Raw genomic sequence first — 71,914 nt, 5'->3', positions numbered from 1 at the left:
ATAGATGTGAAGGATTATTCATGGCGTCACTGTATCACTAGAGTATGACTCAGCACACAGAAAGAGCAGACAGGATGGAGGAGGAATACGGATTTGACGCAAGGAAGAGGGTCTCTGGAATTAGTCTATGTGCGACCCATGTTAATTGCTGGTTATAATAGGGTGGAAGTTATGTAAGCAAGTTTTGAAAGAGGCAAGAAATATTTAAAGTGGCGATAGAGAGAGAGAAGAAGGAAAAGATGGAAGGGCAGGAGGGGAAGGGAGAAAGACGAAGGCAAGGGAAGGGAGGGGAGAGAGAGTGGAGGAAGGAAGAAGATTTCGCATTGAGACTCCGATGTGCAAAAAAGAAAATTAAGAGTTTGAGCTTAATTTTTCAGATCCCAGCCCAGTGGCCTGGAGACGGCAGGAGGTCTTCTGCACGCGGCCTCATTCATTAATAAAGTGGCAGTGTTTCGGCTTAGCCATAAAAATAATCAGTGCTGTGGATTTTTCATCCTGTGATGAAGCTGAGAGAGTCTAAAAGGGACCGAGATTATTCCTGCTTCTCAACCAACATGATTTCATCACACCGGTATTCCGCATTATTAGGATATCGGCTGAATACAGAGTCGAGAAGAGAAGTCTTTCCTTCACGTGGCACCTGTGGCCTGGAGGAGGGTTTCTTCCTGCAGCACTGGGCAGTGACAGGGATAGAGTGAGGCCTCTGAGAGAAGGAGTGCTTTCAGGGGAGGCGCAGCGTCCAGGCTTGCCGTGTGGGTCCGTGGCTCCGTCTGGGCGCACCACGCGCAGCATCTGGGGGATGCCGTCGGCGCCCCTCCGCGGGCTCCAGTGCAGACCGTGTAAGATTCTGACTGTAGACACTGGCCGCTTGTTCTGACCACTCGCCCTGCAGCTCGGCAGGCCAGGGGTGCAGGCTCTCGGAGCAGTCCTCAGTCAGGGAGAGGCAGTGTCTGTGAGTTCCCAGACTCCTCCGCTTGGGAGAGGGTCTATCTGCAGTGTGGTCTGTGCAGCTGGCCAGCCTGAGCCTCGTTTGACAACATCAGGAAGCTCTTGTGAACATGCACAGCTCTGGCCTCCTCGCTTTCTCGGCCTTGCTTCCCACTTCTCTCTCTGCACCTCCTGCAGTCACCTCCCACAAAGACCACGTGCTCTCAAACCCATCTCAGGGTCTGACTCTGGGGAAACCCAGCCCACCGCAGGCAACAGGGAACCTGTGTGGGTGGATTCCAGGGCAATTACGATTCCCACGGTATTGGTGGGACTGAGCGTCTTGTCAAATTCATAGGCTGAGGTCCAGACTCCGAGTACCTCAAAGTGTGACTTTATTTGAAGGTCTTTACAGACAAAATCAAGTTAAAGCGAGGTCATCAGAGGGAGACCAAACCTAAAGGAAATCCACCTTGAGTGTTCATTGGAAGGACTGACGCTGAAGCTGAAGCTCCGATACTTTGGCCACCTGATGTGAAGAGCCGATTCACTGGAAAAAAACCTGATGCTGGAAAAGATTGAGGGCAGGAGGAGAAGGGGGACAATAGAGGATGAGATGGTTGGATAACATCACGGGCTTATTTGAGCAAACTGGGAGATAGGAAAGGACAGGGGAGCCTGGCGTGCTGCAGTTCCTGGGGTCTCGAAGAGTCGGGTACGACTTAGCCACTGAACAACAACAACATTAGAGGGGGCCCCAAGCCAACATGACTGGTGTCCCCATTAAAGGGGGAAATTAGGATGGAGAGAGAAACGTGCACAAAGAAAAGATAATATGAAGGGTCGGCGGGGATGATGTGCAAGACAAGGAGAGAGACCTGGGCCAGCTTCTCCCCTTCGAGCCCTTACAAGGAACCAGGGCTTTTTGTCTTTGACACCTTTCTCTTTGCCCAAATTGGTGTTAAGTGCCATGATCTGGGGGCACGTGCACTACCTCCAAAAGCTTGTCCCATTTGCTACGTCATGGTGCCTGAAACTCTTACAGAAGTCCTCACTCCTCTGAGTCAAGCCACAAGAACCTTGGCTAACATTCACCAATTTTCAAGAGAGAATGAAATTCTTAGCCAACACATCTTTACGTACAAGAATAAAACTTTTAGCTACCGGGAGTTTCCTGGAGGTCCAGTGGTTAGGACTCTGTGTTTTCACTGCTGAGGGCCAAGTTTTGATCCCTGATTAGGGAACCAAGATTCTACAAGCCACATGGCATGGCCCAAAAAAATTAAAAAAGAGAGTTTTAGCTGTTGATTCCTTTACATGGTCTCTAAAGAGAAAAGAAAGACTTTAGCAAACCAAACAGAGAACAGGAAGGCTCTTTTATTTTTTTCTTTTGAACTTCTTATTTTACATTTTGGTATAGCCGATTAGCAATGTTGTGATAGGTTTAGGTGAAAGGTAAGGGGACTCAGCCATACGTATACACATGTCCATTTCCCCGCAAACTCCCCTCCCATCGAGACTGCCGTGCAGCACTGAGCAGAGTGCCCTGTGCTGTCTGTTGGTCCTGCTGGTTTTCCGTGTAAAATATAGCAGTGTGTACACGGCCAGGTGGTGCAGTGGTAAAGACTCTGCCTGCCAATGCAAGAGGGTTTTGATAAATGCGGTGGTGATGGCTAGGGGAACGTCACGAATAACATGGATCTCAGGGTACTTCAGGAGAGAAAGATCCATGGTTGCTGCGGCAGGAGGGGTGAGGCATTTGGCAACTGGTGAACATGCTGGGGGAGTTACATCAGGGGCTCCAGATTTAGGAAGTGGGGAGATGCCGGAAGGGGCCCCGAAATCTATGTACTGGCTCCAGAAGCACCCTGCACTTTCGTATCGTCTGGTATCTTGTTCAAGGTGGTCTTTCTGTTCAGGGAAGTTTTCTGATCACTCACATGTAGCCCAGCACCCACTTGCCCCAGGAAGCCTCACGTGCCACGTTCTCCCGTCTCACCCTTTTCTGCGGGTATCCTCCGCCGTCTGGCTCCAGTCCGCCCACTCAGGAGACCCATTCGATCTGCCCCGTCTGTGGGGCCCTGCCCTCCTCTTCCGCCCTTCCCGCTTCCGTGGTCTCCTTCCTCGCCATCTGGACTAGAGCCCCAGACTTCCAGGGGCTCAGTGGGACTGATCGCTGCCTTCTCCCTCTGTGTCTCCATGACGGTCCATCCGTTCCCCCACCCTGCTGCATACCACCTTCCTCTGTATTTGTGAGCAATGTGTCTGTCTCACACCTGGACTGCTTTTCTTCTCCTGACTCAATCTCTGCACGATGTAAATACACTCCTAACATATCTATTAACTGAATGAAGTTCGATTTGCCTTTTCTGCCCTTCTCTGGGAACTGCTACCAGCCTCTGTGCGCCGGTGACATCCTGGCCTATTTCTTGAAGGAACTGTGGGATGCAACTCTTGGGATTCAGCTGAATACATATTTACTGAGATCCTATTGAGTCGGAAGGAGTCTGTCTTTAGACATTCACTGATGATTTCTTAAGGGAGAGCTTTTCATTCTCAACATAAAATATTCATCTCGAATCCCCATGGTTCTTACTTTCAGAGGGGTTTCTTGCACGGAGACTTTGATAACTTGATGATAACTATGAGTATTCATCTCAGGAAAACAAACACAAGTGTATACAGTCAAGATTGTACAATAAAAGCATAAAGTTAGAGCTGATGTTTATGTAGGAGAAAAGCATTGTCTGTACTTAGGGTTCACTTTAAGTTTCTTAGTTTTAGGCCTAGGTAAAGGGTGAGTCTCTCTAAATCCTCTGGACAATTCAAATTTTATCATATTACTATTTCCATTTTTCCAAATAGATAAGATAAGATGGATGCTGCTATGAGCTGAATCTCATTCCCCTAAATTCATATGCTGAAGCCACAATCCCCCTGAGAATGCATTTGGGGGAAGGAAGTAGTAAGGTTTAGTGAGTCGGAAGGATGGGGCCCTGATCTGAGTGATCAGTGTCCTGATAAGAGGAGACGGCAGGGGCTCTCTCTCCCCACGGTGTGAGGACACGGGTAGAGGGTGACCTGTCTAAGCCAGAGATAGCCGTCACCGGATCAGGACCATGTCGGCACTCAGACCTTGGGCTTCCAGCTTCCATAACCACGAGGAAATAAATTTCTGTTGTTTAAGCCACCTGTGTGTGCCTGCTCAGTTGCTCAGTCTTGTTCCAAATTTTTGTGACAGTCCCTCTGTCCATGGGATTCTCCAGGCAAGAATACTGGGGTGGGTTGCCATGCCCTCTTCCAGGGGATCTTCCTGACTCGAAGATCAAACCTGGGTCTTCTGTATTGCAGGCGGATTCTTTACCATCTACACCACCAGGGAGGCCCCATAAAATGGTTTACTGAATAGTTTAAGTCCATTGTTGAGACATACTGCTCAGAAAATAAAAGATTCTTTTCAAAATATCACCGTTCATTGACAAAGTACCTGATTACTCAAGAGTGCTGATGAAGATGTGTGAGATTAATGATGTTTTCATGTCTGCTAATTCAACGTTCATTCTGCAGCCCATGGATCAAAGAGTCATTTTGACTTTAAAGAATTATTATTTAAGAAATACACTTGGTAAGGCTATGGATAGTGACTCTTATGATGGATCTGAGCAAAGTAAGAATTCATCATTTCAAATGCTTTTAAGAACATCAGTGATTCATGGGAAGAGGTCAACATGTTAACATTAATAGGAGTTGGAAAGAAGTTGATTCTAATAGTCATGGATGACTTTGAGGGATTCCAGATTTCAGTGAAGGAAGTAACTGCAGATGTGGTGGAAACGGCAAAAGAACTAGAATTAGAAGTGGGTCCTGAAGATGTGACTGAATTGCTGCAATTTCATGGTAAAACTTTAATGCAAGAGCAAAGAAGGCGGTTTCTTGAGATGGAGACTACTCCTAGTGAAGATGCTGTGGAGATCGTTAACATGACAACAAAGGATTTAGAATGTTACATAAATTTAATTGATAAAGGAGCAGCACGTTTGTAGGCGATCGACTCCGATTTTGAAAGAAGTTCCACTGTGGGTGAAATGCTATGAAACAGCATTGCCTGCTGTAGGGAAACCATTTGTGAAAAGAAAAGTCAATCATTGCGGCAAACTTCATTGTTGTCTTATTTTAAAAGATGGCCCCAGTCGTTGTAACTGTCAGCAACCACCACCCTGAGCCATCAGCATGAAGACAAGACCGTCCACCAGCAAAAAGACTCTAACTCGGTGAAGGCTCAGATCTTGGCTAGCATTTTTTAGCAATAAAGGGTCTTAAAATCAAGGTATGTATATCTATTTTTAGACACAGTGCTATTGAACACTTAGTAGACTACAGCGTGGGCTTCCTTGGTGGCTCAGTGGTAAAGAATCCACCTGCCAGTGCAGGAGATGCACGTTCGATCTCTAAGTCTGGAAGATCCCTGGAGAAGGAAATGGCAACCCACTCCAGTGTCCTTGCCTGGGAAATCCCATGGACAAAGGAGCCTGACAGGCTACAGTCTATGGGGTTGCAAGAGTCAGACATGACTTAGTAAACAACATGGTGTAAACAGGACTTTCATATGCACTGAAGACAGAGAGGTCTGTGACTTGCTTTAATGCAATTGCTGCTTTATTGTGGTGGTTTGGAGCTGAACTCACAATGTCTGAGGTGTGCCTGTACATATGTGCTCTGCTTTCTGAAAATTTGCTTTATGCCACTTTGACTGAAGACCTACATGAGTACTTGTTCTCACTAACCAAAATAAATTCAAAGAGAACCTTTACTTTTACCAAAAAAAGTGACAAGCAAAGTTAGTGTCCAGCGTGTGTCTTACAGTGGCCAGCACAGAGGCAGGGCACACCCGGCAGAGAGAACGGCCCCGCCACGCGCCTTCCGTGGGCACTGAGCTCAGCATCAGGCTGCTGTAGCTTCATACCGTGTCTGTGAGCATCCGTGCTTTATTCCAGTTCACTTGTGCATCTGTTAGTCAGATGTGTCCTGAAGCAATCGCTTCTTTGCTGTATGCCATTTTGGCTTAGGAAAGGTTGTGTAAGAATGTTCATGTGGTACATACATACAATAGAATATTACTCAGCCAGAAAAGGGAACAAAATTGGGTCATTTGTAAAGATGTGGATGGACCTAGAGACTGTCATACAGGGTGAATTAAGTCAGAAAGAGAAAAGCAAATATCCTATATTAATGCAGATAAGTGGAATCTGGAAAAATGGTGTGGACAATCTTATTTGCAAAGCAAAATAGAGAACAGATGTAGAGAACAAATGGTGGATAACAAGGAGGAAAGGAGGACTTGGGACGGACACACGTACACTGTTGACACTATGTATAAAATCATGGCTAATGAGAGCCTGCCTTACGGCTCAGGGAACTCTTCAATGCGTATCTACTTTTAGACACAGTGCTATTGAACACTTTGTAGAGTCCAGGGTCAGGAAGATCCCCTGGAGGAGGAAACATCAAAGCACTCCACTACTCTTGCCTGCAAAATCCCATGGACAAAGGAGCCTGGTGGGCTATGGTCTATGGGGTTGCAAAGGTTGGACGTGACTTAGTAGCTAAACAACGAACAACATGAGTAAGCGTGGTGCAATCATGACTTTCACAGGCACTGAAAACAATTTTTTTTTTCTGTTTTCAGCGCTCTGTGGTGACCTAAGTGGAAGGATCAGATCAGATCAGTCGCTCAGTCGTGTCCGACTCTGCGACCCCATGAATCGCAGCACACCAGGCCTCCCTTTCCATCACCAACTCCCAGAGTTCACTCAGACTCACGTCCATCGAGTCAGTGATGCCATCCAGCCATCTCATCCTCTGTCGTCCCCTTCTCCTCCTGCCCCCAATCCCTCCCAGCATCAGGGTCTTTTCCAATGAGTCAACCCTTCGCATGAGGTGGCCAAAGTACTGGAGTTTCAGCTTTAGCATCGTTCCTTCCAAAGAAATCCCAGGGCTGATCCCCTTCAGAATGGACTGGTTGGATCTCCTTGCAGTCCAAGGGACTCTCAAGAGTCTTCTCCAACACCACAGTTCAAAAGCATCAATTCTTTGGCGCTCAGCCTTCTTCACAGTCCAACTCTCACATCCATACATGATCACAGGAAAAACCATAGCCTTGACTAGACGAACCTTTGTTGGCAAAGTAATATCTCTGCTTTTGAATATGCTATCTAGGTTGGTCATAACTTTCCTTCCAAGGAGTAAGCGTCTTTTAATTTCATGGCTGCAGTCACCATCTGCAGTGATTTTGGAGCCCCAAAAAATAAAGTCTGACACTGTTTCCACTGTTTCCCCATCTATTTGCCATGAAGTGATGGGACCGGATGCCATGATCTTCGTTTTCTGAATGTTGAGCTTTAAGCCAACTTTTTCACTCTCCTCTTTCACTTTCATCAAGAGGCTTTTGAATTCCTCTTCACTTTCTGCCATAAGGGTGGTGTCATCTGCATATCTGAGGTTATTGATATTTCTCCCAGCAATCTTGATTCCAGCTTGTGTTTCTTCCAGTCCAGCGTTTCTCATGATGTACTCTGCATAGAAGTTCAATAAGCAGGGTGACATATACAGCCTTGATGTATATACAGCCTTTTCCTACTTGGAACCAGTCTGTTGTTCCATGTCCAGTTCTAACTGTTGCTTCCTGACCTGCATACAAATTTCTCAAGAGGCAGGTCAGGTGGTCTGGTATTCCCATCTCTTTCAGTGGAAGGAAGGAAATCCTAAAGGGAGGGGACACGTGTGTACATGTGGCGGACTCACTTTGCTGTACAGCAGAAACTGGCACAACATTGCAAAGCAACTAAATTCCAATAAAAATTGCTTTAAAAAAAGAATGTCCAACTTTTCAGTTGAAGAGAAACCTGTAAAAGGCCAGATGCTCCTTCATTTTGACACTTGTTTCAGGACGATGTTTCTTCTACTGCTAAGAAGATAGTATGGGCATTGTAGAGGGATGTGACTGAATAGCCTAATCCAGAAGATAATATTTTAGACAGACACTTGACTATTTTTTTGTGTGTGTGTTTGTTTTGGTGGTTTAGCTTGTTTCGTTTACAAGGCATTGATGTGATTTGAAAAGGATTCCAATTTATTTCTTAAAAACCAAGCATTTATTGTCATCTTATTCTGTACCCACCTCTGGAGTAAATCTGTTTTGGAAATTCAAGGAAATGAAGGCATAGTCAGGTCCTCAAGTCTAGTAGAGAGGAAAGGGGCCCGAGGCCCACGGAACAGTGGCAGGAGGCGGTCTGTAATCAGCGGCTGCATTGTGCAGGGCATTCTTCCTGGTTAGCAATTAGTTCAAGTTATAAGCTGACGTGTAGTTAATAAAGTAGAAATTCTGCAATTCAGTCCTTTCCCTAATTCAGATTTGTCTTATTGGTTAGTGAGGTTTTATAACTTTTGAGGAAAAGTTCACTCAGTTTCTCTGCTATATGGAAGGTGTTTTGCTCATGTCCATATGGTTTAAACATGTATTTTATTTAAATAAAAAATGATAAATATTTCACTTAACTAGTGGAACAACATTTCAAAGCAGATATCTGGGGGACAAGGACGTTTTTCTGAGTTTCCCCTGTGCTCTTCTGGACTCTGTGTCCTTTTCTCTGTCTCTGCATATAAATGTCTATTTGTCTAGATTGAGTTTATATCTCTCTACCTTCTATGGTATCTATGGTGGTGGTTTAGTCTCTAAATCATGTCCGACTCTTGTGACCCCATGGACTGTAGCCCACCAGGCTCCTCTGTCCTTGGGATATACCAGGCTAGAACACTGGAGTGGGTTGCCATTTCCTTCTCCAGGGCGTCTTCCAAACCCAGAGATTAAAACTGGGTCTCCTGCATTGTAGGCTGATTCTGTAGCAGCTGAGCCACCAATACAATATATATATATATATGTATGCATAAAGTATATGTATAATATATATTTGATCATTTTTGTTTAACATCTTGTATAACAGAGCCCTCTATAGATGTAGAGTCAAGCTTTGCCATTTTGGTTGCAGAATAGCTGTTGAACTAGCAAGATATGAGAAACAGGGGAGACTGGATGGTAGAGAACAGGAAAGGGTGACTTTCTCTATAATAACAGGGCATCTTCCTCCAGCAGCCTGTGAGTCAGCCTGATGCTTTGGTGCGTAAGGTTTCAGTTGCTCTCAGGGTAAAAACCAAACTGAACGTAGCTTGTAAAACCCTGCGTGATCCAGCCCCGACGAGCTGCTCTCTGCTTCCCTCGGATCATGTTCCCTGTTACCAAACCCGGGTCACACTGGCCCCTTCCAGTCTCTGAAACGCACAATCTTGGCTGGTTCCAGTCCAGGGCCTGCCCAGGTCGAGCACTCTGCTCGCTCTCCACCCTTTCTTATCAGGGTAAGTTGATAAAGAATCTGCCTGCAATGCAGGAGACCCTGGTTCGATTCCTGGGTTGGGAAGATCCCCTGGAGAAGGGATAGGCTACCCACTCCAGTGTTCTTGGACTTCCCCTGTGTCTCAGCTGGTAAAGAATCCGCCTGCAATGTCGGAGACCTGGGTGCCATCCCTGGGTTAGGAAGATCCCCGGAGAAGGGAAAGGCTGCCCACTCCAGTAGTCTGGCCTGGAGAATTCCATGGACTATACAGTCCACAGGGTCGCAAAGAGCTGGACACAGCTGAGTGACTTTCAGTCACTCACTTAAGACAAAGTGGGAGGTTGTATTGTAAAGACAAAATGGGCAATATCATGGTCAGAGGAGTCAGGCTGTGGCTAGACCTCCTGGAAACCGGGCCCCAGAAGCTACTGGGAACCAAAGCTTCATGCCCAAGTCTCAGGAGTGCCGTGGTCTGATGCAGCTCAGCCTCACCCTGATTCTCTCTGCGTCTCTTCTCGTAGGCAGCCGGCTGGGAGCCTAATTCATAATGAACCCCACCCACAGACTTTGAATTCCGACCTGGATTTTTCAGTTCTTACATGAAATCCCTTGATTTATATCTCAGAGAAACCAGAAAAAGAGTCCTTGACGAAAACTTGGACAGTTATTCTCTCTTTGAAACCATGTGACTTGCCCACAAGCCCTTATGGTCATTAACCATCAGGAATAAGAAGTCCTAAGAAGGAAAACCGTCCTAACCTCTCTGAGAAAATCGCCTTTCATCTTTTAGAATTATGACATTTTGTTTGAATGTGTTTTATGTAATGATACTAGCTACCATGACATAGTGTAATGATAACACTTATGAAGGGCATCATTTTAATAACGGGTTGTCAGGGTGGTTAGACTCAGGCTGCGTAACTTGCAACTGTCCTGAGGATGCGGTTACTGAATCCATGCTGTTAAGATTGTTTCGGGTGTTGGGAATAGGCAGAAAGCTTGCACTGGGGAGCCTTTCTGTGCCAGCCTCTGGTAGTTGGGAAAAGAACTTGTTGCGTCTCTGTGGAAGCTGGGGCACTAACATGAAGGCTGATCTTGTTTACTGTCCCTGGAAGGAGGCAAGAAATGCAAAGGATTCAGAAATGGACTCACAGTGCCAGCTAGTAGTACTAAGAGGTAATTTAATGCCTTTTATGTTTTCTGAAGCATGCTATGCTAGGTCACTTCAGTCGTGTCCGACTCTGTGTGATCCCATAGTTGGCAGCCACCAGGCTCCCCCATCCCTGGGATTCTCCAGGCAAGAACACTGGAGTGGGTTGCCATTTCCTTCTCCAATGCATGAAAGTGAAAAGTGAAATCGAAGTCACTCAGTCGTGTCCGACTCTTATCGACCCCATGGACTGCAGCCTGCCAGGCTCCTCCATCCATGGGATTTTCCAGGCAAGAGTACTGGAGTGGGGTGCCATTGCCTTCTCCTTCTGAAACATAGGATACAGGAAAAGTGAAAACATAATTTCTGTTCTTTGAGAGCTTTCCATTCACCGCGAGAGACTGCATGACATCTTTACAAGGTTAGTGGGTGTTGGCGAGCGATGGTGTGTAGGTTTCCACCCTCCCCACCCACTGCCCCCCGGCTGTGTGGCTGCTTCGGGAGAACAGGGACAGTCCCATTACCTCTGTATTTCACAGAGTCCTTCTCAGCATAAAATGGATGCAACATTTCTCTGAAAGGTCAAAAGTGAAAAGTGAAGTCGCTCAGTCGTGTCTGACTCTTTGCGACTCCATGGGCTGTAGCCTACCAGGCTCCTCTGTCCATGGGATTTTCCAGGCAATAGTCCTGGAGTGGATTGCCATTTCCTTCTCCAGGGGATCTTCCCAACCCAGGGATCGAACCCAGTTCTCCCGCATTGTAGACAGACGCTTTACTGTCTGAGCCACCAGGAAAGTCTATGAAAGGTCAAAGGTACTCAGCAAATATTATTACTGTTGTCTAGTTGCTAAGGTGTGTCTGATTCTCCTGTGACCCCATGGACTGTAGCCTGCCAGGCTCCTCTGTCCATGGCATTTCCCAGGCAAGAATACTGGAGTGAGCTGGCATTTCCTTCTCCAGGGGATCTTCCTGTCCCAGGGATCAAACCCGCATCTCCTGCATTCAGTTCAGTTCATCGCTCAGTCGTGTCTGACTCTTTGCGACCCCATGGACTGCAGCACGCCAGGCTTCCCTGTGCATCACCAACTCCCAGACTTGCTCAAACTCATGTTCATCGAGTCGGTGATGCCATCCAACCATCTCTTCCTCTGTCGTCCCCTTCTCCTCCCGCCTTCAATCTTTCCTAGCATCAGGGTCCCTTCCAATGAGTCAGTTCTTCGCATCAGGTGGCCAAAGTATTGGAGCTTCAGCTTCAGCATCAGTCCTTCCAATGAATATTAAGGAATGATTTCCTTTATAATGGACTGGTTGGATCTCCTTGCAGTCCAAGGGACTCTCAAGAGTCTTCTCCAGCATTCAGGTGGATTCTTTACCACTGAGCCACGGGGGAAACCCCAGCAGATATTAGAGCTTATGTTTTTCTTTCTTTGCTTTTCTCTATTAGGAGAGAAGTGAAAGAAAGTAAAAGAAGAAAGAAAGTGAAAGAAGAGCTTTGGTCAGAGTTGACGTAAAGGTGAAGAAGAGACAATAAATATCATGAGTAAATTTCATGTTATTTTAGAAGGTCATAATTCCTCTGGAGGAAAATAAAGCAGGGCAAGGGGAATCAAGAGTTTGCAATTTTAAGAGTCAAGGTTCATTGTAAATGTCACTTCCCTGGAAATCATCTCCCTGGAATGTCTGTCCCCGTGTGGAAATGATTGATTACAGATATGACCTGCTTCTCATGGTAGCCTATACAATTCTTGAACGCAGGAAACGTGTATCCATGTGTGGACATGTATGCACGTACGTGTGTGGGGTGTGTTTGCGGGTGCGAGCTTGCAGGTGTGTGTGTAAGTTTCACTCTGGCCTCTAGCACAGCTTCCACAGGGAAGTGACAAAATGATGCGATGAGCAGGGGTCCCCATCCGTCCCCTTCCCAGTTCCACCTTTGTTAAAGGAGATTTTTCCTGACAGTGCTCCTTTCCTGGACATTTTGAGACTCATAAAAAATGCTTGTGCCTCGGATGCTAAGAATAAGTGCCACAGTTTCTCAGCCGCAGAGAACTGGCAGAGGTCACGCAGCCTGCAGTCTGTGCCGATTGCTTCTCCGGGCCAGGCATGCGTCCTGCTTCTCTTTTCCCCAAGGTTTCTCTGGGGTTAAAGATGAAAGGGGAACCTTGATGAAGCTCCTGACCCCGGGAGGTGGCCACAATGGGCCTTGTCTTTCCCTTGGTGAATAGGCTCCCGTGTACCCTTGCTGGGTAAAGTGTGTGGTGTGGGGAGCCCTGTGTTCACAGAATGTGTTTCTCCCAGGTCACATCTGGGGAGGGTGGGCGAGCCCATAATTGTTCCCAGTGAGGAAACCGGACCCTGGAAAGTGGGTGACGCCTCAAGGGACAAGTCAGAACTAGAATTCAGGCTTCCTCAGTGCTGGTTAAGTGACGGCCCAGCAGGGTACGTGCTGCTAGAGACAGGCATACGTGGAAGAGGAGCCTTCTCTGTTGTTGATTACAGGTGCCATTTATCACCTGTGTGTGTGCTAAGTCGCTTCAGTCGTGTCCTGTGGACCGTGGCCTGCCAGGCTCCTCCCTCCACGGGATTCTCCAGGCAAGAATGCTGCAGTGGGTTGCCACGCCCTCCTCCAGGGGATCTTCCCAACCCAGGGATTGAATGCAGCAGGGCTGGGGCAGGACCTGCTAGCAGAGTCTTGTGCTGGAGAAGGGAACCCCCAGAAAGAAAGTCACGATGTCAGTGTCTCTCTATCTCTCTGTACAGATCAATCTACTGCTGGTTTTTACTCTCTAAGTCCTGTCCAGCTCTTGTGACCCCGTGGACTGTAGTCCCCCAGGCTCCTAGACAAGAATCCTGGAGTGAGGAGCCATGCCCTCCTCCAGGGGATCTTCCCCACCCAGGGGCTGAACCCACGTCTTCTGCATTGCAGATGGATTCTTCACCACTGAATCCCCTGGGAAGCCCAGACCTATGTATTTTTGATGTGAAGGGTCCAGGGAAGCAAATGAGGAGGAGTGGCTTGGAGAGGGTAGGAGAAGGACGCGGGGGCACACAGCTGGTTAAGAGTGGTGGTGGGGATGGAGCAGCAGGTGGCGAGAAGGACCCAGGGGTCCGCTGTGCTTCTATACCCTCAGCCTGAGACTGCAGTCAGTGAGCGAGCACAGGGTCATGAGCAAACAGAGGACAATGAGCGAGGAGGGAGGAGACTGTTCAGGGAAAGGTGAAGTGGCTTTCAGGTGAGGAAGTGGGTCAGGTGAGTCTGGTCCGCACCCAGTGCTGCTGAGTCAATTTTTTTTTTTTTCCCACTTGTCACATGCATAATGGTTCCATTTAACGATAATCTTGCTGCCCAGCTGCCTCCAGCAATATCAGCCACTCTCTGTGGGGCCTGGCACCAGAAGTCTGCCGTGACTTCCCTTGATTAGTTAGCAAAAATACCCAGCATCATCACTTGTCATGTTGAATTAAAAAATAATTCCTGGTTCTCTGGTGACCTAAATGGGAAGGAAATCGAAAAAAGAGGGGATATATGCTAAGTGTATATGCGTGAATGTATTCACTTTGCTATGCAGCAGAAACTAATGCAGCTTTGTAAAGCAGCTATGTGGTTCAGTTGCTAAGTTGTGTCTGACTCTTTGCGACCACATGGCTTCCCTGTCCTTCACCATCTCCCGGAGTTTGCTCAGATTCGTGTCCATTGACTCGGGGATGCCATCCAACCATCTCATTCTCTGCTGCCCTCTTCTCCTTTGATTGAAGGCAAAAGGAGAAAAGCAACTATACTATGATAAAATTTTTTTTAAGAGTAAAAAAAACAATTCCTTTTTGTATGCTCGTTTCTTCTGCTAAACTCTGAACTTACTGCTGACCACAGCACACACCAGGGGTGACCTCAGCTCACGACCTCTGCACTTGCTGCTCCCGCTACTAGAATGCAATTCCACCTGACATCTGTGTGACTCGTACCCAAGACCCCTTCAAATCTTTGCTCACGTATCACCTGATGAGGCCTTCCTTGCTTACCCTATTTAAAATTGCGAACAACCTCCCTAATATCCTTTTCTGCTGTATTTCCCTGCATAGCACTTATCACCATCTGACATAAAATTTTTTATATTAATATTTTTGGAGTTTGGTTGCTTTACAAGGTTGTGTTAGTTTCTGCTATAAGAGAAGTGACTCAGCCATACATATACAGATTAGCTCCTCTTCTTTGGATTTCTTTCCTGTTCAGGTCACCCTAGAGCAGTGAGTACGGTTCCCTGAGCTGTACAGTAGGTTTTCATTAGTTATCACTTTTACACGTGGTCTAGGTTACATCCCTGGGTCGGGAAGATTCCCTGGAGAAGGGAATGACCACCCACTCCAGTATTCTTGCCTGGAGAATTCAGTGGACAGAGGAGCCTGGCGGGCTACAGTCCATGGTGTTACAAAGAGTCGGACACAACTGAGCGACTTTCGCTCACTTACTCGTCAATACTGTAGGTACATGTGACATAATATTGACATATGTTTTTCTTCTTGATTCTCTCACTCCACGTCTGTGTCCGTTCATGAGTGCAGGGTTCTCTGCTGTATCCTCAGTGCCTAGAATGGCCCTGGCATATTGTAAGTACCCAGTAAATATTTGTGGACTAAACGGCCAGCTGGTGTGTGCACCTCTTCCCGTGGGACACACTGATCACGGTTCCTGGCTCCTGGTGCAGGCCCGATGTCTGCGGAAGGAAAGACCGTGCGATTTGTTTCTGCCAGGGATTCGATCTAAAGCTGGCTTGATCATTTCCTGTTACCTCCCGGAGCTTCACGACTCCCGATTCCTTTTGTGAAGGGACAGCTGGGGCTGGACGTTTGTTCTTGTTGGCTCCCCCTCAGCTCTCTTTTGAAACAGAGCAGCTGCTTATTAACGTCTTGTGTTTTTCCAGTGGACCTTCACTGATCCAGTCGGGCAGAGCCCACGCGAGCCCTGCTCACAGCTGCTTCCTGTACTTCCCGTGCACGGCTGGCACTTGCTGGACAGTGAATGAGTGTCTGTTGACTGAAGGGGCCAGGTATTGTTAGCAGTGCCAAGGAGAGCTTAAAATATGTTTCTTGACCTCAGGCACCCGAGTGAGTCATGCTTTAGGGAAATCCCCACCCCTCAGTGCTTCAGTACAGACATCTTGAGGGAAATTCCTTCATCTAAGGAGTCAACATTTACAAAATTATGCACCTCCTAGGGTTCCAAGATTGAACATGGGGATTCTTTCTGTTTAGTCACATGGGAAAATTACAAATCACATGCTCAGATTTCTCTATATTTAAGAATCCTTCTCTGAAGTCTCTCAACTTGCAGGAAAAAGGCAGAGATGGTGCGTCACCCAAAAGCCTATTTGGGTTAATCAAATAATATACTAAAATATTCTACTTACTACTATTCATTAGTTCATTAGTCAATAATAAAGATACTAAATTCATTTATCTTAACAGATGAGATCTGATTAAATGCATTAGGTACAGAGTCTAAGATTCTAAAATATTTTTGTTAGCATTTAATCAATTCCTGTGATTTTTATTTTAAGGTACTCTCTTTCTTTTAAAGATTTTAACTGGGTTTCTTATTATGAAGAATACATTTTGCTGTAATAAAATGAAAAGATCCATAAAAATATTAAATAAAAAGGGGGCAGTGGCTCCTTCTTTCCCCTCTGCCTCCCAATCTCATCACCCAGAGAGAACTCACTACTTTTGCATGGATGTTTTTATGCTCAATAAGCATTTATGTACTTAAACAAAAATGATATGTTTTATATCATTTTCTGCAACTTGCTAGTTTGCTTTATGTTGTGGAAATTTTGCTGTTGCTGCTGCTAAGTCGCTTCAGTCGTGTCTGACTCTGTGCAACCCCGTAGACGGCAGCCCACCAGGCTTCTCCGTCCCTGGGATTCTCCAGGCAAGAACATTGGAGTGGGTTGCCGTTTCCTTCTCAGTGGAAATTCTAATAACTTGTAAATTGCAGTATGCTTTCTTCCCATTCAAAAGCTGTATAGGGTTCCTTTGTATGAAGATATTCTTATTTATCTATTTATTCTCCTAATGTCTTCCAATGGGGATGTTGGAACAAACTCCAAGCATGGGTAGTTATGCTCTCTTGCTCATCATTCTGATGATAAATGGGTAGAGACAGAATTGCTGGTGGGTGTGTCCTGTGTCAGTTACACAAACCGGAGCCTCTCTCCCCACAGTTTCTTTCCTTATAGAGTTTTGGTTCAGTGTGGGCCACAAGAGTCATTTTGCATGAGTTTGGTAGAAGGAAGTGAATGAAAGAGAAGTCCCGCTCTTTTAGACTTTAGGGGCGGTACAGAGCACCACGGGGCTGGGAGAGAGAGACTGTCACAGCTCATGGACCTTGTCCCTTGGGCTTCCCCGGTGGCTTAGCGGTAAATCTTCTGCCTGCAATAAAGGAGATGTCAGTTTGATCCCTAGGTAGGGAAGTTCCCCTGGAGGAGGGCATGGCAACTCACTCTGCTATTCTCGTCTGGGAAATCCCAAGGACAGAGGAGCCTGGCGGGCTACAGTCCCTAGGGCTACAAGGAGTGGGACACGACTAAAGTGACTGAGCACAGCACAAGCCGTGTTGCTTACGTGCTGGCTTACCTGGTTGCCACGGGACCACTTCAGCTCCTGCAAGGTCCCGCAAGAGCATCTCCAACCCCTGGGCCAAGTGCAGGCTTTGCAAGCTTCCCTGCTGCCGTCTACCCAACGCTTATAAAACTACACTTTCATATTTTTGTAAATAAAAAATGAGCAATTTTAATTCATATTGAATTGGTTTTTGATGTTGTATGCCAGTTTCCTAAATGCTGTTACTTATTTTCTTTATTCATTAATCTGATACTTTGTTTTAATATCATGTTTCTATATTTACTTGAGTTTGTTTTCAGTATTTACTTTTTTGTTCCACAGGTGTATTTTAACCCTATAATAGTTTTAACTTAATTTCAATTCCTGAAGCTTTGAATTGTCTTTTGATATCAGATAGGGTGAAACATCTTATTCTTCTTCAGAAATTTCCTGGCTTGTATTATGTGTCTAAAGTTCTAGATAAGCTTTAATATCAACTGGTTCTATCAAATGTATCAGTATCTATGTGCATGTATGCATGCTAAGTCACTTCAGTCATGTCCAGATCTTTGCAACCCCACGGACTGCTGCCCACCAGGCTTCTCTGTCCATGGGATTCTCCAGGCAAGAAATACTGGAGTGAATTGCCATGCCCTCCTCCAGGGGATCTTCCCGACCCAGGCATCGAACCCTAGTCTCCCAACGTTTCTTGCGTCAGCGGGCAGGTTCTTTACTGCTAGTACCTCCTGCGAAGCCCGTATCAGTATCTACTTCATTAATAACTCATTGGATGAAAACGATAAGCTTTTATTATTGCTCATACTCTAGGGGTAAGCCAGCTGGTGTTTCTGACTTTAGCTGGGGAGGCTTATGAATCTGTAGTGAATCCTGGATAGGGCTGCAGCTTGGCTGTCTCTCACCTCTTTATCTGGGGTTGGCTGGCTAGAGGGAGCCCTTGGGTAGGGCGACTGGGCTCTTGTCCCCATAGTGCCATAAACTCCAACAGGCTAGCCCAAACTCTTCCCAGGACAGTGGCAGACTCTAAGAGCCAACGTCTCTCTCTCTTTTTAAAAAGTTATTTTATCTATTTATTTATTTTCGGCTTTGCTGGGTCTTTGCTGCTGCACAGGATTTTTCTTTAGTTGCAGGGGTGGGGGCTCATCTCTAGTTGGGGGGGGGAGAGCTGCTCATTGTGGTGGCTTTTACTGCGGGGCACGGGCTCCAGGGCATGTGGACTCAGTGGCTGCAACACGGAGGCTTATTTGCTGCGTGACACATGGGATCTTCCCGGACCAGGGATTGAACCCGTGTCTCCTGCATTGGCAGGTGGATTCCTTACCGCTGAGCCATTAGAGAGCCCAAGTCAAAGTCTCTTGAAGCTTGGTCTCAGCATCCACAGTGCCACCCCTTGAGCCATGTTCTGTTGGGCAAAGTCATAAAACAGGACAATGTTGAAAGAGGGGAGAAACAGATTCGGTCTCTGGGAGGTTGGAGCTGCAGTCACATTGCTAAAGGTATGCTAAAGGGAAACCCTTGACTGGGGTCATTGATACAGTCGTGACACAACCAAGCAACACGAGCAGAAAGCTCACTGGATTGGATTTGCACCAAAATAATAGATTTAATTCTATGAGAAGTGACATTTTCATATTTTTGAGCCTTCTTATCTAACAACGTGGTAATTTCGCCCAGTTTATCCATTTATTCTGTTATGTCTTTCCGTTGTATTCAGTCACTCAGTCATGTTTGACTCTTTGAGGCCCCATGGACAGCAGCCCACCAGGCTCCCCTGGCTGTGGGATTTCCCAGGCAACAGTGCTGGAGTGGGTTGCCACTTCCTTCTCCAGGGGACCTTCCTGACCCAGGGATCGAACCTTTCTCACCCACTTCCTTCTCCAGGGACCTCCCAGGGACCCACCTTCTTCTCCAGGGGACCTTCCTGACCCAGGGATCGAACCTTTCTCACCCACTTCCTTCTCCAGGGGACCTTCCTGACCCAGGGATCGAACCTTTCTCACCCACTTCCTTCTCCAGGGGACCTTCCTGACCCAGGGATCGAACCCTTCTCTCTGCATCTCCTGCATTGGAAGGCAGACTCTTTACCACTAGCGCCGCCTGGGAAGCCCTACGTCCTATAGATTTTTATGATTTTCTTTATATAGGGTGGTGCATTTTTTTTTAATTAAGTTGGTTCCTAAGTAGTAACCAGTATTTTGTTTTTGGTATAAATTAAATCCTTCTTCGATTGCATTGTCTAATCCAGTGTTGCCCAGTAGTAATAAGAGCAAAGAATATGAGCCACAATCATAATTGAAAATTTTCTTATAGTCACATTAAAAAGAAATAGATGTAGTTAATTTTTCATAATAGATTTCATTTAACACTGTATATCTAAAATACCATATTTAGCATAATTTATGGACATTAAGATATTTCATGCTCTTTTTGTTATGAGACCTCTTAATTCTGACTAGCCACATGTTGTTATTGTTGTTTATTCACTAAGTCATGTCCAACTCTTTTCCAACCCCATAGACGGTAGCCTGCCAGGCTCCTCTGTCCATGGGATTTCCCAGGCAAGGATACTGGAGTGGGTTGCCATTTCCTTCTCTAAAGGATCTTCCAGACCCAGGGATCAAACCCACAGCTTCTGCATTGGCGGCAGATTCTTTACCATTGAGCGACCAGAGAAGCCTGACTTAGTCACATATCAAATGCTAAATGCCAGGTGTAGCTAGCTGTTACCCTAATGGACAGTTCAGAATTGGTCAGCTACAGCTATTTATCTTTTATATTTTTCTTCCATGGACATCAGACTAAAATCTTTTATTAGGTCATGATAATTTTTCAGTTGGTTCTCTAGTTTTTTTTTTTTTTACATTGCAATATAATAATCTGTCAACTGTAACTTTTTTATTCCACTTAAGTTTTTAACAATTTATTTAATTTAAAAATCTGCCATAGTGGTTATGATTATCAGAAAAATGTTAAATAATTACTGTCAGGGACAACTGTTTTGCTCCATATGGGATGTTAATGGAAATAACTTTAGTATTTCACATTCAGGATGATGTTCACTGCTAATTTCTGGAACGTACTTTTCCTTACCAACATAAAGAAATCTACTTCTATTCTTAATTTTCAAGCTTGTTATTTTCATTGTCCTTAAAGTGTGTTATATTTTACCAAATGCTTTCTGGGCATATGTTATAATAATCATATAATTTTCTCTTTTAATATATAGTAAGATAAATCATATTAATAGACATTCTAACCTTGGAAGGAATTCCAACCTTAGTTTTTTATACCAATAAAAAAGACTCACTTGGCTAATTTTTTATTTCAAGGCTTTTGCAATTGACTAAATGGGTTTTTGTGGTTTTATTTTGGTGTGTGTACATGTGCCATCTGATTCTGCCTTTGATACCAGTGTTATATCTATTGTGTACTCAGAGTGTTTAAAACCACAGAATTATCAGTTCCTGGCAGGTTCCAAAGAACATTAACATACAAACCATAGTATTCTGATGTCTTTGGTGGTGGCTGGAGCTTAGACTACTTCTTAAGTCTCATAGTGTGTTTACCTTTTTTCTGTTTCTATTGTGTTAGCGTGTGTGTGTGCTCAGTCGCTAAGTCGTGTCTGACTTTGCGACCGCGTGGACTGTAGCCTGCCAGGCTCCTCTGTGCATGGGATTTTCCCGGCAAGAACACTGGAGTGGGTTGCTGACCCAGGGGTTGAACCTCGTCTCCTGTGTCTCCTGCATTGCCGGCAGATTCTTTACCACTGAGCCACCTGGGAAGCCCATGTGTTAGTTTAATAATGTATGTTTTCCTGAGAAATAAAGCATGATGTTTAGATTTTTAAGTTTAAAATTACCTAGGATACTCTCTTGTAACTTTTATTACACAATATTTTAATCATGCCCTAGATCATAGAGAATATCTGATGGATACGCACTCACCCAGCACCTATCAACATTTGACTGTATTTATTTAATATTTTAAAAAAGCAATAATGATACTCCTGAAGCTTTTGTGTGCCCATTTCTGATCTCATTTCCTTTCTCTCCAGAGATAATCACAATCTCACATTTGTCATTAACATTCCCATATCTGCTTTTCTATTTTTACTACATATTTATGTCTCCATTATAGCCCACAGTTTATTTATATTTATTTTAAAGCTTCACATCTAGGATGTCCTAATGTTCATAACATTCACACCTGTGGCAATTTTTCATATAATGGTTCTAAGATTTATCTGTACTCATATACATAACTCCTGGTCATATTTAATTTTTCGTTGATCAGATACAAATGAACTATTCTTTCTCATAATTTAAAATTACCTCCAAGAAAATTTCCCCCTCATTTTTCAGTCCCAATGGCATTTATTTGTCTTGTTTTCTATCTCTTTTTTACCCAAAGGACTGGTAATATGTTTTCTATTATATTGGTCATTTTAAAGAGCCAGTTCCTGGTTTTATTTATCAGATCCATTAAAAAATTTCTTATACGTCGTTACTTTCTACTTTTGCTGTATTTATCTTTAATTTCTTTCTAGATTCTCTTGGTTGTGTGCCTGTGTGTGTGTACATGTTGGTATTTGCTTGCAAAGTGTTCATTTATTTTAGGTGTCCACATGGTCTAATACGCGCATTTACAAATATGGTTTTTCTCCTTTACCACTGTTGCTACCGTTCACAGATCCTAATATACCCTTAGTGTCAGTGATTTCTAAATAGTTTGAAATTTGAGGATGAGCTTCACTTTATCTCGAGTATAAACACACAGGCTATTTCAATATGCCAGAATGGCTGATATCCTTTTTGGCTAGACTTTTGTTAATTTCTATGGTCCTTACATTGTTGTCAGAGAATGTGTCTTATATAATTAGTTCATATCTGAATGATAGTTTGGTTGGAAACTGAATTCTAGATTCAAAATAATTTGATCTTGGTAGACATTTTTCTTTCCTTTGACTTTTGGTATTGTTTAGAGTAAATGCAAAATCTGATGGCAGTCTACTTCTTGGTCACATATAGATCGCTTGTATTTTTCTTTTATTATCTTCCGTTAATGTGTGATGTATTCATTCTACCCCTGTGTTTAGAAGCTTGTCTAGTTTTCAGTGTTGTTGGCAAGATCTTGGTGAGATGTTTGGATCTGAAAGCTTAAGATACTTTTTCAAGCCCAAAGAAATGTCCTTCTGTTGTTTAGAAGATTTTATCATTCTCTTGTTTATTCGTCTTGAGCTTTTATTAAAATGGGTATTTATTTCTTGTGTCTCTTAACTTTGGTTCATGATTCTCGTCCCTGCTGCTGGCATTTCTAATAATTTTATAATTTACAGTCTCAACACCAGTGTGAAACAAAAATAACTTCTTAATATTTCATTACAATTGAACTCAATATTTTTTCCACTGAAGGCAAAAAAAAAAAAAGAATTCTTTCCAATCTAAGGCAACTAAGTCACTTTCAGTTGTAAACATGGCCCATTCAGGATTTAAACAACTCACGTCAGTTCAAAATTCTCTCTCCTTTTTATTCCCTTCTTCCCCCTGGGCGGGGGTCCAAGCTCCCGGGACGTTTCTGTATCGTCCTGGCGTAGCAGGTAGGACATTTAGTGCGATGGATTATGAAGTCTAGGACACTCAGTACAGTGAGCTCCTCTGTTCTCCCTCGCTCTGTGTGGAGGGAGCTGGTGCGTCCTGGTTCCTACTGTCACGTGCTTGTAGCCGCTGCTGCCCGTAGCCAGGCCTTGGCTTCTCTGTTAAGAAGTGTACACTCTGGGCTCTCTTTGTGTAGCTCTGAGGCGCCTTCAGCTCTCTAATATTTGTTTCATAATTGACCAGCAGCCTATCAGTGTTTTCTACTGGCGTGTCAGCATTCTGTGAGGTCACTCTTGGCCCTCTGTTGTCACCATCCTCTGCTGCCATGTTGGATGCAGAAAATCCCTGGAAGTCTTGACGTGACCCTAGGAAGTGAGCACAGGTATCTTCTCTTTCAGATTCCTCTACAAAATGAGGCAGGGTCTTTTTAGCACCTATACTGACCTTCTCTGGGACTCATCTGGGGTTGGGGGGTACTGGGGTACTGGGGCACTGGGTCCTTCTTAAGATCCAGACAGCATCTATAATCTAATCTGGTAGATGCAGTTTGTCCTCCCTTGCCTACTGATCGTGTGTCTTTGTTTTTTGCTGGTCTCAGCCTATTGATAGTAATGCTATCCCTAGCAATGCCTAGGGGCCCAGTGACCTTCTGACATCTCCTCTTTGCAAACTAATGTAACTAGACTAACTCATGTGGTTCTTATTATTATGGTAAGATACCCTCTAGCAATAACCATTAGGGAACTTTGAAGGCAGAAAGAGTTTATTACTTACAAGCCCGCGAGTGTATAAGGCACGCCAGGGGGCATACAAGGAAGCCTCTGGTAGAGACACACGGAGAGCGCTTGGCCACAGGCCTGGGAATCTGCTTTGATTGAGGTTGAGGGTGGGGGTCTAGGGTTTCCCTGGATTGCTCTTTACTAGTGAATTAGAAACATAAGAGTGGGAATTTAAAGCAAGGGAAGAGAGAAAGAAAGAAAGAAAAGAGTACCCAAATGGCCACATGTTGGGGGCCAGAGTGAGGCACTCCGCCCGTGACAAAGGTCATGAGGAAGGAGGCTCGACATACACAAAGGCGGGATCGAGCCTCAGGAGTCCCCCTGGAACTCCTGGAGCATCTACCCCCATAACCAGAGCCTGCCTACTTTACTACTTTGTGCTCTCACCTACACCTCTGACTTTACGGGGGGCTGTCCCCCACCACCTTTTTTGGAGAAGGAGTTAACTTAGAGCTCCAGTTAATAATAATTCCTGGGCGTGGTAAGAGTGTTTTAACCTACAAACTCCCCTGAAGGTTCTCTAGCCTGCCTGACAGGCTTGTCCGGCCACATGTGATCACTCACAGCCTCCCAACCGTGAAAGGCACGAGATGCTTTAAACCTTCTAAAAACAGGTTCCTTAGAAAAGTTAGAAAACCATTGGTATAAGTATAGTGGGCTGATTAGAAATTGTATTGGTGAAGGGTTTTTCATTTGTTGAGCCAATGTTTGTTGCTAAGTCTCCATATCCCCTGCCCTTACACACATTAATGAATATATAGAAGAAACAAGTATTAACCTTTGATATTAATCACGTTAGACCTTAGGCTAAGTAAATTCTTTCCTTAGCTAAAACCCACTACACCCTCACCCTATAGGAATGTAACTTTATTTGGGTGGCATCTGTTTTAAGAATAATCACCCCTGGAGATATAAGTGTCCTGGTTGACTGACCACTGTCACAAGGAGAGGGTCATAAATTGTCAGCAGGCCCCCCTGGCCAAAAGATGATGTAACACCCCTAAGACCTCTGTATACATTTGTATGAAGCACCTGACTTTGATAAAAGTCAGGACTGCTGACCCCGCGTGACTTTTGCATAACATCTCAGTGTATAAAAGTAGACCATGGGAAATAAAGAATTGGGATCAGTTTCTCAAAATACTGGTCTCCCCATGTCTCTCTCTCTCTCACTCTGGCTGAGTCTCCATCTGGAGCGTGGAACCCACCGTGCTTACTAATTATGCCTGGGCTTCTAAGATCCGACCAGGGAGGCCTCAGTGTCTCCTCTCTTTTGGGAGAATGGAAGGACGCCTGTGGCCTACGTAAGTGGTGCAAACTTCTTGTCTTGAAGTTTTATTGGTCTCCCGCGTAAACCAAGCTACTCAGCCTCTTTTCTCCACTGTATTTTCCTATTGAGCTATCCTCATCCTATTACTCTTTATATCTTTGATAAAATATTTAAATAAATAGGTCGCCGACGCCGTCCCCGCTTCGAATACCCTGGATTAGCCGGGGCTGGACCCCGGCAGTCACATAAACCAATGTCTCTAAAACAAAGGAACCTCATGGGGTAGGGAGCAAAGCAGAGACTCGAGATGGCCTTCCTAGATGCGTTGAAGCAGAGGCATCTTTGAAGTGGGTGCCTCAGCAACCAAAACTTAAAGTCAGACACTTGCATTACAAAAAGGAAAGGCAACTGTCAGGGCTTACATTGCAATCTCTTTTTCCTTTTAGGTAAGAAAATGACTCTTTATTCATAGTGTGAATTTTAGCCTCTCCATGTAAACTCTTTGCTTCCTATCTTCCAGAATTGCTGTTTATAGTAAAAGATCCATGTTGGGGAATTCCAAGGAAAACTCTTTGTTTTTAACACAGCCTTTCTTGCAATTAAAAGCTTAACGTCAACACTATTTTTCTTTAGGGCATTAGACAAATCTATTTAGACATTTAATTGGTTTCTTTAGTTCAGGATGTATCAGGCCCACTCCTGAAGGGAAAAATTTTGACAAATAATCACTGCTTTCTGAATCATGGGGATAAAACAGGGCTATAAGGAACACAAGGTATTGAATTGTGGTGCTGATCTGAAACATAGACTGCCAGCTATTTCTCCAGCAAAGGTGGATTTATTTGGGACTAGCAGAGAATTGCAATTCAGGGTCTCCAACCACGGTGAGTGTGTGCAAATTCCCACATGACAAGGAGGATATTTTTATAGAGGGGAAGAGGGAGTTGGGAAGGTTACAGTAAGCAGAGTCCATGACTTTTCATTGGCTGAATCCTTGCCAGGGAAGAAAGTGAAAGTCACTCAGTCATGTCCGACTCTTTGCAACCCCATGGACTATACAGTCCATGTAATTTTCCAGGCCAGAATACTGGAGAGGGTAGCCATTCCCTTCTCCAGGGGATCTTCCCAATTCAGGGATCGAACCCAAGTCTTCCACACTGCAAGTGCTTCTTTACCAGCTGAACCACCAGGGAAGCCCAAGAATATTGGAGTGGGTAGCCTATCTCTTCTCCAGCAGATCTTCCTGACCCAGGAATGGAACTGGGGTCTCTGGCACTGCAGGTGGATTCTTTACCAGCTGAGCTGCCAGGAACACCCTGCCAGGGAAAAGAGGAGCTTTAATTCTTCCTGTTGGGCTCTGCTATTGTTGCAGGATGTGAGAGCTCCCCCTTCTTGTCTCTCAACTTTATTTAAGTTTCTGTTCATTATTATTATTATTATTTTTTGCCATTCCCCCTTTTGATCAAGGTCTTTCTCTGAAAAAATTACTCATCAAGAATCAGGTTTTCTAGTTTCATAGGCTTTTCCCTCCCAATTCCAGGAAAGATCTTTTCTGGGTGTAGTGTCTCATGTTGGGGGGAAAATGCACAGATGGGAAATCTATTCAAGTCAATAGGGAGGGGTTCAGTTCAGTTCAGTTCAGTCACTCAGTCGTGTCCAACTCTTTGCGACCCCATGGACTGCAGCACGCCAGGCTTCCCTGTCCATCACCACATCCTGGAGTTTGCTCAAACTCATGTCCAGCGAGTGGGTGATGCCATCCAACCATCTCATCCTCTGTGAGGGGTAGGAAGGAGAACTCTAGGGTACTTTTTATCTTTTAAGTTTATATGTTATCAAGATTATAGACATGAGAGATCATCTGAAATGTTATTTCATCCTCAAAAGTTTGGGAAGGAACTTCCTGCAGGCCTGGTCTGGATATCATGGGAAAGCTGTCTCATCAGATGTCTGCTTCAATTCCAGAAAATCTTTACTTTTAGATCACCAGATGATATGTGGGTCCAGTCAGTGTCTGGTACTTTCTGGAGGGATGTCACATGAATCTATGAATCTATTCCTTGGCATTTGGTGACACAAGAATTGGTTAGCACCATCTAATGCTACTGATCTTTCCAATCAGGTTGAAGAGAATTCTCCTGCAGTCGTCTTTTCCGGTAGACAAAATCTCTAGGTTGCAAGGTATGATGCTTAAAGGTCCTTTTCTCCCAAGGTCACCCTGTAAAAAATTGCTCTACCAAAACATTGCAATTTTTAATAGAAGCAACTAGGGCTTTGCAATGTTAGAGTGTCTCTCCTTTTATTAGTTTTGGGTCAAAAGAATTAGGAGCCCAGTACATTGGGCATCCTGTGACTATCTCAAAGGTGGGAGTTTATGGGTTACTAAAGAGGTTATATTATATTTCTAAAGATATATGTAGATATATATATATTTCTAAAGAGATATAAGATTTAGAAGGACTAACCCAATGCTTTTGGCCAGGAATTTTGAGGACCTCTACGAACTTTGCCGACTGAGTCTTAATCACGCCGTTGGGGTGTTCAGCTAAACCAGAGAATTGAGAGTGGTGACATGAAATGTTGTAAAACTGGCCAAACAGCACGGACTGGCTTGGGCACCTGGCACTGCAGTGGGTTCCTTAATCACTATCAAGTTCAAGGGGAGTTCACCAGGTAGAGATGGTCTTTTCCAAAAGAACTTTAGCCATCAAGGAAGTATAGCAGCTTGTCTGCAATAGAAGGCTTCTGTCCAGTGTGAAAACATACAGGCCATGTCTAAAACATATTTATATCTATTATTCAGAGGAAGTCGTGTGAAGTCCACTTGCCAGACCCTAAATGGTCTGTTAGGCAGGTGAAACTCCAGGAGCAGTGTGATCAGGCTCCTGGGCTGTACTTTGGACAGGTGGGGCAAGTAAGGTAGGCACTTGGGGCTTATTAACACTTCCCACCAGTATCGACTCATGAAGTCTATCGTTTGTCCGTTGACCATTTGTTTAATGTATGTGCAGTGTTGAGGACTGGGGACTTTATAGAGTGTCCTGTAGGACTTTGATGCCATTTGATCTAAGCAACAGCTTTCTCTTTTCATCAAACCAACAATTGTTCAATTTCCAATTTTGCTTTTACCTTTTTGAGGCCAATTATTGAGCCAGTTTTTCTAAATTATCATTTAGGAGACTATCCGTTTGCTCCGTGATGGAGGTTTGGCTACTGTAGGTCTCTTTAAGGGAAATAGCAGAAGGCGCAGAAATAGCCACAAGGTGATTTCCCCTCATTTCCGGAAAGTTGAGTTTAGAATGCCCCAGATCTTACTAGAAGTATTAAGTAAAGCAATACTTTTACTTAATGCAGATCAAAGTATTACATTCAGTAATTCTTGAACATAGGGGCCGGTTTTAATTTCCTTTCCTCTGGAAGTAAGGAAGCCATATTGCTTCTAAAACATTCCAGAACCATGAGCTACTCTACAAATACATTTCCTGCCAATATAAACATTGGCGGTGTGTCCGTGGCTCACGCACATCTGCGTAAGAGCACGTAATTTAGTCTGTTGGACCCAAGTAGCCACAGATGAAGACGCTGCTCAACTACATCGAAAAGAGTTCTAATAGCATCTCCAGCACAGTACTTGCTACTGTCACCTTTTCAGTAAGAACCGTTAGTGAACCAGGAGAAGTCAGAGTCCTGATTACCCAGTGGAATATCCTGTAGTTCACCATCCGGCGTCAGGAGGTGGTCTGTCAGCACTGAGCAATCATAGCTAGTCCGTGCTGGAGAGGAGAAGAGCAGCCAGGTTAAGGGCATTAAAATGTCAAAGAATTATGTGAGGTGCAGTTAACGGAAGGACTTCATAGGCAGTGAGACGGTTGGCTGGAAAATGTAGACGTGATGAAAATTCAGGAGAGATCCTTCTGCATGAGGAGCAAAAACGATACAGGAGAGCCCACAATAGTTTTCTCAGTGGCCTTACCTGGAAGGGCCGTGGCCTCAGTGGCCCTCAGGCAAGGCTCACACCCTTGCACCACTGGGCCCAGCTGCTGACAGTTCTGCACTATGGGTCAATGGTGTCTCTGTTTTTCTGGATGAGCACCCCAAGGGCGCTTCCTCCCTTTTCATATTAAAAAAAGGGGGGGAAAGGGAATCTGATCATTGGGATGCTCAAGGGCAGGTGAGTTCATCACACTTTGCTTTAAGGCCTTGAAGGTGATATCATTCAGTTCTTCCCACAACATTGAGTCAAAGTTGTTTTTATTGAATAAAACACCTGGAGGAGAGGTTTGGCCTTGAAAGAGAAGTTGGAATCCAGTTTTGGCAATAACGGATCAGCTGAGAAAGCCTCGTTAGTGCTTAGTTTTGGGTTTTGGGAAACTTGTGGTCCATGAAGTCTATTCGGCTCTAGGTGTAGCTCTTGTTCTGGTATCAGATGCCCTAAACATGGAAGTTGGATTGGGCAAACTGCAATTTTTCGTTTTTCCCCGCCCCCGCCCAGTTTACTTAATGTTTTTTAAAATTTTTTGATTAAAAAATATTGAGGGATAACTTACATACTGTACATTCATTCACTGTAAATGTACACTTTGATAATTTCTAGTAAATTGGCAGAATTGTATAACCATCAGCACACACCAGTTTGAGAACATTTCCATCCTTCCAAAATGTTTCTTCATGTCCATTTGCAGCCAGTCTCTACTCCCATTGTTAACCTCAGACAACCATGAATCTGCATTCTGTCACCACAAAATTACCTTTTCCAGATATTTTGTCTTTTAAAATTTCAATTGCCACCACATCTATTTATCCAGTCACAGCTGTTGGACACAACAGGAACAGACTGGGAATAACCCAAGTGTCCAACACCTGTGACTGGATAAATAAAATGTGGTTGCAATTAAAATTTTAAAAGATAAAATATCTGGAAAACGCAATTTTTCTTCGGTGACCTTCTGTCCCTTTAAAATAAGGGGCATGCTGTCTTCCTGTGAGGAGGCTATCATGGTCTGTGTGCAGCTTGGGAAAGAATTTCCAAACATGAGGCAGAATGAGAAAAGCATGAAGTTTATTAGAGTGGGGAAAGCTGTCAGAACTGTGGGCAGGCTCAAGGGAGAGCCACCCCTTTCACAGGCTGCATTGATGAGCTCAGTGGTATCCGACCCTTTTGTGACCCCGTGGACAGTAGTCCATCAGGTTCCTCTGTCTGTGGGATTTTCTAGGCGGGAGTACTGGAGTGGGTTCCCGTTTCCTTCTCCAAGGAATCTTCCTGACCCAGGAATCAAATCCATGTCTCCTGTGTCTCTGGCACTGCAGGTGGGTTCTTTACTGGCTAAGCGGATGGGGAGGCCCAGGCTAGCAGCTGATTTTTACAGCCTGCAGATGGAGAAAATTCCTACTGGAAGGGTGGCATAGGTGATGGTTAGGTGCTATAGGGTGGAGAATAGGGTGGGTGTTTACCTAATATTGGAGAAGGCGATGGCACCCCACTCCGTACTCGTGCCTGGAAAATCCCACGGACAGAGGAGCCTGGTGGGCTGCAGTCCATGTGGTCGCTGGGAGTCGGACACGACTGAGAGACTTCACTTTCACTTTTCACTTTCATGCATTGGAGAAGGAAATGGCAACCCACTCCAGTGTTCTTGCCTGGAGAATCCCAGGGACGGGGGAGCCTGGTGGGCTGCAGTCTATGGGGTCGCACAGAGTCGGACACGACTGAAGCGACTGAGCAGCAGCATTTACCTAATATGGGGTCAGGGAATGGTCAGATTTAGATCCAGAGGCTCATGGCAACAGTGGCTATGGGGCTCAGTCCAGTTCCAGATATTTTTTTCCTGTGACCTTGGTATAGAGCTCCACACCTGTGACTTTGGTATAGGGCTCCACAGAGGCCTGACAAGGAGAGCAGAAAAGCAATTCATCCACATACTGCAACAAAGTAGAACCTCTAGGGAACTTTATATTATCCAGATCAGCCTTCAGGATTAGAACAAATAAGAAGGACTCTCAGTACAACCCTGAGGCATGACTGTCCAGGTGAACTGTTTCTCTCCTTAACTGAATGGAAAAAGATATTTTCTAGCTTCATGAACTGGAATACTAAAGAAGGCATTGCAGAAATCAATTATAGTAAAAAATTATTTTCAGTGGGAATGAATGTTAATAATGTATGTAGATAAGAAAAGCAGGGTGTCCAGGGATAATAGTGTTGTTTGTTGCTTGAAGGTCCTGGACAAGACTCCAGACTCAGTCCTCAGGCTTTCTCACCTAAAATGGGAATGTTACAAACTAGTACAAGGGCTGAGAGAGGCCTTGGCACTTGGAATCTTCTGTTACGGGATTTACGCCTTCAAAGGCCTCTTGTCGCTGTTGTTCAGCTGCTGAGACATGTCCAACTCTTTGTGACCCCTTGGGCTGCAGCACACCAGGCTCCTCTGTCCTCCACTATCTCCTGGACTTTGCTCAAATTCATGTCCATTGAGTTGGTGATGCTAACTATCTCATCCTCTTTAACTGATTGAGTCTGGAAATATTGAGGGGTCTATTTGAATTCTGATGGGAGATGTCCTGTGAATTTTGCCAACAGCAGTTGGAAATTTTGCCCATAAGAAAAGTGGTCGCTGACTTAACAGGAATAAATGCTCAGTGTTTAGAGCAAAGGAAGTGCTAATATTGTCAGAAACAGAAAAAATGAGATGTCAAAGTATCATTTAATTCATCTGGTTGGTTACTTTGATGATAACTGTCAAATTCTAGATTTATTTCCTGACTTCGGGAGAAAGAAATCCTGGCATGATACTTCTCTAAAACGTCTTGGGCTAATAAGTGGATAGAGGTAGTGGAACTAAGGGGAGAATGGTAGGTATCTCTTCAAGGGCTTAAACAAAAAAGGGAAAAATTCAGAGACAGGAACCTCCTGAGGTTCATTAGAGATCCCCACTGTCTGAGGCAGGGACTGCTTTACAATAGCAGGCTGGAGCACCAAGAGTGTGGTCCTGGCGTCATTTAGGATTGGAAGAGGTTCGTCCCCAACCTGGAGAAGTGTTATCCAAGGCAAACGTGAAGAATTTTGGAATTTTGTCATTGAGAACTGGGAGAACATTGGAAAGGCTGGCTGCTTAGGGGGCTGAAGGTGCCTAAACACTTAGATTTGTGACATCCCCCCACCCCCGTCCTGATTTGGCAATAGCAGAAACTAGTTTTGGTTTCATTTAGGAGCCTTCATACACTGGAGTCGAAGATTAAGAATGTTAACAGTGTTCTCTTGAGATGACTCATCTGGAGTGCAAGCGGGCTCCTCTGCCAGACTAAGTAAGTCTGGAGTGGACCAGTTTCTTGGTCCATCCTGGTCCTTTTTACTGGAAGAGAAAGATCTTGGTTCAGCCCATTTATAAACACCGAGTTAAAAGCTGCTCGGGTGGAATTAACATCTGAAGGGAGATCAGAATTTTTAAGTCAACTGTAATAACGATGAATAAATTCATCAGAGCTTTTGTGCGTGCAAGCCTGAATTTTGTTCCAATTAACAGCATTTGGAAAATCCCAGAAACTGCTTGGTGAAGTCCCCTAGCAATTGCCTACACCTGTTCATATAATAGAGCTTCTCTGGTGGCTCAGATGATAAAGAATCTGCCTGCAGTGCGGGAGACCCAGGTTTGATCCCTGGGTATTAAAAGTTAGTACTGGTCTCCCGGCTGTAATTCTAGAAACATTTCAGGACTTTCCCTATTAGCAGGTTTCATCCAGTGTTGAGCCTGGCCTTCCCGACAAGCGTATGAACTAGCTGATATGAGTCAGAGAAAGGAGGTTGATGAGTTTGAATGGCAGTATTAAATTCCAGGAGAGAGGAGGCTTCCTTCTTCCTGCTGGCCTCTGCTCTCAGCACAGGGCATAAGAGCGCCCCCTGCTGGTCTCCCAGCTCTAACTGAGGTTTCTGTTCGTTTTTACAGTGGGAATGGCCGGTGGTGGTGAAAATCCAGTGCTTAAAATCCCAAAGTATTTCTCGACTGAAATTAGGGCCTCATCTTTGGAAATACTAGTTATATTGTCAGACGTGTTTGTGGTTATTTTGTGGCCAATGTTGGCCCCTGCTTTATGCCCCCATCAGGACTCCCAAGAGGTCTGGCAGAAGTTGGTGACAGCACATTTGAGAGGGCTTGACAGGTACAATTCTGTCTAAGCACTTCACCTTCTTTCTCTCCCTCCATGGCCCTTATAAAGTGATTTTATTTTCTGTGACTTCCCACTGTTATTGGCACAGTCCTGAGAGATGGCTTCCCCTAGCAGCTGCTGCTGCATATATAATTTCTCTCTGTATAATCTGTTACCTACATGAATCGCTCTCTGTATGATTCTGACCAGACTAACTGTGACGCTGTTTACTGACCTGTTCATCAGCAAGCCCGCCAACACGTCTGCACATCAGGTCGCCGGGCCAAGACCTGCTCTACCTTTACCTCCCGTGTAACTAAATAGGGTTGGTTTTTGTGACTTGAGCTTTAATCTGTGTATACAATGATATCTGGAAGGGGAAAGGGCTGTGACCATGTTCTACGCAACCACGAGCCCCAGGCTGCATTTTCTGATTCTACAGCCTGAGGAACAAGGAAGTGAAGGAGGCCCCGAGGAAAGCTCTTCATAAAGCCAAGTTGTACTAATTATCTCCACAGCTCTGCAAAATGCTCATCAAAACCCGCCTCTGTTGTACTAACCATCTGGGCTCCGGTTATCACTTGCCAGCGGTTGCCCCACATGAGACATGGAATCAGCCCCCCAGAGGTAGGGTATCTTCCGGTAAGGAGTTCCCCACGAAGCCTGCCTCCAGGGAAAGCAATGCAAGACAGAGGCAGAATACCAACAAAGAAATTCCCTATTTTAATGGGGGAGAAATACCAATAAAGACTTGAAATTAAATTGAGTAATGGCAACAACAGGGAAGCTTGACATCAGCAGTAACATTAATATTGAGCTAGAGAAGAGTAAAATGGAATAGGGGGATGATGAGATGACAATTGCACAATGGATTTATGAGAACTACTAACCAAAGATGGCTTTATCATCTGTGAGGGTATTTCCTTATGTGATTAGGAACGTTGCATTTTGTCTGAGCCATTTGTAATTTTATTTTTAAGTGAGAAGTTCCATGTAAAGTGCTTGGCCTGGTGCCTGGTACTTCGTGGCCCCTCAGGGATGTTGGCTGTTTCTGTGGCATCAGTTATTATTTGTGGGTTCTACATTCTTTAAAAAAAAAGTGTTAGTGGTTCAGTCATGTCTGACTCTTTGCCACCCCATGGACTGTAGCCTACCAGGCTCCTCTGTCCATGGGATTCTCCAGACAAGAATACTGGAGTGAAATGTCATTTCCTTCTCCAGGGGATCTTCCCACCCCGGGGATGGAAGCCGTGCCTCTTGCGTTGGCAGATGGATCTTTACCACTGCAGCACCTGAGAAGCCCATGAGGATGAGACCAAGTGCTTATCCCTGCATGTTACTGATGTCACTGAATCTGTGCGCAGCTCAGTACACATTCTATTGTCAAATACTTTAGAGAATTGCTGCACAAAACACGCTTCATTTTGGAGACTTATAAAGCATATTATCACACCAAAGCGTCCGAGAAAGTATTTAGTAAAGACAGTTTACGTCATTTAACCCAGTTTCCAAGGCATCTTTAAGCATTAAGTCCTTTTTTGGTGTGTTAAAAAAAAAAAAAATTAAATGCTAACTGGAGTTTGACCTAATTTTTTTCTATTTAGGAGAGACATTTCCCTTTGTTGAGGAAAACATCTGAAAGGGCATCTGGATTATGGAGTTTAAGAACCTAATGTATGGTCTAAGTGGAAGGTATTTGGGTATTAATGGTTTAGATTATCATGCATAACAATATACAAAGCATTTTGAGTCTTCTCTCAGTGGATTGGATTGGATGGGGATTTGGAAGATGGGGGAACTGGGAGAAGACAGATAAATAAAAGATGATCTCGGGAGAGAAAGTGTGGGTCAGATGGTAGCAGGCAGGTTTCAGGTGGGGGTGGGGAGCAGCCGGTGACAAATTCCTTGTGATGGGCACGACTGGGGGATTTGTAGCACAATGACAACAATTATGCAATTCTAATTTTCTCCTTTCTCTGTAGTACTATGAACCTAGTTTCTTGCAATAAATTTTATTAAAAATCCGTCACTCAAACAAACACACCATGTTGATTTTGTTTAAGAGAGTGAAGGATGAAGAAAACAGGCCATGCTGTACCCTGGCGTGATGTGATACGGAGGAGGGTGAGAAGTAATGGAAAGTGGGTGAGAGTGTAACACTTAAGCGGAAGCAAGAGAACAGAGCCTCACGGATACAACTGTGAGCCCTTGCTCGTCCTTGGGAATTCCCGGGGGGAGCTCTGGACCTTACACCGCACAAAGGATGCACGGAGGGTGAGGGGCGTGGCAGAGATTTTAGGCCAATCAATTGTTGGCACAAATACCGTGTGCTTCTCTACATTTTCTAGATTGTGTAAGCAGTAACACCGAAGCCACGTGACCGGATTCTGGTCACTGGGATGTGCGTGGGAGGGAGGCAGACCAGACCCGGTCCTCAGTGACACCCTCGGTCATCTTTCCCTGACTTCCCTGCACTAGCGGTACTGACGTCTGCCTGTTCTAAATGGCTTAGCTGCAAGGCCGATGAGAATGACTCAACCCACACTGGTCTTTTCAAGGGTAAATATAAATTCATTGTGTTAAGTCACTGTGATTTTAAGGTAATTTGTTAATACAGCATGACCCAGAGGACTCACCTCTTCACCCAGTGAGCTCTGGCATGGATGTGTCTTGTGTGTGGTCGTAAAAACATTGTTTTGGGCAGAAGGGACTGTGGCTTAGGCAGAATCCGTTAGCAGCTGGTGAGCCCAGGGCAGACTCACTTTCTGGTCCACTCCCTGGGTAGCTCTAAGACCGTGGGCTTCTCTTTGCCACGTTTCCTCATCAGTGCCAATGGGCAGTTTGTTCTCTCTCTCAGTCCCACAGGGATCTTGTGACGATGAAGGGAACACGTTGAAACGGTTAAAGCTACTCTGCAAGCATTAGATATGATTGACTTTCCTACGTTTTCTTTTCCTAAGGGGAGGGCAGAGAGGAAAGATAATGGAACATCCTTAGCGGAGTGAATGGCCCTTGTTAAGCCTGTGCCCTGAATCCGGTGGCCTCGCCCTCCCTTTTCAAGCAGACATCCTAGCACCAGCACTATGTTGAACTCTATTTGAGACTGAGAAAGAGGAGAGTTAGTAATACCGGTTCTCTTTATTTAAAATCTTGATATTTTATTCGTTATAGATTTTTGCAATGGGATTTATTGTTTAGCTCTATCTTATGACTGTTTATCCTGTTTACTAAAGCTTTGGGTGCCCCTTAACTTTTGCATCGGAGCTGAGTGCCTCACTCCTCACCCTAGTCTCGGACTCGCCTAATACCATCCTGTGCCACTGCCACGGTGCCTCGCTGGTCCCGGGTGAGGTCCCTGGGCTTTCTGGACCCTGTGAAGTTGTCCCCCTTCCTGAAGAGTCTTGCCCGTCATTCTCCTGCCAACACTTGCATCCTAACTGCCTGCCGACGTCCACCTCCACCGGGAAGCCATCCCTGATCTACCCCAACTGTAGGCATCCTTGCCTTACCGACTCCCCTCGGCACCTTCGTTACACCTCTCTAGGAGCTTAGTGCTTGTTTCCTGTAGGATGGATAGTTATGTAACCTACTAGGTTGCCTAGTCCTTGTAGACAGCCGTTGTGTTTTCTGTTTTAGAAGGATTTGTTTCATAAAGTATCTCCTGCTCTTCATTTAGAATGCTTAGCACAGTGATGAATCACGATAGAGGTGGTATCATTTTCTCTTGGTTCTCATAATTGTCCAAGAGGACAATTATTCTGTAATTATTCCCGTCTTCCTTAGTTCCTTTTCTGAACTAAGACATCTTGAAATTCAGTGACTAAATCAAGAAACCTCTGAATTTGGAGCTAAAGAAATACTGCAGTGTTAAAGACGCAGAGAGTTGGCAAAGTCCATGCCAACAAAAAGGATGTGCCAATTTCTCCTCTGGGCAATATGCCAGGCTTTTGTTTTCCCTGTGATTTCATTTGTTTTTAAAGGAAACAAAGGGAGCAAGGGTGGGGGGAAGACAGTGAAAGCCCTGACTTCCGGACAGGGCCAAGTTAGAAGACATGATGTATCTTGGTGAGGTCGCTGTGTTGAGTCCCCATGGTGTCCTTCTGAATAATGTGATCAAAGCCTCGTGTTTACAAAACACCCTATTCCTTCTAGGATGTGGCCACACCGATGAGGGCACAGTTTCTGACATTGTTTTGACTAGAGAAGGTAAAGCCAGAGACACCTCACTTCTCCAGGGACCGTGTAGAACTGGGATTCAGGCTTTTCAGACTCAACTGAGTCGGTGTGTTGCAGGGCTTTGGGAGCTGGGACTGGGACCAGGAGCATTGCTATGAATCCATGTGAGAAATAACTGAACTGCCTTTCCTTAGAGACCACACCAGCTGTTGACTGGGGACTTCAGACTTCCAGAGACTATCGGTGTCTTAATCAAAAGAGATTTAATTGCACTGGAGTTGGGAGTCCAAACAAAGAGGCTTTTCTCCAGTCTTTGCTCTCCTAGCCTGGAACTGAACAAAAACTGGAATGAGGCATATATAATGAACCAGGTTTAGGAAATCACGGAAACAGAAAGATTAAGGGGAGAGAGAGAAGTAAGTGCTTGACAAACCAGAACTGGCAAGGAACTTGAGGGTGATACATGCAGGGACCAATCTTCAGGCAGCTATGACATTACTGTCCCCAAGTTCATTCACTAATATGTGTGTGTGTGTGTGTAGAGTGTAGGAGGAGGGGGAAGGACACTGAGGCCTGGAGAGATAAGGTGATTTGCTCAGGGTCATCACTAAGCAGGTTTGGGAGGATAAGATCTACCCAGACCCCCTGCTCCCCAGCACAGTGGTCTCTCCCCAGACCCTTAAGATTCTCAAGCAGTGGAAGAGAAATGACGTTTTAGAGACAAAGGAAAAATTAGTGAAAAAGAGAGACGAGGACTGCAGGGTAAAGATGAAGTGGAATTCAGGTGAGGAAACTGTTCTGGTCCCCTTGGCTCATGCTCAGTTCAGACCACCAGATCCAATTCCTTGGATTCATCATTCTCTCCAATACGTCAGTGCAACGCTGGCCTAGCTGCCAAAGTTTAATGCTTTAAAGATGATCAAATACCTTCTCTACTCCCCTGCACTGCACCTCTGCCAAAGGAATTTCTGTCCATTAGCACAAGAGTCTCCATCAGCCTCAGATACGGAGAGACTGCAGAGCTGGTTTTCATGCTTGTCTGCGTAAAGGCAGACATTTCCCCGGTCCTCTTGGGCTGTTGGAATTGACTCGTGATGCATGTAAAATCCTGCCTTAAGATAAATAGGGCTTCTGTGTGCAGTTTTGTTCCTAATGGCAGTTCCATTTTAGCTGTGCAATCTTGGAGGCAAGATGGAGTTACTTAAACTCTGTCTCAGTTGCCTCATCTGTGGAGTGGGGATAATAAAAGTTCCTGCCTCATAAAGTGAATGTGGGGATTAAGTGACTTAACATATAAATCACTTAGAATAGCGTCTATATACATGCACTGTTATTAAAGAAAATATCTGTCCTTTTAAAATCTATTTTTGTGCTCTACAGCAGCTCCCCGCCAGCGATCTGTTTTACACATGGTAGTGTACACATTCACTATATTCAAGCAGAGACATTACTTTGCCAACAAAGGTCCGTCTAGTCAAGGCTATGGTTTTTCCAGTGGTCATGTACGGATGTGAGAGTTGGACTGTGAAGAAAGCTGAGCGCCGAAGAATTGATGCTTTTGAACTGTGGTGTTGGAGAAGACTCTTGAGAGTCCCTTGGACTGCAAGGAGATCCAACCAGTCCATTCTGAAGGGGATCAGTCCTGGGATTTCTTTGGAAGGAATGATGCTAAAGCTGAAACTCCAGTACTTTGGCCACCTCATGCGAAGAGTTGACTCACTGGAAAAGACTCTGATGCTGGGAGGGATTGGGAGCAGGAGGAGAAGGGGACGACAGAGGATGAGACGGCTGGATGGCATCACTGACTTGATGGACGTGAGTCTGAGTGAACTCCGGGAGTTGGTGATGGACAGGGAGGCCTGGAGTGCTGCGATTCATGGGGTCGCAAAGAGTCGGACACGACTGAGCGACTGAACTGAACTGAAGTGTATACATGCCAATGCCACTCTCCCCATTCATGCCACCTTCTCCTCTCAGATGACCCAGAGGAGATGGAGGGGGTAGGAGGCTCACAAGGGAGAGGATTTATGTATACATATAGCTGATTCATGTTATTGTACAGCAGAAACTAATACATTGTAAAGCAATCATATTCCAATTAAAAAATAGTGAAAAAAATCTATTTTTGGTAAGCTAAGAGAATCTAGTTAAGACAACAGCTTTCTGTTAAGTAACCACACTTAGCTTGTTGAGATTGGTAGGCTAAGTCCAAGGATGGCTTATGATCTCTACGAATATTCATCAATTTTATTGGGTTCTTAAGAGTTTAGCTTTTATTTTTAAATGTTTTCATAAAAATAAATACAATCACTTGAAGGTCTGCACAATGCCTTTCTCTCTGCAGTGTGCTTTATATCTCTTGATAACTTTGTCTGTTGCACAAAAGCATGTTGAGGTTTACTGTGTGCTGAGCTCCAGGGCACATATGCTGACCAGGGAAGACAGTCTCAAGGAGACTTCCTATGGGAAGTAGGCTCTAAGCTGGGGTCTGAAGGTGGAGTGAGGCTTGGGCAGGACACTGAGGAAGGGAAAGTTAAGATGTTTCAGCAGTAGTAATGGCCTGCGGAAAGCACAGAGGTGTGAGTGAAGGTGGGGGATTAGAGAAGCCACAAATAATTCAGGTGACTGGAGAAAAGGGTGAGGGTGGGCTGTGGCTGTGGGTTCAAAGAGTGAGAAGCGAGAAAGAGGCACAAGGGATTAAGTAGGGGAGACCTCATGGAGGGCTTCCCCTGACACACCCAGGAGTCTAAGAACATCCTGTCCTTGATGGGGCACCATGCCTGGAGTTTTTGAATTAATTATTGGCTGCACTGAGTCTTTGTTGCTGCGCACGGGTGAGCTGGGCAGACTCTCTAGGTGTGGTGATAGGGCCTCTCACTGCGGTGGCTCCTCTCGTTAGAGTTCAGGCTCAGTAGCTGTGGTGCATGGGCTCTGCTGCTCTGTGGCAGGTGGAATCTTCCCAGACCAGGGATCGAACTCATGTCTCCTGCGTTGGCAAGTGGATTCTTAAGCACTGAACCACCAGAGAAGTGCTGTGTCTGGATTTTTTAACAGGGGAATGAAGAGGGATTCTATTAAAGTCTCAGAAGTATCACTCTGGCTACGCTGGGGAAGAATTGGCAAGAAGCCGGCCTGAGGACAGGGGAAGCTGTTAGTTACAAGGCTCTTGTTTTGATCCAGGCAAGAAATGAAGAGGGTGTGAAATCAGGGAGGAGCTATGGTCCTAGAGGAAAACAAAGGAAGGAGTCCTGAGATAGATATTTCGGTGGGAGGCAGGAGCCCAGGTATCAACCCCTGTTGGAGAGATAGGGAAATCCTGGTTGAGTGGTTATCTGATGTGCAGGGGTTTACACAGCTAGTAGGGAATAAAGCACTGCTTTTCTGAAAATGTTCACCAGTACTGGTTTTCTTGACATACAAGATGACTCCACGTCACAGAATTGCCTCGGATGTAAGAGTTCAGACCCGTTCTCTCTGAAGCCCCCACGTAGCACCTGGATTTTGTCCACAAGACATGCTCGACATGGTAAACCAGAAAGAGATTGAAATCCCATGTACGGCTGCATAACTTGCTACTCATCCTCACCTTCTCAGGTACCCCTGGCTTCATGGCAGAGAAGAACCTCACTTTTGTGACGGAACTCCTCCTCGCCGCCCTCACCGACTGCCTGCACGGGCCCTGCCTCTCTTCCTCCTGTGCCTGTTTGTCTATCTGGTCACCCTGTCGGGGACTGAGGGCCTGATCATCCCGACCCGCATGGCTCCCCGGCTCCAGACCCCCATGAACCCCTTCGGAGTCACCGCTCGCTCCCGGACGTCTGCTGCTCGTCGGTCACTGCGCCTCAGACGATGGCCGCTCCCCAGCGCGCCGCGCCGCCCAGCTCTTCCTCTTCAGCTTCCTGGGCTCCGCGGACCGCTGCCGCCCGGCCCTCACGGCCTGCGAGCGCCGCGTGGCCGTGCGCCGCCCCCCGCTCGACGTCGCCGCCGTGACGCGGAAGGCCCGGGTGCGTTTCGTGAGGGGAGCGCACGCGGCGGGCGCCCTCAGCGCCTGGGTGAGGACCGCGTCGGCCTTCGCGCTCTGCCTTCGTTTTCTGTGAGCGCCCACCTCTCTTAGAGATGACCTGTGGGGACAGCTCTACCCAGGAAGGGGTAATGACTGTGTTTGCCGTGTTCGTCATCCCTGCCTGCATGGCGGCGATTCTGGTTCCTGCCTGCTTCCCATCATGGCCGTTATGAGGATTCCCTCTGCAGGAGGCCGCGCCAAGACCTTCTCCACGTGCACCTCCCACCTCACTGTGGTGTCGCTCTTCTTTGGGACCCTCATCTTCATGTATCTGGGAGATCACTCTGGCCGGATCACAGCGGTGATCCCCATGTTGAACCCTCTTACCTACAGCCTGAGGAACAAGGAAGTGCTGGAGGCCCTGAGGAAAATTCTCAACAGAGCCAGGGTGTCCTAACCATCCAAATTGGAAATTCCTGAGCATCGTTTTCTTTGCAGTGCCAACATTCTGGGAACTCATTATTTATAGCATGCTCGATGTTTAAATGAATGTGTCATCGTGTAAGGCATAAAAAAGAACCAGAACTTGTAGTTCCAGGGAAAGAAAAGAAGGAAAGGAAGCGGCAGCTTAGGAAGAGATTGGAGTAAGAGCTCTAACTCCCATGACAGTGACAAAAAAATATCTGAAATTAAATCCTGTGTAATCTGTTCATTTATCCATCCATCAGTCCATCCATTAATCCACCTTATTCTTTTGATGCATTTCAAAGTGAGTGAGAGACATCAGTATTAATGCTCTTCTATCCTATATAGGCAAGAATGATTTCATCAATTAGGATTCAATATTTAGATTATGTTTATTTAAAAATGTTTTAAAATTGAACTATAGTTGGTTTAAAATATTGTGTTAGCATCAGTTGTACAGCATAGTGATTCAGTATTTTTGTAGATTTTACTCCAATACAGTTTATTACAAGATATGGCTATAATTCCCTGTACTCTACAGTACAGCCTCACTGCTTATCTGTTCTACACCTAGTAGTTTGAATCTGATCATCCCATACTCCTGATTTGTCCCTCCCGCTCCGCCCTCCCCTTTGGTAGCCATAGTTTGTTCTGTTTTACCTATACATTCATTTGTATTACTTTGTAGATTCCACATATAAGTGATATCACATAGTGTTCGTCTTTCTCTGTCTGACTTACTAAGCATAATAGTTCCATTTATGTTGCTGCAAATGCATTATTTCTTTTTTCATGGCTGAGTAAAATTCATACATATCCATAGAGAGCACATCCTTTTTTTTTTGATGTGCTGTGCAGCTTGTGGGATCCTAGTTCCCCAAGCAGGGACTGAACCCAGGCGCCCTGCAGTGGGAGCACAGAGGCCTAACCACTGCCCAGGACCTTTCCATAGAACGTATTCTTAATTCAGTCATCTGTTGACGGGCACTTGTGTTGCTTCCCTGTCTTGGCTATTATAAATGGTGCTGCTATGAACACTGGGGTGCCTGTGTCTTTCTGAATTAGAATTTTCAGTTTTTCTGGATATATACCCAGGAATGGAATTCCTGGATCATGTGGTAGTTCCATTTTTAGTTTTAAGGAGACTATATAATAGTGTTCTCCGTAATGGCTACACCAATTTACATTCCAATCAGTAGTGTACGTCCTACCCAATGTTTGTTATTTATAGACTTTTTTAGGATAGCCATTCTAACAGATGTGAGGTGATAGCCCATTGTTGAAATAAACTCAAAATGGTTTAAAGACTAAATATAAGAATGGAACCATAAAACTCCAAGAAGAGAACATAGGCAGAACACTGACATAAAGCATAGCAGTATTTTCTTGGCTCAGTCTCCTAAAGCAAAAGAAATAAAAGCAAAAATAAACAAAGGGGACCAACTAAACTTAACAACGTTGGCACAGCAAAGTATACCATTGACAGAAATGAAAAGATAACCTAAGGAATGGGGAAAATAACTGCAATAACATGATGGATAAGGGATTAATATCCAAAATATACAAACAGCTCAAATAACTCCATATCAGAAAAACAAACAACACAATGAAAAAGGGCAGAACTGAATAGGCATTTTTTCAAAGAAGATATACAAATGAGTATGCGAAAAGATGCACAATTTCACTAATTATTCAAGAAATGCACATTATGTTCTTTGTTTTGTTTTTGTATCTTGGCTTTTTTTGTTTTTGGCTGCATTGTACAGCATGCTGGATCTTAGTTCCCCAATCAGGGATCAAACCCACACACCCTGTAGAGGAAGCATGGAATCTCAACCACTGGACCACCGAGGAAGTCCCAGATTGTGTTTATTCTTAATAATTAAATTCAGGTAGTGACCTGATAGTCCAGTTCATAGAGCTGACCCTGCTCTTAGTACTCTTCAGACTCCTGTCGTCGTCTCCCAGATGCTTACATCAGTCTGTGCTCCCAATAACATGTTGGTCAATTACTGTCACCACTGGAACTATGACTTGTTCTTTCTTCTTCTCCCCCTGTTACAGCTCCCATTCCTCACATCACTTGCCTGAGAATCCACTTGGTGATTTCTTCCATTTCCACTGCCCGTAATGGTATCTTCAGAATCTGTATCATAGATGTTGACGCTCTATGTTCTTAAAGCTTTTGACCTCGGGGAGGCAGAGCATTGCTGTGTCCCATGACACACAAGGAAATCCTTGTCTGCACTGGCCCCTGAGCTCTGCAAAAGCTCCACCTGTATACAAAACTTTGCAGAGTCTGTTGGGTCTTGCTCTTCACTTGTCTGACTATAGGTACCTTAGTCAATTCCAATGCACTAGGAAGGAACAGGCCTCACTTACTTATTAGTCTACATTTTTCCTTTGATCCCCATTCTTGGAATTCAAACTCCTTTTTATCCTGTTCTTGGCTTCCAGACCCTGATAAGTTGGCTGTTCTGAGATATTAGTCTGACATCTTCTTAGTCTGCCGGCTTTCTGAATAAAGTCGTATTTCTTGCCTCAACACCTCATCTGTAGACTTACTGGCATATCATGAGGTGAACTGAGAGAGTCTGGACTTGGCAATAGGACTCCTCCCATCACCCTTCTCAGTTGTCTCCTGACAAATGATTTCCTCCAAGGAGACTTCATATTACAAGCCAGGTCCTTCGAGAACCATCAAAGAAGGGACTTGGTATTATGGTCTCTCTAGTGACTTGAGGAGACGATCCCACCATCCTTTGCCCCAGACCTGAAAGAGAAGTCCTGGGGACCACACTGTTTAGTAGAAGAGATTGGAGAAGAAAAGCCACCGCTCTTCTGGAGACAGTACAAGATAGCAGGTACTACCTACATTGGTTGCAGGAGAGCTGAGCAATATGGCATGATTTTCAAGGTGCCAAGATGTGGTTGGATTCACTCTTAAATCCCCTGTCTTAGCTTCTGATTCCTTTGCTTGAAATTAGCCTGCTTAGCTGTGAGAAATGGACTATTTCTTGCCACCTCAGTAAACAAATGATGTCACAGTCTCCCAGTGATTGCAGCCTTCCAGTGTGAGCCCTTGAGCCCTGAGGAAAGGAAGCCCTAAGGAAGGAAAAGAATACCTTCCACTAGCAGCTGTCAGACTGCTGTCACTCCCTATGGTGAGCCCCGAGGAAGCTCAGCATGTGGAAATACAGGATACTGGCCCCAGATAGCTGAGGTGCACATCAAAGGAATGATTTCTTTGAGCCCAGACTCTTGCATCTTTCCATACATAGAGAAGCACTAAAGTCCTTAGCTTGGGCTATCTGGTTTTCTTTAATTTATGATAATCTTTTGATGTTCTGGCTACCTACCCTTTGTTGCAAAACTTCTATGTAACCTGGTTCCCCACCTTGCCTCCTAGGAGCAGTTCTTTCAGGCTTATATGAGTTGCTGTCTCCTGGGCCTGAAGTCTTAAAATTCCCACTGAATAAAAACATAACTCATCTTTTAGGTTGTGAATATTTTTTTAAGTTGACAAACTTTTCTGGAGATTGTAGGATATGACAGAAGGAAAGCTGGATGGTGACTGCTGCTAATCAGCTGTGTGTTCTTCCATAAGAGAGTTCCCAGTCTATACTTCGATTTCTCCTTCTGCAAAATTGGGGAGAGGTTGGAATGAGAGCATTTTGAGTCCCTTTGTCATATGGCATTCTATATATCCAGGTTTTAATTCTGTTAAAGTGTAAATGATTTTTACACTTTAGAGAACCCACATTATGCATTGTCAGCCACTTTCTTCAGAAGAGGACCATCTCAGAGATGTCTCTGAGCATGAATTAGGATGGGAAGTGAGTGCCTGAGAACCAGGTAACTGAGAGATATGGAAATGGGTGCCAAGGCTAAGGAAGATGCAATAGCCTGAGACAAACTTTCTATGCTTTACATTGGCATCTTATAGGGAAGAATAAAAATTCTGGAGTTCTAGAATCTGTAAAGTGAGGGCAGAGATACCATGATAAGCTGTTACAGCAAGATGAGTTTTTCCACAGCAAACTTATGGGCGCTAGGCTATCTTCAGTCTTCCTGGTTGGCTTAGTGGTAAAAGATTCTGCCTACCAATGCAGGAGAGGCGAGACAGGGGTTTAATCCCTGGGTCAGGAAGATCCCCTAGAGGAGGACATGGCAACCCACTCCAATATTCATGCCTGGAAAATCTCATGGACAGAGGAGCCTGGTGGGCTACAGACCACGGGGTCACAAAGAGGCAGACACGACTAAGCACACATACATGTAGGCTATCCTCAGCCTCGCTCTAGTGTGAGACCCACCCAAGTATGAATGGGGGAAAATAGTAGAGACGGATCCCAGGGGAAGAGCTTGAAACACGGAGGAGTCAAAATTCACTCTTCTGGGCTAGATCTGTTTCTTTGGCCACTTTTGTTATCATAATCACATATAATGGCCTGGCTCAGAGAATCCCGTCCCTCTGCCTGACCATTAAGGTAAAGTGCCTTTGTTCAGAACCCTGTCCACCTGGAGATGGTAGGAAGGAAGAAATTAACACATTCCCCTTCCTGAGGCTTGCCATTTTAGGAGATACATGCAAGACTAAATGACCTTTTTCACTTTGTTTTCTCACCTCTCCTATCTCTGATCCATAAAAGAACCTGGCATCTGGACCCCCAAAAGATGGTTATTTTGAGACATTAGCCTGCCATCTTCACAATCAGCCAGTTTTCTGAATAAGGTTGGATTTCTTGCCTCAACACCTTATCCCTGCGATTCACTGGCCTCTTGTGCAGTGAGCACAGTGGGCTTGGACATGGTAACAAGCTGACGATATGCCCTGCTTTCACCAAAACCGCGGAGGCTCAGCCACTGGACACCTAATAACTGAAGGAAAAGTCTTTCTTAAAGGGCAATGGTTTCCTCTTCCATCGCTCTTGAGACATCCATCTAGAAGGATGCGGCTCTCCTTCTGTTCCCCTCCAAATTCCTTTCCCAGCAGGAGTGATTGCTTGAGGGGCAGCCAGTCTGACTGAGACTTAAAGCAGCCAGATCCTGAGCTGAGTCATCAAGAGATGCCTTTTTTGGAATGATTACTGCTCTGCTGATGGCATTTGGTCAACTGCTGAGCTTTTCTAGAGCTGCCCTGCCTAAGGATATCCTTTCCCTAGGAACTCTAGTTCTGCAGGGTGTTAATCTGCTTTCAGTGAAAAAGGTCTGTGGTCAAATACTTTTGGGAAATGGTGGGTTAAAGAATGTTGACAAGGTTTCTTAGTAATTGGACCTTATAGATCCATTAACATGCTGATATGCCATAAGATTTTCCGCTAGGAGAATGAGGTATGCAGTGATTTCCAAACTTATGAGAATGGTAAGCCTATTTTCTTTCCTGGCATGTCTACTAAGACACCTGGATAAACATAAGCCTTTATAAAGTAGGAGAACCCTTTGGCAGTGGTTCTCAAACTTTGCTGCCCAATGTAATTAACTGGGGATTTAAAACATATGGATATCTGGCTCATACACTCAAATATTCTGGATTAATTGTGTAGGGATACAACTGGGGCCTCAGGTTTTAAAGAGTTCCCAGGTGATTGTGTTAGGCAGAGAAGTTGAGAATCATTACCCTAGATCCTCTTGTCTTATGCCATCTTCCAAACAGGCTTAGTCAGTAGAGCACTGACTTGGCTCACATCATTGTTTTGCCACCAAGTAGCTGCATAGCCCTCTCTGTAGCTATGTTTTTAAATTTATATGACAAAAAAACAAAAAAAACAAAAAAAACAAAAAACCAAAAAACAAAACCTGATGATCTTAGATCTCCTATAAGGAAGGGAAGTACTGATGGGGCTTCAGAAAAACCATGCTCTTCAACAATATGCCTTTGCTATTTTACTTTATGGTACACAGCACGGGCTTCCCAGTTGGCTCAAGTGGTAAAAAATCTGCCCGTCAATGCAGGAGATTCAGGAGACATGGGTTTGATCCCTGGGGTGGGAAGATCCTTGGAGGAGGAAATGTCAACCCACTCCAGTATTCTTGCCTGGAAAATGGACAGAGGAGCCTGGTGGGTTATAGTCTTTAGGGTTGAAAAGAGTCCGACATGACTGATCATGCCCACGTACACACACAGAACACAGCGGATCTAGCAGGACTAGAGCTCCTGAGAATGCTTCCCAAGGCACCATCTGTAGATCTAATTTTTGAAGATTAATTTATCAGAACCCCCTGCAGTGTCTGTTAGCAATGTAGGTGCCTGTGCCCTCTGGCGTAGACACTGCATCAGAATTTATGGATGTGGAACAATAGTATTCATGTGTTAAATCAATTCCCTGCGTAATTCTTATGCCCGCTGAGTTTGAGAAGCAGTGCCCTGAAGCAGAGGCAGGGCACCATTAAGAGTGTGCTCAGTTTGCCTGGGGGAAGTCTGCTCAGGACCCGCTCACATCTGCCTTTGCAATTATCATCTTGACCCTTCCACTCTGAAGATTCTTTCTGTCAAATGGTGAACTATCAGAGTCACCAATTACAGCACGTCTTGGCCATGGGGGTGGGGGGGAAGCATGTGCTTACAAAACAGCCTCCTTTGGGGATCAGGTCCTCAGGTGGGTAAGAATCCGCCTGCAATGCAGGAGACCTGGGTTCAATCCCTGGGTCGGGAAGACCCCCTGGAGAAGGGAAAGGCAACCCACTCCAGTCTTCTGGCCTGGAGAATCCCATGGATGACAGGAACCTGGAGGGCTACCATCCATGGGGTCGCAAAGAGCCGGACATGACTGAGCGACTGAGCACAAGCACGTATTTGGTTAGGGTGTCACTGTGCAGAATGCCCCAGTTGAAGTTCTCAACTGAGATACAGAAAACCTTCAAAGAAATATATTTTTTTTGGTGCAAGGTAGAAATGAGACAAGGCATCAGCTCCATCAGACCCTGGTGGCAAGATGTAGGATGGGGCTTTGGGAGTTTGAAATTAAAGAGAAAACTTCAAATTATTAGTCATTTTGGTGGGAAGATAAATTGTCTTTCCCTGGAGACTTACCCCGGGGACCAATTATGGCATGATGCTAGGGTGGCAAGTACAAAAAGCACCGCCAGAAAGGTCTAGTGCGGGATCAGAAGCTCAGGGAGAGAGGCCAATCCCCAGGCCCCGATATCCTGGGCCAAGTCTGAAAAAAATCCTGGTGACTCTAACATCAGGGATGCATTGTTTTGTCAAGGGTGAGAGGAATTCCATGAAGTTAGAATAAGATATAGTGGTTCTGGAAGCAACCCCCCATGAACCAAGTTGCTGGGACTATGGACTCACGCTGCATTTTTGTCTATTTAAAGAGGACAAAGACAAAATAATTGAAGTCTAGAGAAGAAAAGTGACTTGCCCTGGGTCATACATCTAATGTGAGTGGGCTAGAACCCAGGTCTCCTCTAGATCAGCCGGTCATTGACAGAGGAAACACTAAACAAAGAAAGAAGACGCTAGTGAAGTGGAAATCAGGTAAGGATGGTTCATGCCTCTGCTCGTGCTTCAAAATCTAATTTCCAGTCCTTGTTATTATGTCTAATGGGTCAGCTTAGTTTTGACTTGGCTGCTGGTACATCAGGTAAGCAAACATGACTGAAATCCTCCTTTACAGCCCTATTCTAGAACTCTATTAAGAGCCCTCAAATCCATTAATCCAGATTCCTCTGGCAGTGCTTGGGCAACACCAGGCTGCAGAAATAGTTCTTCTTTCAAATTTGGATGCTGTTTATTATTATCAAGGGCTTCCCTGGTGGCTCAGCTGGTAAAGAATCCGCCTGCAACGTGGGAGACCTGGGTTTGACCCCTGGGTTGGGAAGATACCCTGTAGAAGCGAAAGGCTACCCACTCCAGTATTCCGGCCTGGAGAATTCCGTGGACTGCATAGTCCATGGGGTTGCAAGGAGTCAGAGACGCCTGAGCGACTTTCACTCACTTGTTATCACTGCTGCTTTTATTAGGGACTGTGAGAACAACCAACGGTGCTTATGGAGCTTTGCGAGGTGCTAAAAGGAGCTTATGTCTGCTCTTTGGAGTCAAAGGTTAATGCAAGTACTTGCAAAAATCAAAGAAAACAAACAGAAAACCCTGGATAAGCCAGCGAACTCTAACTAGGATAACAGCTATTTGTTAAAGATGCATGTTGTCAGGCTGAAAATAGAAATATTCCTATAAGCACAGCTCACTGCTGATTGCTAATGGATTTTTTTGTTGTTATTTATGCTTTTTTTTGTTCATAGAATATAAATTGCCCTTCCTTAAAATGTTCATTTAAAATTTTAAATAGCCACCATATATATGTACAGCACTTCTGCATCTATTTTAATCTTTGCATTAGTATTATCTCATAAGCAGGGCAGATATAATGATCCCCTTTTGGCAGAAGAGGAAATTGAGGTTCAGAGAGGTTAAGTGCCTTGTGGAAGATCAAACAGACAATTGGGGACAGAGTTGCACATACAAAAGCTGACTTGTAGGGGTGGGGAAGGAGAGGAAGGGATGAATTGAGAGAGTAGCATTGAAACATGTACATTATCATATATAATAAAGTAGATAGCTAGTGGGAAGTCGCTGTGTAACACAGAGAGCTTAATCAGGTGTTCTGTGACAACCTAGAGGGGTGGATGGGGTGAGGGGTGGAAGGGAGGTTCAAGAGGGAGGGAACAAATGCTTACTTAAGGCTGATTCACCTTGCTGTATGGCAGAAACCAACACAAGGTTGTAAAGCAATTATCCTCCAATTAAAAATAAATAAAAGCTGACTTGTAGAGGGGATATTGTATACATACAGCTGATTCATTTTGCTGTACAACAGAAACTAACACATTGTAAAGCGACTATACTCCAATCAAAATTAATTTAAAAAAAGAGCGGACATAAGTTAGAGAATCACTTGGTCTTCATTCTTAGTATAAGGGAAGCAGCCATTACTTTTTAAAATTTAAATTAAAAAATTGTTTTTTACAATGTTGTGTTGATTTCTCCTCCTTAAAAATCTAGGAACAGATCTACCATGTGACCCAGCAATCCCACTCCTGGGCATATTCCCTGAGAAAACAAAACAGAAATATGCTGCCAGTATTCATGGCAGCACTTTACAAGAGCTAGGGCATGCAAACAACCTAGATGTCCATGGACCGATGAAAGGACAGAGAGTTGTGGTGCATATTACAGTGGAAGCATTCATGACTTTTTATCCTATATGGTTGCGAGCTCTGTATTTGTTCATTTCCACATTAGGCTGCCAAGTTTGCTGATGTCCAGAGCTTTACCTATCAGACACTCAGCTTAAATCTCTTCCTTGAAAATGGCTTGAACGTCTTTTCAGGGACCCCCTTATGGGGCGCTGGGGTCTCCGCCTTCACAGGCAAACCGCTGAGTTGGATGCCTGGCAGGAATTCCACGGTAGTGACAGAATTCCTCTTGACGGTGTTCGCTGACCACCCCCACTGGGGGCTTCCGCTCTTCGCGGTCTTTCTGGGTTTCTACCTGCTCACTCTGCTGGGGAACTGTGGAATGATCCTCCTGATCCGCCAGGATCGCCGGCTGCACACCCCCATGTACTTCTTCCTCGGCCACCTCGCCCTCGTGGACATCTGCTACTCGTCCACCGTCGTCCCCCAGGTGCTGGGGGTCCTGCTGGAACGCGGCGTCGTCCTCTCCAGGGCGCGCTGCGCCGCCCAGTTCTTCCTCTTCACCTTCTTCGCGTCCATGGACTGCTACCTCCTGGCGATCATGGCCTACGACCGCTGCGTGGCCGTGTGCCGCCCCCTGCTCTACGTCGCCATCGTGACCGAGAAGGCCCGCTGGGTTTTGGTCGTGGGGCGTACGCGGCAGGCTTCTCCAGTGCCTTGATTCGAACAGTCACCGCCTTCACGCTCTCCTTTTGCGGGAACAACCAGATCGACTTTATTTTCTGTGACCTCCCCCCTCTGTTAAAGCTCTCCTGTGGGGACAGCTACACCCAGGAGGTGGTGATCATTGTGTTTGCCGTTTTGGTTATGCCCGCTTGTATCCTGATCATCTTGGTTTCCTACGCGTTCATCGTCCTGGCCATTGTGCAGATGCGCTCTTCCGGGGCCGCGCCAAGACCTTCTCCACCTGCGCCTCCCACCTCGCTGCTGTGGCTCTCTTCTTTGGGACCCTCATCTTCATGTACCTGCGGGACAACTCGGGCCAGTCCTCGGAGGCGGACAGGGTGGTGTCGGTGCTCTACACGGTGGTGAGCCCGATGCTGAACCCTCTCATTTACAGCCTGCGGAACAAGGAGGTCAAGGAGGCGGTCCTGAAATCCCTGAGCCGACCGAAGGTTTCTGGAAGGTCCTAGATGGACCTTCATCAGATATGTCACTCCTTAGTTGCTCCACCTTTTCTGTCTTTCCTCAAGTGTCACCTACTTGGGAAGATTTTCCCAGATAACCTTATTAAAATTGCACCTAACATTCCATCTCCATTTTCTGATTTACTGTGTCATGTAATACTCGTCAGGGCTTTCCGGGTGGGTCAGTGGTAAAAAATGTCTGCCTGTGATGTTGTAAGAGGTGCAGGAGATGCTGGCTCAGTCCCACGGTCAGGAAGATCCCCTGGAGGAGGGCAGGGTGTTGTCCCACTCCAGTATGTGTCCCTGGAGAGCCCCATGGACAGAGGGGCCTGGTGGGCTACAGTCCATAGCTCCAAAAGAGTCGAGAAGAATAGGACACGACTGAAGTGGCCAAGTACACACGCACAGAATACTTGTCAGGATCTGGTGCTCTGTGTTATGCATATTTGATATTGTCTGGTCCTCACGACTAGAAAGGAAGCCACGTGAGAAGAAGCACTTCTATCTGTGAGATTCATTTCTGTATGCCCCCGGGGCTTAGCAAAGCACCTACCACGCAAAAGGCTCTCAATAAATATTTGTTGAACGTATGAATTAATCCCAGGTTCCAGTGTCGACCTTTAAGTTCCAACTTCTTCTGTTCTGAGTGTTTTTATCTGCCAAGTGGGTTTACCTAACGTAAAGGACCATAATTTTGAGGATTCAATGCACGAATGGGTAAGAACCATGCCGATCTTATTCCCTAGCATCCGTTGACTGTAATGCATTGCCCTGCACAGCTGATGAATGAAACGAATTAAACCCTATCTACCGACACAGCTATGTTTTGATCCAAAGGGATTTCCAAACCCCATCATTTATGTTTTCACTGTTTCCCCTCTTATTGTTTCTGTGGGTTTTGAATGATAATAATATGAATATTAGTGATGATAATGATGGATAGATAGCAACAATCAAGATTTACTAGGCTTTATCACCTTCCAGGAATTGTGATGTTTGCTCCAGGAATTATTTGATTTAATTCTTTCCACAACACTGTGAAGCATATTTTGTTATTATTCCTGCTTACTGGTGTGGGAGGCACCTGGGAACTTAGAGTTGAGTAATTGTGCCAAAGTCAGCAAGCAAAGGCTAGAGTGAGGTTCCCTCGCGCCCCACCCAAAACCTGAGCTCTTCACAGTCTCCTACTACGATCTACTTCCCACCCTATGTAATTACTCAGTCTGGGATTTATTGTTATTGCAATTTTCTTTTTCCTTTTACCTGGTGAAGAAAAGATAAAAGGCCAGTCAGTAGAGGTACAAGGCAGTCAGCAACGTTTATTTTATAGCCCTGATGTGTTGGTACTGTGTAATGTGGAAGTGTGTGTCAGTGTGGTGTGTGTGTGTGTGTGTGTGTGTGTGTATGCATGCAGTTGTGTATGAGAAAATGAAGTGCACAGATTAAACAGATGGTGACTTCTGAACTCTAGGACCTTTCATTTTAAGGACATATAACAAAAATTTTAGAAAAGAGTTGAGTGGATATGTTTAAGAAAAGATACTGGGAGAAAATTACAGCTGTGGCCAGGAGATTTGGATTCACACAGCAGCCTTTGCTGGTGTTTTTGTGCAAATCACTTCACTTGGGGTGAAGCAACTCCATGGAGGGCATCTTGGTCATTTTTCAAATATTAGCTGCCATGTGATGTTCCTGACCCATAAACTTCTGTCATAGGTGCTAAGAGGCATTTTGTATTGTAGAAAGAGCTCAGAATTTGGTACCAAAGTGTCTAGTCTGTCACTTCTTAGTCCTTATGGCTTCAGGTCCGTTAAGGCCTATCAGCCTGCTTTCTCAGCTGTGAAATAAGGCTTACTGAGCATTTACTGTAGGCAAGGTTTTATGTGATGGCACCCCACTCCAGTACTCTTGCCTGGACAATCCCGTGGATGGAGGAGCCTGGTGGGCTGCAGTCCATGGGGGCCCGAAGAGTCGGACACAACTGAGGGACTTCACTTTCACTTTCCACTTTCATGCATTGGAGAAGGAAATGGCACTCCACTCCAGTGTTCTTGCCTGGAGAATTCCAGGGATGGGGGAGCCTGGTGGGATGCTGTCTATGGGGTTGCACAGAGTCGGACACGACTGAAGCGACTTAGCAGCAGCAGTAGCAGGTTTTATGTGCAGCTCATTTGTCCTCACAACTTGGTGCATGTAGAGGATGGGAAGGTGCTGGCTGGCATTCATAAGCATAAACATTAATTCATAAACAGCGTTTTCATGGTGATTGTCCCAGACCCCACAGTCCACATGTACTGATGGGTGGAGGGACCCACAGCTGATCAGTGGACATCTTCATTTCAGAACCGTCTGAAACTATATTTCCTGGGCCAGGATTAGCTTTGGATCCAGACACCTTCTGAGGTAAAGAGTTTACTAGTAATTTTTAAACTAGCCCTCAAACTGGCATACACTTAAATGCACACTTAAGCTAACAGTAGACTCTAGGCTAAAAGCTTTACATGAATCATTTATTTTAGCCCTCCCAACAAATTTAATGGAAAGTAATTATTACTGACTTCATGTCCAAAAGAAAGAAATTAAGACCCAAAGAGGTTGTGTAACTTGCCCAAGTATCAAGAAACTGACAGACCAGGGAAGGTGATCTCAGGTGTCCAAAGTATGTCCTCTTAAATGATACCCAGCCTTCTGTATTTTTCCCTCTTTTTCTTCCAGGCCCCAGTACTCAGTTGCAATTTGCTTCAGAGGTGTCTGAATTTCAGTTGCTTTCTTGGTCTCAGTGTTTGGTAGGTCTGGGCTTGTGTGGATGCATCTAATGGACTGACATAGATATGAAGTTCATGGAACTCATGTTTGCCCTCTTGTAGGGCGGTGATGTGAATTGGGGAATTTGCATCTCCCTCAGAAAGAGCAGGATTGGCTCAGATGAACTGTTGACTTCGGAAGGCCTTCTAGAGCACCTTTGGAGTCAAAGCTTCCTCCAGTAAGTAGTTCATTAGCGTGGGGTCTCTGAACTATCTTCCTGATGGCTCAGTCACTGAAGAATCTGCCTGCAATTCAGGAGACCTGGGTTCGACCCCTGGGTAGGGAAGATCCCCCAGAGAGGGGAATAATGACACACTTCAGTGTTCTTGCCTGGAGAATTGCATGGACAGAGGAGCCTGGGGGGTACAGCGGGTGGGGTCACAAAGAGTCAGACACGCCTGAACGACTAACACTTTCACTTTCACGAGGGCTCCAAACAGTCGCCAAACTTGTCTCCATGTCTTCTTTTCCAATCCTTAGTGATCGTCTAAGAATTCAAGATTCCTTTCCAAACACGGATTATTGCTGTTTCCTACCACTTAATAGCATTAAAAAATGTAATCTATTATTTTCTTGTATTTATCATCTATCTATCTCCATCATCATCTTCTATTCATTATCTATTTATCATCTATCTTTTATATCTGTCTCTCTATATCTATTTTCTATATCTATCTACCTATTCATCTATCATTTCATCAGATATGACTCAAAGGATGTACCTGAAATCCCTTCTGATTTACAAAATCTTTTTAAAGACAGCTTCACTGAGGCAGAATTGACAAGCAATAAATTGCATAGTAAGTGTACAATTTGGTAAGTTTTGACGTGTGAATACACCTGGGTAAGTGTCACCAGAATGAAGATAATGGACACATAGTCACTTCTCAAAGTTTCTTTTGTCCATTCTACTCTCTTGAATGTGCCCCTTCCCACCACCCACCCCTTCATAAACCCAGGCAACCACTCATCTGCTTTTTTCAGTCTCCATTAGCTAGAATGTCTTAGAATTTACGTAAGTTTTATATAAGTGGAATGTCTGACTTTTCCCACTGGCACGCTTATTTTCAGGTGCATTAGTGTTGTGAGTGTCAGTAGTTCATCCCTTATGATCACTCTTGCACTGCATGAATACGCCATGGTTAGTTTGTTCCTTCACCTATTCATCAGCATTTCGCTTGTTCCTGGTTTTTAGCTTTTTTTAAAAAAAGCTGCTGTGAACATTCCTGAAAAGTCCTTTTATGGATGCACACTTTCGTTTCTCTCGGGTAACGATCTAGGGCAAGCATCGTCGGATCACATGGGAGACACATGACCAGCATTTCAAGAAACTGCCAAACTGTTTTCTCCAGTGGCTTCATCACTTCCCATTTCCACATCTTCCACATCCTCATCAGCACTTGCTGTGGCCATCCTTTTTAATGTTAGCCTTCTAGTGGGTTTATATGGTACTTCACTGTGATTTTAGTTTGCATTTCTCTGCATCTCAATTACATTGATGTTGAATTTTTAAATGTGGTCACTTGCCTTTAGTAAGTCTTTGGTGAAGAGTCCGTTCAAATCTTTTGCTATTTTAAGTGGGCTTTCTGTTTTCTTATAATTAATATGTGAGAGCTCTTTATACTTCTAGATACAAGTCCTTTATCAGATATATGATTTGCAAATGTCTTCTCCCATTTTCTACATTTTGCTTGTGTTATTCTTAACAGTGTCCTTCAGACAGTAAATGCTTTTCATTTTGATGAAGTCCCACTTATCAATTTTGTCATTTATAGATTGTGCTTTTGGTATCATATTTAAGAAATATTTGCCTGTCTCCATGGTCACAAGATTTCCTCCTTTGTCTTCTAGAATTTACAGTTTAGGTTTTACGCTTCTGTGTAGGACCCATTTTGAGTTGAGTTTTGTGTATGAAACAAGGTTTACTTTGAAATGGACACTTCTACATATGGACGCTCGATGTTCCAGCGTCATTTGCTGAAAAGACTGTCTTTTCTCCACTGAATTCCCTCTGCGCCTTTGTCAAGAATCAGTTGTCCGTGACTGTGGGCCTGTTTTTGGACTCTTCTGTCCCAGTGATGTATGTGTATGCTTTTACTCCAACACCACACTGTCCTGAATACTAGGGTCAGAAATGAGGCAGTGCTCGTCCTTCAACTTCATCCATTTTCATAATCATTTTAAGTATTTTAGGCCTTCTGAATTTCCATATAATTTTTGAAATCCAGTTTTTCTATTTATGCAAAGATGTCAATTGCAATTTGAGATTTCATTAAATCTGATTGATCAATTTGCAGACAATTGACATAATACCAGTACTGATTCTTCTGACCCATGAGACTGATGCGTCTCCTTTTATTTTAGCCTTCCTTAATTTCTGTGTTTTGTACTTTACAGTGGATAGGGTTTTCAATTCATTTGTCAGATTTATCCTTAAGTATTCTATTATTTTTGATGCAGTTGTAATGGTATTGATTTTTGAATTTCAGTTTCAACTGTTCCATGCTTGTGGAAATACTATTGATTTTTTTATATTGCTCTGGCAACACTGCTAAACTTACTTATTAAATCTAGTAATTTTTTTTGCAGATTCCAATGAATTTTCTACTTAGGAAATCATATAAATAATAGTTTTTCCCTTTCTAATTTAAGTGACTTTCTTTTTCTTGCCTGGCTGTGTTGGCTGGAGCCTTTGATACGATGTTTCTCTGTTTTTTTATTCCAAATTTGGTACCATAAGTTCTCCTTTGCACTGTTTTCTGAGCCTGTGGCATATTATTTTATTTTATATATTTTTGTTATGTTTATTTCTTTAATTTCTCTAGTTTTATTGAGATCTAACTGACATATGGTATATGTTTAAAGTGTACACAATAATGATTTGATTATATATATATATTGAAATGATTACTACAATTAGTTTACATCCATCACTTCAATTCAGTTCAGTTCAGTCGCTCAGAGTCGTGTCTGACTCTGCGACCCCATGGACTGCAGCACGCCAGGCCTCCCTGTCCATCACCAACTCCCAGAGTTTACCCAAACTTATGTGCATTGAGTCAGTGATGCCATCCAACCATCTCATCCTCTATCGTCCCCTTCTCCTCCCGCCTTCAATCTTTCCCAGCATCAGTATCTTTTCCAATGAGGCAGCTCTTCCCATCAGGTGGCCAAAGTATTGGAGTTTCAGCTTCAACATCAGTCCTTCCAATGAACACTCAGGACTGATTTCATTTAGGGTGGACTGGTTGGATCTCCTTGTTGTCCAAGGGACTCTCAAGAGTCTTCTGCAACACCACAGTTCAAAAGCATCAATTCTTCAGTGCTCAGCTTTCTTTATAGCCCAACTCTCACATCCATACTGGAGAAGGCAATGGCACCCCACTCCAGTACTCTTGCCTGGAAAATCCCATGGACGGAGGAGCCTGGCAGGCTACAGTCCACGGGGTCGCAAAGAGACGGACACGACTGAGCGACTTCACTTTCACTTTTAGTCTCTGACCTTTTATTATGCAGATTTTCACAAATGACTTTTACCAGGTTAAGGGAGTCCCCTTTGATTCCTAGTTTGTTGAGATATTCCCCCCCACCCCCAAAATCAAGGATGAATAATGGATTTTGCCCACAATCAATTTCCGCATCCATTAGCATCATCACACAGTTTTATTTTTTGTTTATTAATATGGTGAGCTACGTTGATTGCTTTTGAAATGTTAAACAATTCTTGTGTTTCTAAGAGAAACTGTACTTGATCACAGTGAGAAATCCTTTGATTATCAAAGAAAGTAGAAGATGTTCCTGAATATTCTTGGCTCATTAAAAAGGTCACCAAGGGTATTGTCTAAAGTCATAGGCCAGTTTTAAAAGGGATTTGGAGTTCTGAGTCGTCTAAATTCCTCTATTAAAAAGAGACTACAGAGAGAGACATAAGCCATGGAAGGAAGACAGAGGCAAATGAGAAATCTGAGATGTTTCCATCTTCTGAGAAATATGTTCTGAAGGGGGGCATTCCCAATCTGAATTCAACCCTGAGGATGTAGATGTGGTGGGGAGATGGCTAAGGACGAGAGCAGCATGGACTGAAGAGGGCAGATGAGGATGTGTGGTTTCAGGAGTGATGGTGGCCCCTGTGGTATTTGAAACAGTTGATCCCCCTTTCTTTGGAAGAGCTCTCACTTCCTTCCTCCATCTTCCCGACTCTGTTCTGTCTCCTGCCTCCGGGGCTGCCGTCCTCAGCCTCCTTTGCTGGCTCCTTATTTCTGAATATCAGAGTCATCCAGGACTTAGCCATAGGTCTTCCTCTCCCTCTGAGGCCACTCCTTGGGTAATTTCATCCCATCTCATGGCTTTAAGTGCTTGAGGTATTTAAATAAAATGCAGATTCTTTGCTATGATCTCCATGATTCAACCAGGTTAGGTACCTAACTACCCCCAGGACTATATCTGTGTACCCTCCCTTTCCCTCTAGTCCAATGTACTTACTATTCCTTCAGGATGTCAGACATGTCCTTATATCAGGATCTTTATTTATTTATTAAAGGATCTGCTCTTCCTTTTTCTTGGAATATTATTCCCCAGATTGACTCACAGCTTACTCCTTAAGTTTATTCAGGTCTCAGCTCAAACACCTAAGACAAGCCTTCCTCCACCCCTGAACTTCCCTCCCTAAAACAGCTATTCCAACTTGTGACACTGTCTGTCACCTGACCCCACTTCACTTCTTATCAGAGGCTTGCTTGCTCCCTCATAGCATAGCCAACATTTATTTATATGTTCATTTCTGTCTCATGCATTATAAACTGAGAACTGGGAAAGCAATGGTGCTGTCTTATTTTGACTCTCACTAAATACTAAAATTATTTGTTAAGTGAATAAATGTATGAACATTTACTGACACTTTATACAGTAGGTTTTACAAATTATTCTTACTCAATATATGGATTTTTTCCTACACATTTCTGAGGCATTTATGTTACCTACATTTAGAAGGCAGAGGTTTTTATTAATTTATTCATAGAACCACAAGTCAGCTTTTCTCAAGTAAGACTAACACAAAAGAAAAATTGTGGCATAAAAGTCAGTTTATCTGTGCTTTGAACAAAATCTGTATACTTTCCAAATCTAATGACATGAATTATTGCTTAAATATTGTCTTTGTTTATCAAATCTTAAAAATCATTTAAATTTTTTGTCAGTTTCTCTCTTTAGTTTGTGAGTGTATTAAGGGTATAGGCTGTGCATTATTCATTCTTTTAGTCCCAGGGCCAGACTCAGAGCCTGGTGAAGAGAAGGTTTATAATAGATGTTTGTTGAAAATGACAAATAGAGGAATGATTCAGGGAAATACAAGAATTTAGGTACAGATTTATGCCTTTCTTCTGAAAACCCGTCAAGGTTTTCATAAAAGTTTGTGATTCCTTATTTCCTTAATCAACTGTCTTTTGTGTCCCAAACTCAATCTTCATTTAATCTCTCAGGCAAGCTTCCAACCTGCATTCAAGTTTATTTCTAGCCAACTCAGCTTCCCCATTACTCACTGCAGATGAGTGATATCTTAGAAGGGATATAGCCTCCTCTGGGCCTGTAAGACAGAAGTAATAGAGGTCCAGGGCAGGCCCATGGGGATGAGCCCCAATTCAAACCAAATGATGGAGGTCTGACCATCATGGTACTTATTCCATCAAACATGGGCTCAGTGAAACCAGAATAAAGAGACAAAGTTATAGCTCTGCCTAGTTGATGTTTATGCAGCTGAGAAGATTCTGGTACCATGGTATCCATGATGACTTAATAGGCAAGACAGCTTATCTTCCTTAATATGAAAAAAGCACTTTTTGTTCCTAAAATGATGGCTACAGTAAAATGTTAAAGTGAAATAGTGTGTGTGTGTGTGTGTGTGTGTGTGTGGCGGGGCTGTGGTGTGTGTGTACCCAGTCATGTCCAACTCTTTGTGGCCCCACACTGTCTTGCCAGGTTCTCTGTCCACGGGATTTTCCAGGCAAGAATAGTGGAGTAGGTCTCCATTTCCTACTCCAGGGGATCTTCCTGATCCTGAGATCGAACCCACGTCTCTTACGTCTTCTGAAAGGGCAGGCGAGTTCTTTACCACCAATGCCACCGGGGAAACCCCAAAACGATGTAGGGTGTGATATTAATCACTCTATCCCATGAAACGAAACCATCATTTTGGTTACATGCTGCTGTATAACAACCCTCAAAAGTAAGGGACTTAAAATAATAATAGTCATTTTCTTGTTATCCCTCAGAGTTCTCAGAGTTGATGACGCAGCCAGGCAGTTTTCCCTCAGGTACCTGCCGCCAGAGCTGAGGCTGGGATCAGCTGGAGTCTCACTCCGTCACGTGGCGGGTGCCTGGCAGGAGACTCAGAGGCTTGTTGGCTGGAACACCGGGGACACCGTGCGCATCTCTCTCTGACTCTCTGTGGTCTCTCCAGCAGGGCGACCTCAGAGTAGAGGGACTTCTTCCATGCTAATTCAGGCCCCGGAGTGCATTCTTGAGACAGTGCTACAGGAAAGTGTACAGGGTTTTCTAAGAGCCTCGGGGATCATGCAGCACCACTCTGGGATCCTCTGTTGGTCAAAGCCACCCCCACAGTCCTCCAGGTTCAGGGGAGGGGCCTCAGACTCCACCTCTTGATGAGGAAGTGGCAAGTCCTTCAAGAGCATGTGGGACGGAAATGTTGTTGCATCCGTTCTTGGAAAACATAACCTGCCACGGCCGCTGTTAATGTTTTGCTGACTCTCCTCCTTGGCTACAGGGTGTTTTTAAGATGGATGAATGAAGGACATATCCGTTAGGCAGTAGGCATCTAAATTCACAAAATCCTGGACCTGGAGTGCAACTTAGGCATTTTTGGAATACAAGGGAACTGAGGTTCCTTCACTGGAGTCTGGGTTAATAGATCCCTCTGGGTTCGGAGGGAAAGCCATCGAAGATGGTTTGCAGCCTCTTCTCAGCCTTGGAGAAGTCTGAGCTTTGACACGCCATCAAATCCCTCTTGCAACTAACTCAAGAATTGTAAAGGTGTGTATTGGATCCAAGACACACGAAAGCCCTGCTGAAATGGCTTTGAGGTGACAAGGGCACGTACATCTATTTAAATTGGTCAGGGGGGAATCTGTGATCAATGAATAACTTATTTGATGAGATGCAGCCGTGTGCTAGAAAATGGGTCCTAGTTGCACACCCCGAAGGTATTTATGTGATAAACAACTAAATAAAGTTTCCTTGACTTCCAGCTCTTTCTCACGATGGTGCATACCCACTGCCTTCTCTCTCATGATCGTCATTCCAAGTGTGGAGTGACTGAGATCTTTAGAAGGCAGGTCTGGGCACCACGAGATCTCTGCCTGGCTGTCACTGAGTGTGGTTTGGCTGTCCTGTGTCCTTCTTGATGTTTGCGTAAAGCTTAACTCTTTGTGCATCCTGTGAGTTTGATTGGCAACCTGAACCCAAGACCGCTGCAGGTGATCAAGCAGAGAAGGCATTGCCGCGTCTGACAACGTGAATTTTGGAAGATCCCTCCAGGCACCCTCAGTTGGAAGCAACTGCTATCAGTGGCCTCAGTTTGGAGATGAGAAACTGAGTTTGAGAAGGCGAGCTGACCTGCCTAAAGTCTCACAGCTGCTTGTGGACAGAGTCAAGACTAGAACTCAAGTCTTCTGTGCACACGCTCTCTGGTTTTGCATTGGCATGCACTCCCCAAAACGTGTTTTGCACAGTGCTGGCCCCATGTATTGCTCTGTGATGAACCGTGTTCTGTATGACTGAGTTTAGTTTGGAGAAATGCTGCGTACCTAGCCCCCTGGAGATTTATACTATACTAAAGGCTCTGAGAAAACATCTCGTTCAGAAATTTTGCTCCATTTAGCTCAAAGATGCCCCAAATTATTTGAACATGGGACTCTTCATTTTTACAACTATTAAACATCTGTATGAATAGCAAATTTGGTGAAACAAGCTATGAGGAAAGCTGACACTGAGAAAGCTACACTGAATAAAGGGATTAATGACAACTGTCCTCAAAGATGCAACAACCAGATTGTAGGTACTCCATGTGCTTGTTATTAAAAAATCACAAATTGGTTTTAAAATTTATAAATAGTTTGTACCAAAGTTAGTAGTAATGCAGACTATAATCAAGATATGTAGAGCTCTTGTGAGTTACCACGGGGGTTAGGGGTCTTGTTTAGAAAAATCAGTGCTGTGTGGAAAAGTCCCAAGCCCTCAGAGTTTGGAATAGGAGACAGATTTCTGAAAGCTCATCAAAAGTTAAACCATCACATCTATGCCACAGATACTGAGCAGAATCAGCCATTCTGCAATGGGGACAAAGGAATTCAGATGCTCAGGGCATCACAGGGAGAGCCCTTCTCCCATGGAGGAGTCTCCTCAGGGCCCCTTTCATGTCCTTGTTCCTCAGGCTGTAGATGAAGGGGTTCATCATGGGGGTCACCACAGTGAACAGCACCGCCCCAATCTTGTCTCTGTTGTCAGGGTCAGAGGATGAAGGGAAGAAGTAGACCCCTGCGATGGTCCCGTAGAAGAGGAACACGACTGTCAGGTGAGAGCCACAGGTGGAGAAGGCTTTCCACTGCCCCTCTGTGGGTGAGAGTCTCAGGACAGCCCTGATGACGCAGACATAGGAGATGAGGGTGAGGGCGAAGGGCAGGGTGACGACCCACGAGCCCACGACAAAGAGCTCGAGCTCATTGGCCGTCGTGTCTGAGCAGGACAGCCTGAGCAGCGGGGCCAGGTCACAGAAGAAGTGCGGGAGAGCATTGCCATCACAGAAGACCAGTCGAAGGAGCAGAAGGGTGTGTGTCAGGGCGACAGCATTACTGAGGACCCAGGGGATGGCGGTCAGCCAAAGGCAGAGCCTGGGTCCCATGATGGCCGTGTAGTTCAGAGGGTGGCAGATAGCCACAAAGCGGTCACAGGCCATGACCCCCAAGAGGAAGTTGTCAATGACAACAAAGACAATAGAAAAATACATCTGTGTGACGCAGCTCTCATAGGAGATGGATGGACTCTTGGTCTGAATATTCATCAGCATTTTGGGGACTGAGGTGGAAATGGAGGAAATATCAGCAAAGGCTAGGTTGGCGAGGAAGAGGTACATGGGGGTGTGAAGGTAAGAGTCCAAGCTGATGGCCAGAATGATGAGCCCGTTCCCCACCACGGTGGCCAGGTACATAGCCAGGAAAAGCGCAAAGAGGAGCTCCTGCTGCTCAGGTTGGGTGGAGAGTCCCAGGAGGAGGAATTCGGAGACGCTCGTTTGGTTTCCTAGATGCATATTTCTGCTGATCTGGAGAAAGGACCGCAAAGTCTTCACCCCCACAAGGAAACCCAATGTGGTACTATTCAACTGGGGTCACGGGGAAGCCTGAAGGGGAATGAAGGGTGGAAAAAGGTTACTTAATAAGGGAACTATTTCAGCAGTGCAGAGACTCAGGAAATGCCTTAGAAAGAAAAGACAGGAACATGATAGATACTTCTCGATGAATATGTTTTAAGCTCTAACATGGTTCTGAATGTGATTTTTACAGTTGGCTCCAAATGTTGTTAGATGCCCTGAATTGAGGGCAATAAGTGATGTACGTGGTTTTCTGAAGATGCTAGATCAGCCCTGAAGGAGTTACTTAAAAATTGAACTAACTGGTCCTAAGACCTTTCCCACCACTCACCTGCATCCTTTTGAAGAGTCATTAAAGCGCAGAGTTTGGGAAAGTAGAAACAGCTAAGTGTTAGGAACCCTTATGGGAATATATTGTCATGTGGGTGCTCCTTCTCATTCAAGTTAGGGGGACACTCCCCCAAAAGAACTGTTCTTGGAGAATGTGTACAAGAAGGGGAGACCAGAATTTTACTTCATTCGTGCTTAGATGTTAGGTGGATGGAGAAAAACCTAAAGACTCGGGTTTGCCTCTCTGTCTAAAGCTGGGAGCTCAGGGCATCAGCTCACGACTGATACGGCAGGACCGTCCTGCATCCTCACACGGGACAGAGCACGAGTTGCCCACAGGCCAAGTGGTGGCTTCAGGAGGTCATTGAGCTCAAGCCTCCTTGTTGGGACTCCAACCAGGAAGAAGCCTTTTGTGGTAGAGGAGGTTATAGAATAAGGGATCAGGGAGGGGCTCTCTGATGAAACAGCAGTCATAGAGAGATCAGGGAGAAAACTCATCACCCTTGTCAAGGAAATGCTTCATGGACCAGTCCCTAAAAGGCCTCTGAAGAATCCCAAGTGTTCTCACGATGGAGCAGGCCTGCCACCCAGAACTCACAGCCCCTTAGTATTCCATGGCAGCAGACAGAAGACATCCCCCTTTCCACCGCCAGCCTTCTCCTTGTGGCTCCCTGCGACACACCCCCACACTGCAGAGCAAACTCAGCTCAGAAGGGAGGATGCAGGCTGCGAAGGACGTGAAACTGAAGTTTCTGTTCATAACTGGGCCGGGCTTTTGAATCCCTGGTGAAGTAGGCCTTTAGTACCAAGGTAAAACTTATTTTTAAAAACTAGAAGCAACCAGAAAGGCATAGAGACCTCCCAAGATATTACCCGGGGGTCAGGGAAGGGAGATTAGACCCAGTCTGGTTTTCTTTGTGGCTTATTGGGAACACTATTGTCTGGAGAGCCAAGCGGTGCTGGTCTGGTCTTTCCTGATTTCTCCTCATTTTTTGCTCTCCTCTACTTAATTCCCAAAATTCTCGTCCTTAAACAATGAGAGAGAGCCAAGTCCCCAGGTAGCTTTTCTTTCCATGAAGAGGCCAGGAAAGAAAGAAAGAAACCTCCACCCCAGGGTCCTGGAAGACCAAAAGGGATCAGAGACTGGAGCAGGGTCCCGGAGGTCGCTCCGACCCTGAGAAGCTTGACTTACAGATGAAAGACGGATGGGGGTGGAGGGAGAGAGAGAGACCGAGGCTTGGATGTAGGAGAGAGGCGCCAAGGCCAAACTAAAGTGAGATAAAGGACCAGCAGCACGTCCCTCTAACCCCAGGGCACGTCCCTCTAATCCCAGGGCCAGACACCGAGCAGCCTTCGAGGGTCCTGCGAGGGTTGAGCCCTGGACTGGTTTGGGATCGACTAGCATGAGCAAGTGTGTATTTTGAGTGACAGTCTCACCTTCCTGCCCTCCCTGTCCTGCCACCAGAAGTCCTGCAAAACTCGCCCGAGTCCCTGGGGCCCCTGCCTAACTAGCTGAGAGCCGCGGTGCTACAGTCTAAACGGGCTCACCTCTGAAAGACGCTAGGACCTCAGGAAGTCACTGGACTGTAGACCCCACAGCGTAGCTTGTTGATGACAGGGCTGCAGTGGGGAGACAGAGAGCAGGTCCCGTGTACTTCCCAGAAGCAGGCTCTTTCCCCAAGCACAGAGCTGATAAAGGCACGGGCAGGCTCACGTGGGACAGTCAATTCCTCCTAGGCCCCTGGGGACAGTGTCCCTGAAGGCTTTCCTCAGGACAGATGGGTGTTTTCACACCCCAGGCACCACGAGGTGCGCGGGGAACAGACGGGCTGCTCTGTTTTCTTGTTTGTCTTCCGGGCCTCTTCCCACCTGTGATTTCCTATTTGTAACTTAGGTGCTTAATGCTCTTTGTAGCAACTGAATTGTTTGCTGCGTGTCTTATGTCCCCAGTGAACTGGCAAGCATTTTGAGATCGCCTTCTCTGTTTCCTCTCTAGTGCCTAATCGAGGGGAAACAGTAAACACCCTGAGAACTGAGGGTAATTCCTGCACTAGGGATTATGACTCCAAAGAGACGCCGTCTCCCATGGAAGTGGGTAGACTACAGTCTCAGTCCCACTTGAGTGAAGGTCAGGGTTGGAAGGGAATCTGGGGACCGAGGGATTCAGCACTCGGGGCTCACAGTTGCAAACTAAATAAACTCTGGGTTTTTACGAGTGGAAGAAACAGATTGAGATGATACTGGCTGGTTCACAGATACACTGGGGAGGCTGCAAATACGGACCCTGAGGTAGACAGGAGAAAGGGATGGTATGTAACCAGAGACATAAGCAAAATTCATGGACTCCTACATCTCATGATTGCATCTGCTTCATAATATAATTCAGTGATTTCTCACCCTAAACAAGAACACTCACTCCCCCTTAACAGGAAATGACTTAACCTATAGGCTGATTGAGTTCATGAGTAACGTCCAAAATAACTGGGTGATGGAGAAGAAAGCAAAGGCAAGCTGTTTTATCTGCCTATCATCCTCTGTCTGGTCACGACCAGAAAAGAAATGTGTGTGGAATCAGAATCCTTTTTTCTACAACTTGTCCATGAGGGATACTTTTGAGTTCCTTCTCCTACTACTGTTATGATCTGAAAGTTTGTGTCCTCTTAAAATTCACATGTTGAAACATGACCCCAGGTGATGGCGTTAGGAGGTAGGGTCTTGGAAGCTGATTAGGTCATGGGGACAGAGCCCTCAGGAATGGGATTAGCATCCTTATAAATGAGGTCTGAAAAAGCTCCCTTGCCCCTTCCACTTCGTGACGATGCAATGAGAAAATGGCAGTCCGTGAACCAGGAGGCAGGCTCTCAGACACTGAATTGCTACAGCCTTGGTCTTGGACTTCTAGCCTCCAGGACTGTAAGCAATAAATTTCTGTTGTTTATAACGCCACCTGGTTGTATTTTGTTATAGTAGCCCGAAGGGACTATGATAACTACTATCTCAGCATGGGTCTTCTCATTTCTAGAGCCTGAAGGAAGAATCCAAGTCTTGAAATTTTATTGGGAAGATGAAATCCCACGATGTAAGGAAGAGGACAAGACAAGGAACAGAGGCTGGGCTAGATGCAGTATAATGCAGTGGACTGAATTACTGCAAGGGTGAGTGTTCACGAGATGCAAGAGCTGGGGAAAACTACTCATCAGGTAAGTTTTATTATGTTAGACTCCTCTGCAAGGAGAAATCATAGCTGGGATCAGTCCAGGGAGAGAAGAAAGGGACACCTGTGTACCCCATTTCTTTTCTTCTCTTGCTTCCCATCCACCAAGGCTCACCCCGTGGGGACCTGACTCTCTTGAACTTGCATGCTGCATCATCTGGCCCCTCGGTGGCCACACAGAAGGTCGGGAACCACATTCCTCAGTACGACTGTTGATCTGAGTCCAGAGGCTGAGGGGAATTTGCGTGGTCACGCGTGGCCCAGCTTCAGTGTGGGGGAGAGCTTGGAAAGAGGCAGCAGCATTTGGAAGGAGAACTATGTCTTTAGAAAGAAGAGAGTAATATAAAGCTTGTGTCCAACACGATCCACCTCTTGTGCTACTCATATCTATTCGTGCCCCTCCTTATCTCTAGTTTCATTTTTTTTTTTTGCAAAACAATGAAAATACTGAGAAGGGAAGTGCAAGTCCAGTCTGTCTAGAGGTCCTCATCCTTTGTTCATCACTTCCCAGCGATCCCTTTAAGGAGGCTTGAAGGGAATGACATGGTTGGATGAGATGGTTGGATGGCATCACCGACTCAATAGACATGAGTTTGGGTGAACTCTGGGAGTTGGTGATGGACAGGGAGGTGTGGTGTGCTGCGGTTCATGGGGTTGCAAAGAGTCAGACACGACTGACCACTGAACTGAACTGAATTGATAGATCTTTTATTCTCAATTCTCTCTGCTCCCATGTAATAAATACTATGAAATAAGATTTTTGTCAGACTGGGCTGAGCTTTTTGTTGTTCACTCACCCAGTTGTGTCCGACTCTCTGTGACCCTGTGGACTGCAGCACGCCAGGCCTCCCTCTCCATCAGCAACTCCCGGAGTTCACTCAAACTCATGTCCATCAGGTGGGTGATGCCATCCAACCGTCTCATCCTCTGTCGTCCCCTTCTCCTCCTGCCTTCAATCTTCCCCAGCATCAGGTCTTTCCCAATGCGTCAGCTTTGAGCTTTGGAGAGGCACAAACAGTTAAAAGGCGTGTTTTCCTTTTTCACCCCTGAAGTACTAACTTTTGACCACTTGGGGGCAGTATCACCCTGGTTGAGACCGCCCCCGCTTCAGGGTGGTGGACAGAGTCACCTCCGGGAAAACTAAGGCGAGAGTGTCAGCACAGTCCTCCAGTCTGTAGCTGATGCTGAGACTCTGATTAATATTCTTCCTTTCCCTCCGCCATCACTAAATCCTAAATGAAGGACGTGTGTGCTGGCATAAAATGGGGTTTCTCAAGTTGCTTCATAAGCATCACCCAAGCGTGTGGTCTATCCTCTGAAGACTGTGCTCCATCTCTGCTGAATAGCTTCCTTTTCCCAATGCCGCGAGTGCCGTCCTTTTCCTTCTCAAGAGGACTGGATTGAAATCAAAAAAAGGAAACCAAGGCAATTCACAAATTGGATCCAGTGGACAGAGAGAAGCCCAAGCGATGATCACCATCGCATATAAAATACGTACTGGTTTCCACTGTTGTTGTTGTCTGCTCACTAAGTCGTGTCTGACTCTGCGACCCCATGGACTGCAGCACGCCAGGCTTCCTTGTCCTTCACTGTCCCCTGGAGTTCGCTCAGATTCATGTCCATTGAGTGATGTTATCCAACCATCTCAATCCTCTGCCGCCCTCTTCTCCTTTTGCCTTCAATCTTTCCCAGAATCAGGGTCTTTTCCAATGAGCTGGCCCTTCACATTAGGTGACCAAATTATTGGAGCTTCAGAATCAGTCATTCCAATGGATATTCAAGGTTAATTTCCTTTATGATTGACTGGTTTGATCTCCTTGCAGTCCAAGTACTCTCGAGAGTCTTCTCCAACACCACAGTTCAAAAGCATCAGTTCTTCATTGCTCAGCGTCCTTTATGGTCCAACTCTCACATCTGTACATGACTACTGGAGAAACCATAGCTTTGACTATACGGACATTTTTGGCAAAGTGCTGTCTCTGCTTTTTAATATACTGTCTAGGTTTGTCATAGTTTTCCTTCCAAGGAGCAAGTATGTTTTAATTTCATGGCTGCAGTCACCATCTGGAATCTGGACTTTGGAGCCCAAGAAAATAAAATCTGTCATTGCTTCCACTTTTTCCCCTTTTATTTGCCATGAAGTGATGGGACTGGATGCTATGATTTTAGTTTTTTTGAATGTTGAGTTTCAAGCCAGCTTTTCCACACTCTTCTTTCACCCTCATCAAGAGGCTCTTTAGTTCCTCTTCACTTTCTGCCATTCAGTTCAGTTCAGTTCAGTCACTCAGTCATGTCCGACTCTTTGCGACCCCATGAATCGCAGCACACCAGGCCTCCCTGTCCATCACCAACTCCCGGAGTTCACTCAGACTCACGTCCATTGAGTCAGTGATGCCATTCAGCCATCTCATCTTCTGTCGTCCCCTTCTCCTCCTGCCCCCAATCCCTCCCAGCATCAGAGTCTTTTCCAATGAGTCAACTCTTTGCATGAGGTGGCCAAAGTACTAGTTTCAGCTTTAGCATCATTCCTTCCAATGAACACCCAAGACTGATCTCCTTGCTATTTAGGTTGGTCATAACTTTCCTTCCAAAGAGTAAGCGTCTTTTAATTTCATGGCTGCAATCATCATCTGCAGTGATTTTGGAGCCCTCCAAAATAAAGTCTGACACTGTTTCCACTGTTTTTCCATCTATTTCCCATGAAGTGATGGGACCAGATGCCATGATCTTCGTTTTCTGAATGTTGAGCTTTAAGCCAACTTTTTTACTCTCCACTTTCACTTTCATCAAGAGGCTTTTTAGTTCTTCTTCACTTTCTGCCATAAAGCTGGTGTCATCTGCATATCTGATGTTGTTGATATTTCTCCTGGCAATCTTGATTCTAGCTTGTGCTTCTTCCAGCCCAGTGTTTCTCATGATATACTCTGCATAGAAGTTAAATAAACAGGGTGACAATATACAGCCTTGATGTACTCCTTTTCCTATTTGGAACCAGTCTGTTGTTCCATGTCCAGTTCTAACTGTTGCTTCCTGACCTGCATACAGGTTTCTCAAGAGGCAGGTCAGGTGGTTCTGCCATTAGAGAGGTTTATTTGTATATCTGAGTTTGTTGATATTTCTCCTGGAAATCTCGGTTCCAGCTTGTGCTTCATCCAGCCCAGAATTTTGCATGATGTACTCTGCATACAGGGCTTCCTTGGTGGCTCAGATGGTAAAGAATCTGCCTGCAATGCAGGAGACCCGGGTTTGATCCCTGGGTTGGGAAGATGCCCTGGAGAAGGAAATGACAACCCACTCCAGTATTCTTGCCTGGAGAATCCTCATGGACAGAGGAGCCTGGAGGGCTACAGTCCATGGGGTCACAAAGAGTTGGACATGACTGAGTGACTAAGCACACAGAACTCTGCATATAAGTTAAATAAGCAGGGTGACAATATACAGCCTTGTCTTCTTTCCCAGTTTTGAACCAATTCATTGTTCCATGTAAGATTCTAACCGTTGCTTCTTGATCCACATACAGGTTTCTCAGAAGACAGGTAAGTTGGTCTGGTAGTCCCATCTCCTTAAGTATTTTCCACAGTTTGTTGTGATCCACAGTCAAAGGCTTTAGCACAGTCAATGAAGCAGAAGTAGATGTTTTTTCTGGAATTCCCTTGGTTTCTGTATGATCCAACGGATGTTGGCAATTTGATCTCTGGTTCCCCTGCCTTTTCTAAACCCAGCTTGAACATCTGGGATGTCTCAGTTCACATACTGCTGAAGCCTAACTTGAAGGATATTGAGCATAACCTTGCTAGCATGTGAAATGAGTGCAATTGTGAGGCAGTTTGAACTTTCTTTTGCAGAATCTGTGATTTTATGTGGTTTTCAAAGTCACTGCTGAGAGAGATAATCGTTATGAAAATACCTCTTGTGTTGATTTTTGACGGTGTACTGCGGCTTATTTTTAACCCACCCAGTATCCCTGAAACAAACTGCCCGAGATGTACTGTTGTACGGTAATCTCTTGCATTCAGTGATTTCCCCACCCAGCCATCTCTCCCTCTCCATGCTTTAGTTGTAATTGGACAACACCCAGGTGCTTGGGCAAACACTCTCTATTTGGTTTTCTTGGTCTTCAACATGTGGGAATGGGAAATTGAAATTTCTGGGAATTTGTATGAAAAGTATAAAGTTATAAGTCATTCTTAAAATATTTTCAGCATTCTTAGTACTCTTTACTCATTAGTTCAGGTATCTAAAATTTGCTTAATAATTACAAATTTTAGGAGTTTTAGTATATACTAAGTACTGTAGACTATAGGGGATGACCTGGTGGCTGAGTCAGTAAAGAATCCACCTGTAATGCAC

The 71,914-nt window shown here is 44.9% G+C and overlaps 2 protein-coding genes and 1 pseudogene across 2 annotated transcripts; 2 read left to right on the top strand and 1 right to left on the bottom strand.

Moving 5' to 3' along the window:
* The first annotated feature begins 35,351 nt into the window (after positions 1-35,351).
* Positions 35,352-51,889, top strand: LOC102274158 (olfactory receptor 9Q2). Its single transcript, XM_070383280.1, is given in 5 exon segments — positions 35,352-35,423; positions 48,832-48,994; positions 50,759-51,335; positions 51,338-51,594; positions 51,597-51,889. Coding segments are annotated over 3 exon segments (939 nt in total). The 5' UTR covers positions 35,352-35,423; positions 48,832-48,994; positions 50,759-50,902; the 3' UTR covers positions 51,846-51,889.
* Positions 40,649-44,907, top strand: LOC102274446 (olfactory receptor 9Q1-like; annotated as a pseudogene).
* An 11,123-nt stretch (positions 51,890-63,012) lies between the features above and the next one.
* LOC102273869 (olfactory receptor 1S1-like) lies at positions 63,013-63,960 on the bottom strand. The gene has a single exon (XM_005891129.2). It carries the CDS (start codon positions 63,958-63,960, stop codon positions 63,013-63,015), a length of 948 nt encoding a protein of 315 aa, XP_005891191.2.
* Positions 63,961-71,914: the final 7,954 nt, after the last annotated feature.

This window comes from Bos mutus, chromosome 15 (assembly GCF_027580195.1).
Source record: "Bos mutus isolate GX-2022 chromosome 15, NWIPB_WYAK_1.1, whole genome shotgun sequence".
Lineage (NCBI taxonomy): Eukaryota > Metazoa > Chordata > Mammalia > Artiodactyla > Bovidae > Bos > Bos mutus.
Note: the sequence above shows the minus strand (reverse complement) of the source record. Positions and strands in the feature narration are given on the sequence as shown.

Excerpts from the sequence above, each read along its gene's own strand:
- LOC102273869 (XM_005891129.2), bottom strand. The coding sequence starts at position 63,960 with ATGCATCTAGGAAACCAAACGAGCGTCTCCGAATTCCTCCTCCTGGGA.